The 67989-nt window shown below is 37.8% G+C and overlaps 2 protein-coding genes across 2 annotated transcripts; both read right to left on the bottom strand.

Annotated features, from left to right (window-relative positions):
• Positions 1-23764: 23764 nt before the first annotated feature.
• LOC120528576 (proline-rich receptor-like protein kinase PERK10) lies at positions 23765-25429 on the bottom strand. The gene is made up of 2 exons (XM_039752754.1): positions 25260-25429; positions 23765-24772 (listed from the first exon to the last, which is right to left on the bottom strand). The coding sequence occupies exons 1-2, from the start codon at positions 25311-25313 to the stop codon at positions 23960-23962; spliced, it is 867 nt and encodes a 288-aa protein (XP_039608688.1). The 5' UTR covers positions 25314-25429; the 3' UTR covers positions 23765-23959.
• Positions 25430-39840: 14411 nt separating this feature from the next.
• Positions 39841-62962, bottom strand: LOC120528575 (basic proline-rich protein-like). The gene is made up of 3 exons (XM_039752753.1): positions 62893-62962; positions 43895-47646; positions 39841-39956 (listed from the first exon to the last, which is right to left on the bottom strand). The coding sequence occupies exons 1-3, from the start codon at positions 62941-62943 to the stop codon at positions 39938-39940; spliced, it is 3822 nt and encodes a 1273-aa protein (XP_039608687.1). The 5' UTR covers positions 62944-62962; the 3' UTR covers positions 39841-39937.
• Between the last annotated feature and the right edge of the window lie 5027 nt (positions 62963-67989).

Raw genomic sequence — 67989 nt, 5'->3', positions numbered from 1 at the left:
AAGCCTGCCCTTTTTCCCTTTTCCCTCAGTCTCGTTCTGGACTCAGTTGTATGCACATCAGTGCTGTGTATTTGATAAAAAACGACTTTGCAGCCAGGATCCCATATTATAAGGGTGGCTGCCCCAAACCTTTATCTGTTTATGTCTCGTTCTTGTGACAATATATATATATATATATATATACTGTATATATATATAGATATATATTCTTTTTAACTTTTTAGTCTTGGGTTTGTTTTAGTTTTAATTTTGTAATCAATATTTTAACACTTCCTTTAATATTTCTATCCGTTAATAGCACCATATATTGGTGAAATCTTTAACTATTCTTCATATGAAAATTTCATTCCTTAATTAACATGGATTAATTGATCAATCAATCATGTATTGTCATCGGAAGTGAGTAAGTGTGCAAAATTTCAAGTCATTTGGACAATAGGAAGTGGGTTAAATATCGATTACAAGATTTGTACCAGACAACAAACAGGTGAAGTTAAAATAAGCATGGTAAAAATAATCCAACATCCCAATCTTAATGGTGCTTTCCTTTGTATTGGTCCTGAAAGTGCAATTTGCCGATTAGCCTCCCAAATGGAATGATGATTTGAGAATGCAAAGGTGACACTTCAGTAACAGAGCTTCTGTGACATCAATCATTTCTCAGTAGCAACAATTCCATTTTAATCAATATGTGACAACCAGAATGCATAAAATAACCGAAGAAACAAAATTAATATATATTTTTAATGTTGTGCAAACAATAAAAAAGAAATTAATATTGGTAGTCAATGAACATCTCCTGGCTGTGTCTTAACAGAGATTAATAATGTGAGTATTCAGTCTTTAGTGCTATAGATTTTAGACCTATTTCTAACCTACCTTTCTTAAGCAAAATTCTAGAGAAGGCAGTCATTATGCAGCTAATTGACCACCTCGATATTATGCTATTCATGATAAGTTTCAGTCGATTTTTAGAACAAATCACAGTACAGAAACTGCACTGAGAACCCTAAATACAAAAAGGACCATTTCATTTATGTTCATTTATGTTAGGTAGAATGCCCAGAGGGGACTGGGCGGTCCCGTGGCCTGGAACCCCTGCAGATTTTATTTTTTTCTCCAGCCGTCTGGAGTTTTTTTTTTTCTGTCCTCCCTGGCCATCAGACCTTACTCTTTTTCTATGTTAACTAATGTTGTCTTATTTTGATTTCTTATTTTGTCTTTTATTTGTCTTCATTATGTAAAGCACTTTGAGCTACTTTTTTGTATGAAAATGTGCTTAATAAATAAATGTTGTTGTTGTTGTAGGTTGGTGTACTTGCAGGTAAATACAGACAGAGGCTGTTTGTCTGTTCTCATCCTCCTAGATCCAAGTGCCGCATTTGATACCATTGACCACAATATTGTTAGAAATTGCCTTAGTCAATGGGTGGGCCTCCCTGGCAGTGTTTGATATTTACCTGGCAGGTAGAAAGTTCTTTGTTAGTTGTGGTAATTATACTTCAAAGACACATTAAATTCTATATGGTGTTCCACCAGGCTCTATCCTGGATCCGCTGCTCTTTTCAATTTACATGCTTCCATTAGGGTCAGATTATCTTGGGGTATAAAATGAGCTAACACAGCAATACACACAACTGTATTTATCAATAGCGCCTGATGACCTCTAATCTCTTGATTCACTGACAAAATGTCTTACTTGTGCTTCTGAGTGGATTAGTAGTAATTTTCTCAAACTAAATAAGGAGAAAACAGAAATTTTAGTGATTGGCAAAAATGGATATAATGATGATATTAGAAATAAACTTGATCCATTAGGATTAAAAGTGAAGTCGGAGGTAAAGAATTTAGGGGTAACCATTTACCTGCATTTTAAATCATGTATTAATCAGATTACTATGACAGTATTTTTTAATTTAAGAAATATAGCAAAAGTTAGACCTCTTATAACATTGCAAGATGCTGAGAAATTACTTCATGCTTTTGTTTTCAATCGGCTAGATTATTGTAACTCACTCCTCTCAGGACTACCCGGAACGAGTGTAGAATGCAGCTGCTAGAATCCTAACTAGGAAAAGAAAATCCTAACATATCTCTCTAGTTTTAAAATCACTACATAGGTTACCTGTGTCATTTAGAATTGACTTGAAAATACTGTTTGTAGTTTACAAAGCCTTAAATAATCTCACTCCATCCTATATTTCAGAATGTCTTTCACCTTACACTCCAAATCGTAACCTTTGATCTTCAAATGAGTGTCTGCTTAGAATTCCAAGAGCTAAACTAAAAAGAAGTGGTGAGGCAGCCTTCTGCTGTTATACACCTAAAATCTGGAATAGCTTACCAATAGAAATTTGCCAGGCTAATACAGTGGAGCACTTTAAAAAAACTGCTAAAAACACATTGTTTTAACATGGCTTTCTCATAGCTTCATTTTAGCTGAATCCTGATACTCTGTATATGCATTTAATTATCATTGTCATTCATGGTGGATCCGAAATTCGTACCAACCCATACTTTCTCTGCTGTTCTTTTTCTGATTTTCTGTGGTGGCAATCTACGCCACCACCACCCGATCAAAGCACCATGATGTCCCTAAATTGATGGATTAAAGGCCAGAAGTCCACATGACCATCATCATCAAGTTCTTTCATGTGAAGCCTGAAAACCATAAGGACTGATTGAGGTCATTTATGTTAGATAGAATGCCTAGAGGTGGCTGGGGGTTCTTGTGGACTCAGAACCCCTGCAGATTTTATTTTTTTTTCTGTCCTCCCTGGCCATCAGACCTTACTTTTATTCTATGTTAATTAATATTGCCTAATTTTATTTTTTAATATATTTTATCTTTTTTCTCTTTCTTCGTCTTATAAAGCACTTTGAGCTACATCATTTGTATGAAAATGTGCTATATAAATACATGTTGTTGTTGTAAATTTATAGTGAGGTATGTTAGTTATTAAGATCTATGCTTTGACTGTATCTGTTCTATAGCTCCTCTTAAATATTTCTAGATGAACTACACAAGCTGAGATTTCATATTTTGCTTGGCTACTTTAATTTTATGTTTGATATTGTGTTCTGGGCTCAGCTGTCATCTCTAAAATGTTTGACTGTTAACTCCTAATTGGCCTACAGTGAATGAGTAAATGTATTCACTGTGATACTGATATCTCACCATGTCTTATCTTCTGTGTGTGTTTTCTCCAGGAACTCATATTTCCGGCTTCTCCTAAACAGGTGTATGTAAACTGTTGGGTTGTTTCTTGTTGTGAGTTGTAATCCCTAGTTATGGACTGATATCCCTGGTTCAAATCTTATTTCTGATTCTGGCAATATTTGGTCTGGCTTCCTGAGATAATTTATTTAAACTAGAAAATAGATAGATGTAAAAAGAAAAAATGAATGGATGAATAATTCATTGAATAGAAATGTAGCTTTGATGTGTCCATCAGTTTGCCAATATGAGCAAGTTGTACTGTACATACTGTATATGTTTGAAAAAGAAACGAATAAACCATTTCAAAATAAAAGTTTTTTCATAAGCCACACGGTACCTCAATGTTAAAATCAAACAAATATTTCAATAACACTTGGCCAATTAATTTGAACTAACAGACCTATCCTTTTTTCTTCATTCAGACGTTATGGTTAGCCATTTTGTTAAGTAAGTGTGCCTGCATAATTACTATTGGTTTCACAATTATAATTAAATAGCAATAAACATATTTTCAGAAGAAACTACCTGTAGGCACTCAGTGATTCACTCAACCATAGATAAAACCAAGCATAATAACAGTTCTACTGCAGTGTATGTTTTGGGTTTATTTTCATTCGTTTTTGAGTGTTGTTCAAGTTAAAGTTATTTTTTAACAATCATGGTACATATTAATTTGACACATACGACTGTGTTTGAATCTGAAGTATTTTTTATAAGTTCTGAAGCAACTAAAGTATATCCACTTATTTGTAATACAAAACAAAAAGGCTTTACAATAATTGAATCTTGAAGTAATGAATATATGAACAAAATATTTCATTTGAGTTGTAAGATAAAAAGGAATGTAATCACGAAATCTTGCAAAGATAGCATGTCATTTTCCAACCCGATTAATCCAAGCCAGAGTCATTCGGTGGCCTGTAGCCTATTCCAGCTATCATAGGGTGCAAGTCAGGAATGAATCCTGGACAGGGTACCAGTCCATCACAAGGAAAAGCTCCAACCCACCTAACCTGCTTTGGACAGTAAGAGAAAAGAGGAACATGCAGAGGAACCCAGGTAGACACAAAGAAAACATGCAAAGTCTGCCAGGGAGGACCAGTGACATGAACTTTGATCTCTTTACTGCAAAGCAGCACTACCCCTGTGCCACCGTGCCACCTGTTGCAAAGATGATAATAAGAAACGTGAAGTACAGAATTAATAGGAGATTCAAAAGAAAAAAAACTATTAATAATCATATCTAAACTTTTAACCTGAATACAAAGTGGTATTAGCGAACCATTATATTAATACTACCAGAATTTAATAAAGTGGGTTTTGATAAGACTGAAACGATAAGTAAGCAGCGTCCATAGTTCCCAAAGAAAGAGAGGTTCAAGTAGAAGAAGGTGGTAAACTGCGTCAAAAGCTACACTCATAGCAAGGAGAATAAGAATGCTAAGAAGTCCAGCATCAGCAACACACACAAACAAAAAACAGGCAGACACATAATAAATTACATTCATTCTCTGTACCACATTTTGACAGAATTTTATTTTACTTACAAGAGAACAACCAATTCGTAGCTTTTGTTGGACCCACTGCAGTTTGCCTATCAGCGTAGGACTAGAATGAAGGATGCAATTATCTATCTGCTCAACAAGGCATATTCTCACCTGGACAAAGCTGGCACTACTGTGAGGATTATGTTTTTTGATTTCTCCAGTGCTCTCAATACTTTCCAGCTATACTTGTTAAGAAGTAAACTCAGAACTTTGCAGATGGATGAGCCTATTGTGTCCTGGATAATGGATTATTTGAATTGCAGACCATGGTTTGTGAGGCCAATGGACTGTTTCTGATAAGTTCAAATTCAAGCACTTTATTTTCATTGTACTGTATAACACCAAACCCCAATTTCCATTAAAAATCCAAAAGGCAAACAGTTCAGATAGATAACAATACCATAAATAAATACAAATAACTAAAACAGAGTAATCATACAGATTATGTTCAAAATATTAGCAAGATGCCATATATAATGTTAATGTTCAAGTAACAGATTATTATTGCATAAATGTACATCAAAATAGATTATTATTGCATGTCAGTAAACCGCCCAAACCCGATACAGATAGACGTGGGACACAAATTCAGAGCACACTCTTTTATTTTTTTTCTTTTCTCCTCCTGGCAAGCATTGTCTTCTCCCACCGACTCTTACTCCCAGAGTAGTTGCTGATGGCTCCTTTTATAAGGCACCAGAAATGCTCCAGTCGCTTGTTGACCTAGTTCTGGTAGCACTTCCAGGTGTGGTGGAAGTGCTGCAATTAAGGGTTTAGCAGTAGCTTCAGCACCCTCGGAACCCAACAGGACTGCACCAAACTCCAGCTCCTATGGAGCCCTGCAGGAGTCTGAGGCTGCCACCTAGCGCTCCGGGGGAGGTAATGCTCTAGATGTACTCCCTCCTTCGCCTTGAGGTGTGAAGTGGCCCATCCCACGAGGACTGTCTCTCTCCAGGATGGGGATTTGACGTAGTCTGGCCTATGGCTCCACCCTGAAATGACAAGATAAGAATGGAACAGGAAGGCACTGCCCTGACACTGTCTCCTGGCATTTATGGACCTCCTCAATGAACTGCATCTCCAACTGTGGCCTAGAGGGTGGCACACATAGCATCGTCACTCCCCTCCTGCTGTTACCCTGTGAGATTGGAAACAAGACAGGAAGTCCTGCTTCATTTTGTACCCAACTAAGGTTAGCGTGTCTCTCCGCCCTGGTGGAGTGAAGCCCTCCACTGCTCGTTAGCAGATGGACTCACCTTCTGCACTGTTTGGAGACCTGGTCTTCCTTTTCTGGGTCTTCCTCTTACTCTGGAGCACAGCAACCATCTGGGTCTTCCTATGGCAAGAAGAGAGACTCTGCACAGCCTATACTCTCTTGGACTTGTGTAGGGCTGCTGCCAGTATTTGGGGAGGGGTGCTGTCTCACCACATGCCGGCGCCTCGCCCGCACCTTGACCATTTCTGCCCCCACCGCACAATCAGTAATCACACCTGTGTCCGCTGTAGGGGTTGCAGCTTCTTGGCATCCGGTACTATTTACTACTGGAGCCCTTTTGCTCTGCACCCCTCTTTACTGTACAGTACAGGTGTCACTTACCTGTACCTCTGTATCAAGTCAGCTTGAGAGTCCCGTGCTGTCATCTCAGACAGTCATGTGCTGCCTTCAGGAGAGCCTAACTGTCCTCTCCAGCCACTCAGCTGTCTGGCTCAGCAGACCCAGCACCAGTAAAACAGACCAGAGAGGCTAGAGCATCCTCTCTAGCTTATGTACAGCTGACACCAGATTCAGCAATTCAGCTGATGGTGGACTTGGGCTGGCTGTGAGCCATTGAGGCTGTGCACCTCCTGCACAGGCCACGTTGGGTGTCCTACGAGATGGGGGTGGAGGTTCGCCATCCCTGCCTGTACCCCTTTAGTATATCCTGGCACATGCCCTCTACCCTTTTACCTGTTACATGGAGGGCATATTGGCCTCTATCGGATCAGTGCCGTTGAGGTGAGACTCCAAGCGCTCCTTCTCCAGCCATTGTCTCGCAGCGAGCCCAAATCAAAATCACTCTCCTCACTATAGCTCGCCCCACGGTTTTCCCATGGATTGATGTACTTTTGCCACCAATGCAGATCTGTAATTTCACCATCTAGGAGGTAGACACATGGAACAGATGTAAAACATTCCCAGGGCAAATTATCCCTGGGGCTGGTGCTTACCTCCAGAGCTTCTTTCTTCCGGGTGTCCTTTCACCTTTGCACACCAATCTGGGCTTGATTAGCGATGCTGTGCATGTGGCCTCCCGCTGCTTTTGGGCCTTGCCTGGTCTTTCTTTTCCCCATTGCGGCTTCAGTGTGTGTTACCAATAGCTGCGTGTGCGCGCCTACTGTGTTAAGTCGCCACAAAAAATAAAATTTCAGTTCCCTGCCTTGCAGACGACTATGATTCCTGCCAACTACGCCACTTGTGCGGTTTGGAGTTGTTGTCAAAGTCCTTAACAATCCAGTGTTTGTACTTAAATTTTGCAGACCTGAAACCTCTCTTGAGATTATTTCTAGCAGCTCTATAGGCTGAGATGTTTCCTGATTTTAAACCTGTGTCCCTCACCTTGAGCAACTGTTTGACTTCATTATTCAGCCACAATTTCTCATTTGGGTAAACTCTGATCCTTTTGTTAACAGTGATGTTTTCCACATAGTAATTAAAGGATGATGTATATGTATCTAAGTTTGTCTGATGGAAAAATATATTCCAACCCATGTGTTCAAAGAAGTTCTAGAGTTGGGAGATAGCACCCTCAGACCATACTTTAACAGTCCTTCTGGTTGGTTTAGCACTGTTAACAAGTGCTTTGTGTACAGGGACAAGAAACAAAGAAAGTTGGTCAGACTGTCCAAGGTGGAAGCATGGTATGACCTTGTAGGCATCTTTTATGTATAACACCACTTGCAGAAATTCTTAGATGGTTCTGCACTTATGGGGTATATTGCTAAAGAGGATGAGACAGAGTATAGAACTCAGGTGGAGAACTTTGTTTTTCAGTGCAAACAGAATTGTCAGCACCTTAAAATCAGCAAAACCAAGGAACTGGATATTGACTTTCGTTGCATTATAGAGCCCCTATGTCTTGTCGCTCTTCAAGTAGTGGGTGTAGAGGTGGTCCACTCCTACAAGTACTTCCGGGTTCACATTAATGACAGGTTGGACTGGTCTTAGAGAACAGAAGAAATATATAATAAAGGGCAAAGACAACTCTTTTTCCTTAGGAGAATGCGTTCCTTTAATGTGGAAACTGACATACTTCTACAACTCTGTGATGACCAGTGCAATTTTCTACACTGTGATGTGATGGGCTGGTAACATCACTTCAAGAGAGGCCTACCAAATCAACAAGCTAATTAAAAGGGAAGCTCAGTCATATAAAGCACTCTGGACTCCCTGGAGATAATAGCGAAGGAGAGAGTGCTATTATGAACAATGTTACACATCCTCTCTCCGACACAATAACACTTACTTTCAGCCACTTGTGTACTTGTGACTGTGAAAGCCTAGTCATTTATGTATCTATCTATCAACTAAAAAAAAAAAATTGAACTCTACGGAATAGTCTTTTGACTCCTATTAGTCTATTCATTGTTGTAGTAAGGCACACCAGATAATATTGGGAAATACTACAAAAGAGTCAAAAATACACATGCTGAGTAAAGAGCTGTGAAATCAAAATACTGGTGACACAAAAGAAATTGAGCATGAAAAATCATAGACAAAAAAAAAAAACAAAACAAGAGCAAAGTCCAAAACTATGGCTACAAAGAGATTTCCTAAAGAAATCATTCTTCCTAATCAAGTCTTATTTTTCTATCCAAAATTTTGAATACCAGGTACACAAAATTTGTGATGCTGTCAAATGTAACAATGAAATCTGGCCATGTAATTGGAAATGAAGATTGCAAACAATAAACAATATAGTCCAAACCTGAAGATGTTAAATTGCAAATTTAATATGCTATGTTATGTTATCATAACATGATCTGCTTTGGGTAGTCTTTAATCTATCTCTGACCTTTTCAGCATTATGTTCATGGTTTTGGACAGTGGAAAAGTCAAATAGTTGCTTTTAACTAACAGATGTTTTCATTTATTTAGGTTGTTTTTCATGTGTTGCTGATGTCCTGGTTAAATTGTCTACAGTAGCCTGGTAATTCTGGCCCCTTAATCATCCCCTATACCTTATTGGCTAAGTATATTTCTCAGCTCTTCACCATCTAGTAGCTAATGTGTGGTGAGCATACTGGTACAAGAATGGCTGTCTAAGTATTATCAAAGTGGTTCCCTTCTGTCTATGTAAAGGGTTTTGAGTAGATTAGAAAAGTGCTAAATAACCACAATGCTATTGTTGTTTTCTTATTTACAACACCATTATTGTGTACAGTTGCTATGGCATTGCTTTCCAGGACTATTGGGGTGTGTGGTAAGTAATGTCATGAAAACGACCACATAAGTATAGGTGTAATGCACTTCCACATCATCCAAGATTGTGGATTGAACTTTAGAATCTTTAGCATGTGTGTGTATTTCTAGTGTTTGACAGTTTTTTTTCCAAATTTTCAGATGAGTTTTGTATCCTGATTTTTATTTAACAACAGTTTGGTCTGACATTTCTGTGAAGAACTTAACTACAGTATATTTCTCAGGTATGTCTCATTTTCTGATACCTTAGTTTGTCATACTGCCTTTTTCATCTAAAGTACAAAACAAGATAAAATAAATCCAAAAGTTAACAAATAAGCTAATGTCTGGGTCATACATGCCTTTAATAATGTATTTGTTGGCACTGACAATGCAGTTTACCATCTCCTTCAAGATGTTCTTGCATATGAGAAATCAAAGCATTATACTTTAGCTAGCTTCCCTTTGGGAAAACTAAGGAGAGAAAGACATTGAGAAAAAAATGGCCAAACAGAGACAATTGATAGGAAACTGTCATAGGCAGGGTGTCATGCAGGTTGAGTGCTAAATTAGTTATTGCAGGTCACTCCCATTGCAAAGCTTACTTTCACCTTGAATTATTAACTATACCCTTCAAAAAGACCATTAAGAGAACCACTGAGGAATTAGAGTGCCTTGAGATGATGGTGGATCAGAATGAATTACCTGTGGGTGATGCATGCTACTTGGGAACAAGCTGGGGTTTGATCAAAGGATGTCTGAAGTTGCCCAAACTGCATCAGTGTCCTGTTTAGTTACTTTCTATTGTATAGCTTATGTCTCAGTTCTTACAATGTCACACATTAATGATAACAGCCAGCATAGATCACAACTTGTTAAGCCAAATGGCATCACAGGCACAATTGATAGACAAAGTAGGAAATGTAGATGGACATAACAGATGTTTCCGTGAAAACATCTGCTTCACCAACTGTGTTCATTATAATATCCATTATGAGGACGAAGCTGTACCAATCACATGGTAAGGCGTAATGCCTGTTGAGTGGCATTAATTGAATGGATCCAAAGAGACATATCCTTGACATTCTAAAATGTTCAGATTAAAATCACTTTTTAATACAGTTTGTTAAAGTTGCAAACAGATGTAATAAACAGATTTATATAAGACAGAGTTTATAGTGGCCATGCATTGAAGGTTATTAATGAATTATTAAAACTGGGAACAACAAAATAATTCTGAAAACATCTCATCAATAAAGGCTGTTTGTTATGATAACAAATATCTATCCATCCATTATCCAACCCACTATATCCTAACTACAGGGTCACGGGGGTCTGCTGGAGCCAATCCCAGCCAACACACCATGGGCAGGGCTTACACACGTAACAATTTAGGACAGCCAATGCACCTAACCTGCATGTCTTTAGACTGTGGGAGGAAACCGGAGTACCCAGAGGAAACCCACACAGACACAGGAAGAGCATGCAAACTCCATGCTGGGTGGACCCAGGTCTCCTAACTGCGAGGCCGCAGCGCTACCCATTGCACCACCGTGCCGCCCTAATAACAGACATTCCACTGGAAAATGCAAAATGTAATTTCAAGAAATAAATATACTGTCCGATTATGAGTTTAAGAAAATTTAGCCTTAGGGATGAAATATTCAGCCACAATGAAAACAATTTAATTTAACCAGGAAAATTAAACAAGCTTGGGCATAAAGTTCTGTACTAACAAAAATGTGTCCATAATTTGTTTATTAAATGTATAACCTGTGAAAACAAGTATTTGTCTTATACTTTGCTTTTCTTGCACAGTAAGATGTAGGTGAAAAAGACACGACAGCATCATGGCTAAAGGAACAAAATATAGAATGGCTGCTACTCCAAACAGGGCATGAATGAGAAAGGATTCTGTTCTTGACATGAACACCTGACCACACCACTACTAATACTGAGCAGCAGTGCAGAGCTCTCTTCACTGCCATTCATGAGGCATGCAGCAAAACTATCAGCCATACCTCATACCAACAACATGACTAGTTAATCTTCAACCTCCGAGATCACAAAAGATGCACGTTTTGCAAGTGACAGCATGACATCGAATTGCAACAAAAGTGTGAAGAACGTCAGTCACTTAAACCTGAGATCAGGAAGATCCACAACATCAAGAAAAAATACAGAGTGGAAAAAAGTAAAGGTGACACAAAGTTTTGCTGATTACAGAGTTTCTTCCAGGTAGTGAAGATCCTTCTGCCTGGGTGTATTGCCTCATTTTTTTATCACAATACCTGTTCATTAATCTGCATCTGATTTCCAACCATCCTCTTTTTGGTGTAAAGATCAAATACCAATTTCACTGGCAAATATAGGTCAAAACAAACAAGACTAATATATTAATACATTTTGTCCAATATGTAGATGGCTGTGCCATTTTTGGCTACTGTACTGAATAACTATAGATTATTTTGAGCTTAAAGAAAATTTCGATGATGTGCCTGGCTAGATAATTAAGTATCTGTAAATCACCATCTCTGTAGAAATTCTAGAAGCTGTTGACTACTTTCTTCAGCTCTGTAGCTAACTTACCCAAAAATAGACCTGCATAAGAAGTGCAGAAGCTGTTCCATTACCTCCTTTAGGAAACTGAACTATCAGGTCTTTTTGAAGTGTTACCAAAAAAAATTGGAAGTGGTCTCCGCTAGACTTTCACGTATACTCAAATATGGGGATAGATATTTGAGGAGTAAACGGTAAAACAATGATTATATTTTTATATAATGTAAATTAAAGAGCCATCAACAACAAATCAAATTAATAATATACAGCAGTGGTTCTTAACCTGTGGGGTGGGCCCCCCTAGGAGGGAGGGAAGTAACAAAAAGGGGAGTGTGAAGATGTGAAAAAAAGAAAACAAGAATCAAAAATATGAAAAAAACATCTGTTGAAACCAAAACAAATTAACTTAAACTACATTCTGATACTAGAACAATAAATAGAGAGTTAGACAAATGTTGATAAAAGTTAAGTAGGTATAATAAAATATGCATCTACATTTCAGAAAAATGTTAGGGGGGTCGCGATTAAAACTGTTATGAAAACTCGGGTCGCAAAAACTTAAAGGTTGAGAAACGCTTATATATAGAACAATTATTATAAAAATAAAGTTGAATAAATTGGACTCTGCAGCTGCATGAATAATAGGTAAAGTACCACTTCTGGTTAACGGAAATAGCCATTTGTACCTAATACTTCTATGCAAAATTTGGTCGACGTAGGTGGAAGTGTACTCAAGTAATCATGTTTACATACACACACGCACACACACAGACACACAGACATAGTTCCAAAAATGGTATTTTTGGAGTCATGGAGGTCTAATATGTTGAGATTTATCAAAATCTCGACATCAAATTTTTGGATGATTACAATAATTTCTCTATACTTTGCATACAAGTAAGTAAAAATGAAACCAAGATAATATATTAGTGAGACTGGGGTTACTTACTTTTTTCTACCTGGAAACTTTCAAAACTGTAGTGGTCAGTTGAAAATAAAAGTCAATAACAGTGATCTAGCAAAGACTGGTAGATGAAAATTTCTTAAAGGTAGATGTAAAGATGAGCAGTGGTCTGAACCCAGGAAATAAAGTTACTGATTTCCAAAATTAAAACATAGTTCAAAAAGTAATGACACAAAGTTTGTAGAAGTAATAGTAGCAATAGTATCGTCAAATGCAATAATAGGTCAGCATTCCTCAGTGCCATTATAAACAAGAAGGTTATAAAATACAGAACGTCTTCTGAATGAATAAATGTACCTATTGAACTGCTTACTCTTGATTCTATGATACAATTACAAAAATGTTGGGGAAAAACTCTGAGAAAAACTCCAGTGTATTTACAAATTGTTATAGTGCATTGTCTCTGTTATCTTTCCCATCTTTCTTATCTTTCTGCTAGCAAACTCAATTTCTGCAGCTATATACGAGGGTAAATCAAAAAGTAAAGGCACTTTGAAAATGATGCGGTAACTGCAATGGATAGAATTTCACACAATACAATATGTTTGTGATGCCTTATGAGTAGTTTAAACACACACAGCACATTAACAACAGAGTTAGTCTCGTTGAAGCCAAGTTCAATGAACAAGCTGATACTGGGCCGAACTCCTGACCAAAGAATGGGGGAGCAGGGTTAGGCGGATATTCAGTTGAACACTTGTTTGTCAGGAGTCCAGCCTAGTTGAGGAGAACTGTCCCACCTTTTTAATTTTACTTATCTTATGTACTGTCCACAATGTGCAACAATCTATATTATACCCTGTCACACACGGGCGAGTAGGAGGCAGCCAAAGGGCTTGAGTAATTGTAATTATACACCAGACCGGGAGGGGCAGAGTGCACTGACTGTCTCTGTCAGTTCCTTGCAGACCATTCTTGGGAAATCCCGCTCGGTTCCAGCACCTCTGATGATGTCACTTCCGGTCCAAATGCATGTGATGATGTCACTTCAGGTTCCGGCATAAATGACGTCGCTTCCTCCACCAGCCTTTAAAGCCGCCATCTTACCTCCAACTATTCAGTTCTGTTTTCGACTCAGTATTGTGAACAACTCTTAAAACTTCAACCTTTTGCATGATGTTCTGTTGGTCGTTTTTCTGACAACCCATTACCCATTGCCACATTTCTGATTTGCGCAAGTTTGAGTTATTGCTATTCTATTGTAATTATGTGCAGCTACATATAACTCCAATTCAGTTGTTTTATTTTTGATACTTCTAGTATTAAGGTAAACAATTTTAAATGTTTTACTGAATTTTCTTTGGCTTTCAAAAAAAAAACTTTCAAAATGAAATCTGTCGCTTTAATGGGAAGTGCAGTAAGAATATGTTATTGGGATGTTGAGCTGATAGCCCATTAGTAAGAACAAAATGATTCAGATGCCACTTGGTGTAGCCTTGGTTGTTTTAGTGCTGAAAAAATGTATGCCAGTTCTATTGTTAATCTAAGTAAGGCCTCAAAACAAATATTCTTGGCTAAAGCTTTAGCCAAATATCAGAAAGCACTGAGTCAAATATAGAATACTATTTTTCCAATTTTGTTTTTTTGGATTTGCTTATACAACTTCAGGATAATGAAAAATCCTTTTATCATTGACATTATTCCTTTAAAAGGGACACATTTTAAAAACCAAGCATAAAATACATAAATAAATGAATAAAACAGTAATAAAATGTGAGCTGTGTTAGCTTGATCATATACTTTGTCCATTCCCTGGTTAGCAAGTCATACTGATCAACACTGTTTATAAAACTCGGCTTGTTTAATTTCTCCTTTCCTGTGTCCATTTGCTATCATAAAAGGTTTGCTGTTTCCCATAGCATGTTGCGAGCATGCTCTTAATTTTTACACAATGAATCATCTGGATTGGGACCCGAGCGCAGCTGTTCAATGGGTGACACCTTAGCACTACACTGAAACAGTGTGTTTTTTACGGTGGCTGGAGTGGTAGTCCTGTAAGTTTTCCCTGTAAATTGGAGGATCTGCTTGCAGGGCTGCATGCAGATTAACATTATACCCAGGATGAAGCAGTTGCAGGTTATGGGCCTTGCTCAAGAGCCAAACAGTGAAGAGTCACTTCTGGCGTTTACGGAATTCAAACCGGCAACCTTCCAATTGCCAGCACAGATCTCTAACATCAGAGCCTATTACTACCATTTATTTCTCACTGTTAACAAATCAATACAATCCTATAAAGATTTTGTCCATGCTACAAAATGTAATGTAGCGTGATGTAGGATATCAAGGAAATATATGAGGTCAAAATTTTGGTATTTTTACTCATTCAGATGACTACTGAATGCAAAATTTTTTGCTATATTGAGCTTAATATTTTTGGTGACAAAACATAGTTTTCATCTTTGCCACACATGTGTGATGGAGTACTCCTCGAAGGTTAAGTCGAGGTATATAATAACCTGCTGAGACAAGAGGGGTTGCTACCGCAAACTCTGTCATCTCCTTCCTTCCCCACATTGCCATGAAGCCACCCAGTGAAGGCCTTTAACCCCAACCCTTCTGATTTATTCGCATTCATTCACTGGCTAGGGCAACCACAACTCCAATTCCATTTGTTCAATTCAATTACTTTCTTTTGTTTTTGTTTGATTTTGTTGTCTACAAACAATGAAAGGGACGACCTGGTTGGCACCCCAAAATTGTCTTGTGTTTTCCAGACCTGCCATACCAGCACTCAGCTACAACTACTGAAAATTTTCTGAAAATTGTTTTAGTGATTTAGTGAAGTTCAATTAAAGAGACAGTGAAATTATTTTGTAGCTTTTTAAATTGAAGCCATAAAATGAGTGCACAATCTCAGTGATTGTACCTTTCATTTAAAATTTTCTTGTAATTATTTGCACTACTGTGTCATAGGTCCATCTCGTTCTGAGCTTTTCTGCCTTCCATCAATAATACACATGTAATACACAATAATACACACACTTGTTCAAAACCTTAACTGCTGCCTTACAACACTACAATTATGTTCCATGAAAGGAATCCTTATAACACATTTTCATATGTTAGGCAAAAAATATATTATTCATACAATTCTATAGGAGACTGTTGTTTTATATTCTGCATTGCTCAAGTGTCTGACTTGTTAATCCAATTTTCGCAATATATCACAACTCACCTAGCTTAGTTGCTTCTGCTGCTACCTAGCTCCCCTCTATCATTTCATGGACAGGATTGTGATGAGCAATTCGAAAGCATACAGTTTCAAACCATATCACTAATGACCAGGGGCCTCATGTATAACGCCGTGCGTAGAACTCGCACTATAACATGGCGTAAGCACAAAAGCCGAAATGTGCTTACGCACAGAAAAATCCAGATGCAGGAATCTGTGCGTACTCCAACTTCCACGTTCTTTCGTTACATAAATCCCGATCACCGTGAAAACTAACGCTCGTGCACGCGCATTTTGTAACGCCCTAAATCCTCCCAGAATTACGCCTATTTGAATATGCAAATCAATATAAATCGCCCTTAAGCGCAGCCTTCTGTGAAAAGACAATGGGAAAAGCACGGGGAAAATATAAGAATTTCAGCGAATACCAAGTGGAGGCAAAGGAAAAACATACTATTTGTTCAAATAAACCGTGGTATAATCAACAAAATGAAGTTGATCGAGTGACATAGCGTGTTGGAGAAACTTGAAAGCTCACATTCACAAAATCGCACAGTGCGGAAATAAAAAGAAGTCACATATCAAAGTTGCCGTGGAAAGCCGAGTTGTAAGCCCACTGTCTGAGTGTCATATGAAAGCTTATTAGGGTACAGAGAAAAAAGGCACACGGTGGGGAAAAAGCACGAAATGTCAACTTTAATCTCGAATTTTCCACTTTAATCACGTAGTTTATTTTGTCATTAAAGTAGAACATCATAAACTTCATCTTAAAATCGTTAAATTAACCAGTTTCTCAAATCACATCGTAATTAAAGTAGCACGTTAAATGCTTTGTTTAGTATTTGATTTTCTATGTGCTCTATGTGTGTGAATCACTACTTGCTTCTTAAACTGGCTCTCTTCCTCCAACTGGACACAGAGTCCATTACATTCGTGATATTACAGCTCTCTGAATAACTAAAATACTGAGATGTATACGTGATGTCATTTTCATGATGATAGGAGCTAAAGCACATTATTAAACATGTGTTTCATGAGCCTCGTGCTCATGACAAGCATTTATCTTTTGTCGAAATTTGTCGCTGCGTTTTTAGCTGTGTTGTTATTTTCTCTTTCTGTTTTATATTCAATATATATTGGCGTGGCCGCCCCAAGAGTCCTTGCTTTTCTTTCCCCAAGTAACACAATCAGCTCTGTAATAGACGTTAAGCCATCTGTAAGCTTAGCGCCGATTCTTCAAAACGTTTAAAGAACATTGAAATATCTTCGTAGTACATGTTTAATTATTCTATCCTTCACGACACTCCCAGTGAAGAATATAGATTATTTAAATGAAGTTAAGGTTTTATGTGTATAATTTAACAAACATATTTTGCTGCATTTCACCTTAAAAATGATATCGTCATCATATGTAAATAAGCGCTTTATAAAGTGGCCCAGGTTGTGAGATATTATAACTGTAGTGCAAGTTTACAGTGGGGTGATTGTACTTATAAGTACAAACAGTTCTACAAGGAGCAATTGATTGAGTGCATTTAAAGTTCTTGGGATTAAACTGTTTCTGAACCGCGAGGTCCGTACAGGAAAGGCTTTAAAACATTTTGCAGTGGCTGAGGTAGCGTGTCCTTAAAGCTATATACCGATAATTCTCTTTCCGATCAGCTGCTGCTGTGATTCACACTCAGATACAGTGATATAAATACTCCGAGTCGTGCAGTGAGAGTAATATGGAAAAAGATGATCCGCTGTGGCAACTCCTAATGGAGCTGAAAGAAGAAGAAGAAGAAGAAGAAGAAGAAGAAGAAGAAGAAGTGAGAGTAACAACGCTAAAGCAGTTATGGTATTTGGAATACTATGGCTGTTCCCTGGACCATTATATTGTTACAAGTTAATTACAATCAGATGCATTACACTAATAAACAATATGCGGTTAGTTTCTGTGTATTTATAAAGCCGCGTCATGAAAATAATGAGTAACCACACAGGAACAGTAGCACTGCTGTGACGCTGGGTGCCGCCAGTTTGCAAAACCGAGCGGAGAACTTGCGTACGACAAGGTATGAGGTACCGTGGAAAAGTGCGTGGCTTTACGCCAAGTGTAGGTTTTATACATCGTGATTTGAACGTGGAAAAGTTCTTACGCAACATTTCTGTGCGTACGCACCGTTTATACATGAGGCCCCAGGGGAGTATTAAGTAACTTGGTGGCCCTTAGGCTGAGGTTAGCCTTGAGGCCCCTATGACTTTCCTGCTAATACAAATGCCCCACCTCTACCTTCAGGTAGTGATGCCTGAAGCATGAAATGCAAATCACTGTGTTATCCCAGAAGCATATAAGCTTGTTTTTAACATACCAGTGTAACATTATATTATGAACCATAGACATGTGCACTACAAAAGAACAATTTTGCTTTTACACCAACAATATATCAGCAAGAATGACTGAAGTATGAGTAACAAGGTCACTTCCACCAGTCTACACAGTGGTCTACTGCTGTCTGCCCAATCAACCCACAACATCCACAAAATCCTAGGTGAATGCACAACACAACATATCATAACAGCAAAATACATTATATGTCCCTACCTTATAACATTTTCATTCTAGTGTTTTTTGTAACAAACTCCTTTATGATTCCTCTGAATTCCAGTTGTTGAAGGGACTGAGTTTCAAGAGACATTAGAGTTAGACAGTTGAGTCTTTCCTGTTGCACTACAGGCTTCAGTCTATTTTTTGCCATTTATAAAAAAATAGCGAATGAGGGTCTAATGTGAACAAAGTAAGGTTTTAGTCTGACCTAAACATCTGTTCATGGCTCACCAGCTAATGTTAACTCCATTTCACGGGTTTGAAAGTTGGCTTCCCCATAAATTAAAGGGTAAAACAGTTTAAATACTACAAAAGAGAAATGTTCTGTCTATGGTGTTGTCTTATTAACACCAGAGGCCTCATGTATAAACGGTTGCATATGAACGTTTCTATTTCTGTATAAAATCTATACTTGGCGTAAACCCACGCACATTTTCACAGTACCTCAAACTCTGTTGTACGCAAGTTCTCTGCTCGGTTTTGCAAACTGGTGGCACCTAGCGTCAAAGCGGTGCTACTGTTCCTGTGTGGTTTCCCTTTCTTTTTTAGATCATATCATTTTAGCTTTATCATATACACTGAAAATAACTGTATATTGTTTATTAGTTTAAGGCATCTTATTGTAATTAACCTGTAACAATATAATGGCCCACGGAATAGGCAAAGTATTCCAAATAACATAGCTGCTTTAGCGTTGTTACTCTCACTGCACCTTCTTCTTCTTCTTTCAGCTGCTTCCTTTAGGGGTTGCCACAGCAGATCATCTTTTTCCATATTACTCTCACTGCACCAATCGGAGTATTAATCACTGTATCAGATCTACAGCAGCTGATCAGAAAGAGAATTATCGGTATGCAGCATCTAGCACACACTGCCTCAGCCATGCTGCCTATTTGCTCTCAAACAGAAAACGCTTCAGAGCTTTTCCTGTACTGACCTCGCAGTTCAGAAACAGTTACATCCCAAGAACTATAAATGCACTCAATTAGTCCATCAAGTGCTCCTTGTAGAACTGTTTGTACTCATAAGTGCAATTATCTCACTGTAAACTTGCGATACAGTTATAATATTACACAACCTGAGCCACTTTATATAGCGTGTATTTACATATGATGACGATATTATTTTTAAGATGAAATGCAACAAGATATGTTTATTATATTATACAGACTTTAACTTCATTGAAATAATCTATATTTTTAATAATTAAACATGTGAGGACACGGTTCCGAAGTGCGCGAAGAGCTGGCTCTTCATTCATTGATTGTTACTGCCTTGCGCTGTATGCTTGCTGGCGTGACACTGGGAGGATAGAATAGAATAATTAAACATGTACTACGAAGCTATTTCAATATTCCTTAAAAGTTTTGAAGAATCTGCGTTCTAAGCTTACAGATGGTTTAACGTCTATTACAGAGCTGATTGTGTGGCGATTGGGTATTTGGAGAAATAAAAGTAAGGACAGGAATTGGGGGTTAGTATGTTTGAAAGAGACAGTACTACTGCAATAAAGTAATTCATTAAAGGTCGCACATGGCGCAGCAAGCATACAGCGCGAGGCAGGAACAATCACTGCACCACCATGTTCCCATGTGTAATTACATGCTTCAACTCCTATCATCGTGAAAATGATAACACGTATACATCTCAGTATTTTAATTATTCAGAGAGCTGTAATATCACGAATGTAATGGATTTCATGTCCTGTTGGAGGAAGAGAAAGCCCGTTTAAGAAACACATAGTGCACATTGAGCACATAGAAGATCAAATACAAAACAAAGCATTTAACGTGCTACTTTAGTTACAATGGAATTTGAGAAACTAGTAAGTTAAACAAATAAAATTTTTATGATGTTCTACTTTAAGGACAAAATAAACTACGTGATTAAAATGGAAATTTTGAGATTAAAGTTGACATTTTGTGCTTTTTTCCCCACTGTGTGCCTATTTTTTTTTTCTGTACCCTAATAAGCTTTCATATGACACTCAGACGGTGGGCTACGACTCACCTTTTCACGGCGTCTTTGATATCTGAAAACTTCTTTTTTATTTCGGGCACTGTGCGACTTTGTGAACTTGAGCTTTCGATTTTCTCCGACACTCTATGTCTCTCGATCAACTTCCTTTTGTTGTTTATACCACTGTTTAAACCAACAAATAATATGTTTTTCCTTGCCTCCACTTGGTATTCGCTGAAATTCTTCTATTTCCCCTATGCTTTTGCCAATGCCTTTTCACAGAACACTGAGCTTAAGGGCTATTTATTTTGATTTGCATATTCAAAGAGGCATAATTCTGGGAGGAGATGGGGCAGGACAGCAGTTGCGTTCACGTGCATTACTTTTCACGCTGACCGGGATTTAAGGAGCGGAAGAACATGGAAGTTGGTGAACGCACAGATTTATGCATCTAGATTTTTTTGTACGTACGAACATTTCCACTTTTGTCCTTACACCATATTTTAGTGTGATTTCTACGCACGCCGTTATGCATGAGGCCCCAGATGTTTTTAATCTTTCTAGTTACCCTTTTAACTGTGGTAACTGATTATAAATTATTTATTTTAAACTAAGAATTTTCTGCATTGTATTTTTATCAACTGTTCTCAGGAGATGTTCAAGAATGAATGTCATTGTACTGACTGCTACACACTGACATATTGCTGTTCCTTGTGCTTAAATCACTGATTTGTTTATTTAATTGCAAAAAAATAACATTTTCTATTTGCTCACCGCTAATGCTTTTTTCTTATTTGCATCATGTGGGCTGGATGAAAGTTAGTATAATCATGTGATTGGACTGGGTCTTACAGTCTGTGGCTTGACTTTACAGTACACGAGAGAGAGAGTGTGGGCAGGATTTGTCCATTTAGTCCATCCACTTAATGTTAGGTACATTTGTAAAATAACAAGAGTTACATTTTCCTAAGTAGATACAGAACTACTGTTAAAGAACTTAATCAAATGATTCCATTACCCCAAATCAGAGAATCATTCAGAGATTCACAGTATATGAGAGAATTAGAAAAGTGCTTTATAGGTTTATGCCACTTGGTCCTCTTCTGGTAATTTTTTACATTTTTGATTGTAAAAATATAGCTTTTTATCATTCTGTATTTTTTACTCAGATACTTATAATATCTGAGGGAAAAGTACAGCCATAAATTGATTATAGTAAAATACAATTCAACCACTAATTCATTTTGAGTCTTACTCCTACGGTACTAAAGACATTATTTGTAATAAAATATATAAATTATATATGTATAAATAGATGTATAAATAGGGCAGCACGGTGACACAGTGGTTGCGCTGCTGCCTCGCAGTAAGGAGACTTGTGTTCGCTTCCTGGGTCCTCCCTGTGTGGAGTTTGCATGTTCTCCCCGTGTCTGTGTGGGTTTCCTGCGGGTGCTTTGGTTTTCCCCCACTGTCCAAAGACATGCAGGTTAGGTGCATTGGCGATCCTAAATTGACCCTAGTGTGTGCTTGGTGTGTGTGTGTGTGCGCCCTGTGCTGGGCTGGCTCACTGCCCAGGGTTTGTTTTCTGGCTTGAGCCCTGTGTTGGCTGGGATTGGCTCCAGCAGACCCCGTGACCCTGTGTTAGGTTATAGCGGGTTGGATAATGGATGGATGTATAAATATGATGTATAGAATATAGACATTACTGCTTATGTATAACAAATATTGCTGATTGTATAAACTGAAAAAAACAGTAAAATCTATGGAATGACTCTTGGACCAAATTTAAGAAATAAACAAAACAGAGATATTCCTGATATATTCAATGTTTATTAATCTAAAGAATACAGATGCCAACAAAGCATGTTCATAAATCTAAACATATGATGTTAGATGAATATAATGAGTTAAAGGAATCCACATAGCTTACTAGCATTATTTGGAAAATTTAACCAATGACAAAAAATTATACATTGGTTTAAGATATCAGCACTAACTTTTTAAAGATTTGCCAAATGTACTCTTTCCAGAAATGTTTTTGAAATATGTACAATAAAAAAAAGAAACATTTAATCTTAACTTGGTAATCTTTTCTACTCTTGGCACTGGACAGCCCATACACAGGGATTTTAAAGAGTAACAGTGAATTAGATTTTTTTTTGTTTCTTTTTTATTAGGAACCATTGGACATTGTTGACAAGTTTGTCAAGTTATACTGAAGACTTTAAATTCATTTTGATTCATTTATTTGAAAACTGAATGCAAGTTATAAAAGTCATAAAATAAGGAATTAAGCTCATCATCTATATATATAATTCACTAAGGCAAGACAACCATGGAAAGCACGCCGGAAGGGGCGTGGACTCACTGAGCCGCAGACAAATGAGACACCTATGGCGCACGCAGAAGGAGCCACGTCCTCCAACTCCTGGCACCTCCGAGCCACGTTGACTGTTCATAGAGGCATGTTTCTCGCGGAGGTGAATCGCCATATGCAGAGTGTAAAATGGTTTTGCGAGGGGTATCCCATGGGATCCTCAAAACAATCCTTTACAACTGAGGTTAAAAAACAATGAAGTAAGCAGTCTTTAAAAACCGAGTTTTCGGTTACGATGCACGACCGCGTGCACCATTGCAAACTGTTTTACTGTGTTGGTTCGTTCCGTGCATTGTTATAATTTTGCTTTTCTTGCTGATTTGTTACATTACCGATTTTTCAAATGTTAATTTTCTCCCTGTGCTTAAAAATCATTAAAAAAACGGCCTGATTATGCGGCATATGGTACGCCGCGGGTTGGCAAGTGTAGTATAATACATTATCATTGCCTCCCATTTCTATTTGGATATTTAGAGTCTTGTTATACTGCGTAACCTTCCTTAAGGATTTAGTGAGCAGAAAATATTCAAGTGAAATGATCATATGTTCTATGAATAGATGGGAGTAAGTGAAGGTTCTGAGTAGTCATTTTACATTTTGGAGACTCTTAACCATTTTTTCACTCTTTTCGTTTCTTTGATTGTTGCCTACACACTCTGCAGATGGAAGAGCTCCCACTTTGTTTCACATGAATGCAATTTCTGCTGCAATCTCTGTACCATATTAATACAGTGTGTTTAATGACTGGCATTGCCCATGACTTCCAGGCAACAGTTAGTGATCCAAATTTGTGATGATGCCCCATGTTAAGAATTCTTTAATATATAGCTTTGATTTGTAGAAATAATTACAAAACTTCCATCAGTTTAAAATGTTTTAATTTTTATGTGCAACAACCATTCAAAAATGTGAAGATTGCAGACTATTGCTCAGGGATTTGTAATGATAGAAACTTGGGATGCCTTTCTTAGGAGCCTTTGTTGTTTTTTAGGTGCTGATAGTTTTTCATGCCTTTTTTGTTTTGGGAGGTTTAGCTGTTTTCAGAACCTTTGTTGCTGCTGGTACCTTTGTTTTCTTTGAACGTTTGGTCATCGCTGGGGATCTTCCTTGGAGCCTTTGTTGTTTTGGGAGGTTTAGTTTCCTTTGGGAGGCTTTGGTTTTTTGGGAATCTTAGCTGTCACTGGTGCCTTGGTTGTTTTGGGTGATTTAGTTATTTTGGGACGTTTAGTTGTTTTGGGACGTTTAGTTGTCATTGGAGTGTTGCTTGTCTGTGGAGTCACTGTTGTTTCAGGAGGGCTAATTGTTGGTTCTGGTTCTCCTTGATATAGTGTAGGAATTATTATGATTATTGGACTATCTGAAGGAGGGGATGAAGCAGATAATGGTGGTGTGGCCATAGATTCAGTTTTGATATTTGAGTCTATGATGGTTGATTCCACAGGCCGGGAAGATTTATAAAATACTTCAGGAGGAACATTAGACGGAGGTAACATTTTTCCTGAAGGACTTGCAAAAGCTGAGGGTGGAAAACTTTGCGAAGGAACCATAAAATGTGGAGGAGGATTCTTACTGTTGACTGCTGGTTTGAATGGTGACAATACGTTTATTGGAGAAATCCTGAAAGCAGCAGGTTTAGAGAAAGAGCCAGAAGTAGATAATTTAAACATCGTAGTTGCCAATCCAGTGGCAGAAGGTTGAGAAGGGAGCACAAAAACAAAAGGCAGTTGTCTGTGAGTCTTTAAAGCTGCAGGCTGCGCTGGTGAATTAGGTAGAATGGATTTTTGTTCATTTTTCCATCTCCTTGAATTCCAGCTGGTTGAAAAAGGTGTAACAAGGAATCTTCTTGCAGGCCATTGTGCATTGGATGACTGAAAAGGGGATTGCTGAGATCCAGGAGTTAAAGATAAACTTTGCAAGGATACAGAGTGTGGGGTGAAGACCTTAATCTAGAAGAGGACATAAATCAGATTTTAAAAAGAAAAAATGTAATTAATATTATGTGCTGTACTTGTTATCTTTCTAGTCACTACATAATATCTGTCATAAGAATTTGACTTAATTGTCATTTATTATTAGCATTTTTTGTGTTATGTTATCCTTGAATAATTGAAAAAATGAATTTTATTCAAGTACTCAAATGACATAGAGAAATGAAGATTATTTGAATTATTCTAAAATAATAAAAAGAATTTCTAAAAAAAAGTGTGTGTTAACTATATCATTTATTCATAATACTTAACAGTTTTTTGACATAGCTATCACTATAAATAGAATAATTATACATACTGTAAGTAGTATCAGTGCAGTCATATAATGTGAAAATTGTATTAATATGAATTAGACATATGTTGCAAATAAAAATAAAATAAAATAGCTCTTTACAATCATTGTGTTATACTATATATAGAGAATGGAAATGAAAGTAATACTTACAGGAGCGGCACAGGTTGAGCCCAGAAGGCATACAAATAAAAGGACTGTCTTCATATTAAAAATGAGTAAGTGTTCACAGCTAAAGCTTATTTAATGCTTTAAATCTGAAATAGAATTTACTGTAGGATTAATAATTGCTCGTGTTTAACAGTTAGTTCCCATTTATAATATGTAGCTGTTACTCTTCTTTTAACACCAGAAATCAGATTAAAGAAATGTTCTTCACCACCTTTGTTATCTTGAGTAGGCGTAAACTGTTAGGAATTTACACTTCCCTATCTATCAATTATGTATTAACATTTCATCATCATGATTTGCCTACAGGCACTGTTTACATTATGTAATGCACATTTTTTACTCTTTCGAAAGTTGCACATGTAGGGAAAAGGAATAATGTTTCTATTGTATCATTTTCTCAGATGATAATAAAATACATTTCCTGCTGAGAGTATACTGAAGTTTCTTTTACTGTAACTGGCAACATCAGTTAAAGCAGTAATAAGCAGACCAACAAACTGCCATTGTTCCAAAATGGTGTTCTATCTCATTCAGATACATATTTCAAACTGGAAACCAAGTTTTCATGTGACGATTCAGCTTGTTGAATATTGTACAATCTTGTAAAATTAGATTTCAAAGTCAAATTAGTGTTTGTTTTTACATGTTTTCTGTGCTACAAATCATATTTCTTTTAATTTTTCTGATTGCATTGTAATCTCATATTGCTTCCTGAGTTAAAGCAAACATTATTTCATGACAATGTTTATTGTCTAATTGATTGATTGATTACTTTTCTAGTGCACATCACTAATATTTTGGAAGTTTGCCCGTTGTTTCTTTGTTTTGCCAGTAACATTTATGAATCTCATTTAAAAAACAGCTAAAACATGTGTTGTTCTTATTTCCGTCATGTAATTAATGAAGACTCATGGTAAGTATTATGCCATTTGCTCCAAAATTATCCTTCCTTATTTTTTCTATACTAACTGGAGTGAAACAATCAGAAAACTACAGACAAATATATGGTGTCCTTCATGAACTGTTAAAGAATTATACTTGAAACTACAACTACACACCAATGAGATCTATACAATGCAGTGGCCATTCATGCTGGGGAGAGCAGCACGGATACTGCTCATGCATTTTGATTGCTTGTTCGTCTCAGAAAAGTCAGACAATAAAGTAGTAAGACTCCCTCCAATTCATGCTAAAGGACCCTTCATTTAGCCTTATGTACCCATGTACTTTTTTGTTCTTGTTTTCTTCATTTACCCTTTTCAAGTTATTTAGTGATATTTAGATGCTCTTTTACACATATATGCATTTTTTCCAATGCATACCGTGTAACATTTATGTTTTTCTATATAATATTTTCTGAATTATTTTAGGTATGGGTAATTCCTAGGGGGCACGCTCACCAAGAGAATGGACTCCACAGCCATTGCCATTTCAATTAAAAATATAACTGTATTATTTAGTTTCACCAGGCACTAAGAGCCTACATAAACTTCTGAAATAACATGTGGTGCTCTGATAGAGCATAGTGTTCAGAGTGCACACCACTTGAGATACCCAAATGGCACTCTTTGTTGTTTATAGTGCTGGCAAGGAGGTGTGGAGATCTGTTTTAGAAAGGCACAAAGCACATGCTGCTTAAGTTTCATAAACGCTGTTCCTCAGTGTCCATGGCACACGTTCAATTATTAGGCTTTGAGGACATTTTCCTATCAGTGTCTGCAGGACATATTCCTTCGGTTACAAAAAAGGTGCCATCCTAAGCAACTGCCTATGTTGCCTAATGAAATGACTGGCACTGAGTAGAGCCCTTCAGCATCTCTTTCTCCCTTTCTTTTAGACAACCTGTCTGTCTTTTCTTGATTTTGGTGGGCTTGCTCCTAACTAATGAATTCTAGGTCCAAAGAGTAGATGTGAACTGCCTTCAGTCCTCCAGGAAGCAGCTTTTAAATGATTCCCTTGGGTTTAAATTACTAAAGGCCTTATCTTTTGCTTACCTCATGGGATGACTCTCTATGTCCAAAGTTTTCTCGACTTTTCAGGGTATTACCTGATTGCATTGACTTTGGAACTCCCTTGAGGAAAAGAGAAAACATGCTTTGAGGAACTCAGAGTTCCTTGTTCAAGCTTCTGTTCCACTAACCCAGACATCATGTGAACTGTGACAACACTATTTTAAAAGCATACAGGGCTGTGGGCTCATAAATTAAATAGTGTTATATAAGAATACATTGAGATTAATCTGTAATTGAGACAAATATGAGTAATTAAGGGTATTTATTATATTTTTTTACATAGGTCCTGACATGGGTTTGGGAGAACTTTCAGCACTAAGTGCCATAAATGAAGAAACACATTTCTATTTCTTTGGGCAAAATTCACTAAACTTCTTTAATACTGAAACAGATATTAAAAGTAAGAATTTTAGGCTTAGTATATTTTTCATAGGGGGTGGCATGGTGGCACAGTGATAGCGCTGCTGCCTCGCAGTTAGGAAACCTGGGTTCGCTTCCCGGGTCCTCCCTGCGTGGAGTTTGAATGTTCTCCCCGTGTCTGCGTGGGTTTCCTCCGGGCGCTCCGGTTTCCTCCCACAGCCCAAAGACATGCTGGTTAGGTGGATTGGCGATTCTAAATTGGCCCTAGTGTGTGTGTCCTGTGGTGGGTTGGCACCCTGCCCAGGATTGGTTCCTGCCTTGTGCCCTGTGTTAGCTGGGATTGGCTCCAGCATACCCCTGTGACCCTGTGTTCGGATTCAGCGGGTTGGAAAATGGATGGATATTTTTCATATGATTTCCAAAAACACAAACATCTGGGTTGAGATTTATAAAACTTGTGCACGCACATTTGGAGTCTCTTTTTGTATGTATAAAAGCTTCCAAGCAAAAGCTGGAATTTATAAAAGAAAACTTGATAATAGAACTTGCATATATGTACAGGAACTCTGACTCATTCATTTATAACATTTTAGAGAAACTGGGAAATGATGACTCCCTCGATAAAGTAGGGAAATGCAGCCAAACCAGCTAAATGAGGATTCACATGTATAATTCATATCTCTGAACCATTATTATAATGTATGTAGGCAGGGCAAATGTTTTAAAGCTCAAAAGTGTTGAACAAGATGTATAGACTCTGCTTTTCAGCTGTTGCGTACTTGCAATTTAAGAACTTTTTGTTTTTTTAATCAGTTTATGTTGGCTACCTGTTGTCACTTCTTGGGATTAGAAACTAAAGTGTAGTTAAAACACAGGTGTGATTAACTTCCTGGGTGCAGAAATCTCTAAATATCATGCCCTATAGCCAGTGTTGGTCAAAGTACTCTAAAAAAGTACTTAAATACGGAATGTAAAGTCCTTAATGTATTCAAATTTGTCTTCTGATCGAATACTCAAAATATATAACTTATTATGAATAATTTATTAATTCTTTTCGAATACTTTCAGGAACTGATACATCGCCTTGTCCAAAAAAATTGTATAACAAGTTTAACATATTTAAATTAAATTATGACCTAAAAATGCACTTCAGCCGTAAATAAAGCACAATCTGTGTTTTTGCTGTTTTTCAAAAGCAACTTTTTCAGGTACACTTGAATATTTGAAAAATATCTCTGAAGCTTAGAGTGTGTCTTTACCATTTTCAAATTCTTGAGTTATTCTTCTTTTAAGGAACAAACTTAACAAACAAAAAAGTCAAGTTATGCATTTTTCATGTGGCATACCTAACACTTAACTAACCTGATGACTAAATAATTCACTAAAATATTAGTATTTGCATATACCTTGCACACATCCTTACATATTCTTTAAATCAAATCAAGCAACATCCCACTTTTTAAAAGATCTAAGATTTTTATCTTCTCGTTGATTACTTTGACTGCTTAATTGTTAATTTGAGCAGTTTTTTTCACAGAAACTAAAAGTGCACATGTAACCCCTCTCTGGTGTCTTCCATAATAAGAGGCAAGATTGTGTGCGTGTAAATTCCAGATAAAGTGTTCTACATTATGTAACTATATTCTATCTGGCTAAGTCAAGTCAACCACAGATCAAAATTCAAATCCTCTTTTAACTTTATTGCCCATTTCAGTAGTACTAGGATATTGTTCCATGTTAGCCATTATGAATGAAGTTGAGAAGTCAAGCAAAATGACAGCTTGCCTGTTTCAGGAAACAATTAGGCTCCAGAGGCTGAAAAGTCAACACAATACCCAGAATGAGCAGCATGTCACAAACCATTTTACATTTCTTCTACATGCTTCTCATATTTAAAACATCAATAATTACTTAACTGCTACTCCTTAATTTGCAAACAAATATAAATTAACAACACTTGATGAATAGAATAAGATTCATGAAAGAGTTTACTTTCATCAAAAAAGCAAACTGAAAAAGAAAACATTTTAAACTCAATTTGCGAAAACCTTAAAATTAACTTAACCAATTACACACACAACACATGTACTAAATGAACGAGACTTGAGGCGACTGATGCTCAAACAGCAAGTACTGGAGGGAGACTGAGGATCCCTGAAATTCCTGGAGGCTACAGCAGGGTCTGGCTATACAGTACATGACTTCATACATTTGCATTCAGCATGGTATTCAGTGCATGGCAAATTAAAGTTTAGATTTTTCCAAGTTTTCTTGTTTTTTATTTTAATATTTTTTATCCACCATTGATTGAATCCGGGATATGGAGGGAGGCTGTACATGATTTTTGGGAGATGTGGTTTAAAAACATTTAGTATTAAATTTCATAAAGTAACGGTATACATATTTTCATAGTTTGACACTATACGGCTTGTTTGATGCTTTGTCAAGAAAATGCAAATGGTCATATACAAAGGAAATGAGCTTGTTTGGACCAGCAGGTTTTTTCTGCCAACAAATGTTTGGCGTAAGAGCTGAATTAGTAATTGAGGAAACTGACAGCACACATATCGCACTCATATTCAGTACAAGCTGTGTAAGCCCATGCTGTAAAATGCCCGGGCTCCTAGAAACTATTGAAATCGGCAGAAAAAAAAATTGAAATGCAGAGTCGGCAGTTTTGTTTTGCGGACGTGCTCGCCACCCTTGTCTATCAGTGGCTAAGTGAGTTTCTCTCTTGTTTGCCTTTCCTCGCCTCTTTCTTTCAGCTTCATGCTGTAGCCTCGTTCTTCTTTCTTCTTCCAAGTCATTAACTTGGGGCCTCCTTGCCAGCTCTTTGAGCTTCATGCTATAGCCTCGTGCTTCCAGGCCACCTCGCACTTCTGGGCTGAACAGACATATACACACACTTCCATGTGGAAACATTTATCTATACTAATAAAAGGCAAAGCCCTCACTCACTCACTCACTCACTCACTCACTCACTCACTCACTCACTCACTCACTCATCACTAATTCTCCAACTTCCCGTGTGGGTGGAAGGCTGAAATTTGGCAGGTTCATTCCTTACAGCTTCCTTACAAAAGTTGGGCAGGTTTTATATCGAAATTCTACGCGTAATGGTCATAACTGGAAGCAGTTTTTCTCCATTTACTGTAATGGAGATGAGCTTCAACGCCGTGGGGGCGGAGTTTCGTGTGACATCATCACGCCTCCCACGTAATCACGCAGTACATAGAAAACCAGGAAGACCTCCAAAAAGCGCTGAAGAAAACATGCATTATATAATTGAGAAGGCAGCGAAACAATAAGAAGCGAGCGAGTGACATATACAACCGTGTTCATGAGTTCTGCTACTTCGGAAACAAAGCACGATGTAAACCTACACTTTAAATTAAGTTCATAGACAGGCTGCCGCTGGCGTTTGTAATTTAGTGCCTGCCCATATAAGGCCGTCCGTCAGCGGCAATCCAATAGCAAACTGCCACGGGTAAATATTCACGGGTGAAGGACTGTGCTTATGGAGAGGAAGATGAGATGGTCAGGGTGGTGTTTGACACAAACTCAGCGAAACTGCGAGAGAAAGTTTTAAGTGCCAGGACTAAGGTAACATTAAATACAGCCATGGACATAGCAGGAGATGGCACCAGCACAGCTGGGAACCTTCGGTGCATGTACACCGACGCAGTGCACAGATAAAAGGCAACAGTTCCAAAGAGCGCTGAACAAAAACCGAATTACACAATTGAAAAGGCAGCAAAAAATATGAAGCGTCTGATACATAAAAGCATATTCATAAATCCAACTACTGCGGAAACAAAGCACACGGTGGAAAAAGTCAATGTCCCGCTAAAGGAAGACAGTGTAAAAAAAACCCGTGCATGCAGTGTGTCAGGTCTCAGATAAAGAAGAAGACGAGCTGTTTATTGATGCAGTAAGAAACGAATCGATGAATGAAACCTGTCATCTTTACAATGATTGACAAACACGGAATGTAACTTGAACACAACACATCCTACAAATACGAACCTGATTGAAAGAAATAATGATAATCAAATCCTTGATGACAGCAACACTCAGTAACACTCACAAAACAAATACTGTATATTGACAGTCATGTTACGTTATTTTTAAAATGTTCCCTTTTCTTTTCTAGCTTTTTAACACACTACTTCTCGCTGCGACGCTGGTATATATATGTATATATATATATAACCCGATCTACATACTCGAATAATGGATACTTTATTCGCCATCAATGATTGTTTTGGTAAAGCCATACTCAGTGTATTCATTAGATGAACGGTAAAAAAGTAAGAGCGAGGGGAGGATGACTTATTGAGGCATGCAGGCTGTAGTGCGCGTCAACTCTATCTGAATTGCGCGATCACATTTGAAAAAATATATCTTTTCAAGTTCTTTTCAAGACCTGAATGCAATGCAGAAGATACAGAAAGCAGAAGAATTAAATAAGAATCTGACACTTCAGCGGACGTTTTTACCCGTGCACAATCACAAAGTGATTTCAATTGAGGCTGCTTTTACGGGAGACACAACCACTTGCCCCACTTTCCCTGTTACCAAGTAATGTTAAACCAAGTCGTCACTACGGTGTTCCCAAATACGTACTTTGCTGATAAACTGAGCGCAATGAGTTTGCACGGCGCTTTGGTGACTTTGAAGAACAAAAAAAGTCCGTCTACATGCGGCTCAAACCTTGTGCATGTTTGGTAGCACATATCTGTGTGAGAAGCTCTTCTCAGTGATAAAGACTAACAAAACAGCACACAGGAGTCGCCTCACTGATGAGGACCTGCAGTCCATCCTGAGAATCTCCACAACACAGAACCTCACACCAAATAGAAACGAATCTGTGGCCAAAAAAAGATGCCAGGCGTCCAGCTCTAAAATGACATATGAGCAAAGACAACTGAATGATTTGATTTGTTATTGCTGAAAGGAACACATTTTATTTATATTTCCAGGTTTTGTTATGCAGCATGTTCATATTTGAATTTGTATAATTTTGACAGGATATATTTTATGGAGAGCAAAATCTTTTGGGATATTTAAAATCGATACGTTTATTTTTTATATAAAATTACATAAGAGTAAAGAAATTTGAATGTTTGTTCTTTTAATGTTTACTTTATTTCTAACTTGTATAATTTAGACAGGATATATTTTTATGGAGAGCAAAATATTATAAGTTGTTTAAGGTTTGAGTTGATTTATTCAGGAATAATATTCCTGTCTGTTTTTACCATTCCTACCAAAGATATTTCTGTCGACTAAATAAAAATTCCTTCTATTTAAAATTTAAATAGAACTTGAACAAATACGTTCATAATATCCACGCAGACTTGCACGTAAGAGCGGGTGTCATCCGTTTTAACAAACAGCGTATTGCACTGATACGAAATAGCTGTGTGTGTATATATGTAGATATGTATGTATATGTATATATATGTTTATATATGTGTGTGTGTGTATGTATATATATATATGTATTTGTGTGTATATATGTGTGTGTATGTATGTATGTGTGTATGTATATGTATGTATATATATATGTAAATATATATATATATTTATATATATATATATATGACAGCAACACTCATCACTCACAACAGTGACAAAACAATTACATTGACAATCATGTTACGTTATTTTCAAAATGTTTCCTTTTCTTTTTCATTACTTCTTTAACACACTACTTCTCCGCTGCGAAGCGCGGGTATTTTGCTAGTACTGTATATAAGAAGGGCACCTTGAAAGAATGGTAATGCTTTTGTTAATAATAAGTAGTTACATTCCATTGACACACAAGTCATTTCTGATACCAGGCTGAGACTGACAAACATTGTAGCTTGGTGACCTGGGTCAACCCAAGATTCATTTATTTTGAGGCAAAGTAGCTTTGGCTGACAAATTGCTGTTGGTGCTCTATGTGATGGCTGGATAACTGGCTGAAACCTCAGTCTTCGATATGCCCTATACTATTCATTATAACAGCAATAATGTCATTGCACATTTCAGATTAGTGGCTACCTCCTTAGACGCTGATAACTTATGCCTTTTCCCAATTTCAGAGAGCAGAGGAGAGGAGCTACAATGCCATATGGAGTGCACCACAGGACACCTCAAATGCAAGAGGCGGTGTGTGGATGTATCAGGTGAGAGACTGGTCTGTCAGCCAATGAAGTTCTGCCGGATTGTGATAGCATAGTTATAAGGGTGATTAGCACAGTCCATATATGGCTGTTTCATGGAGACATTCAGGTGGGGTTTGAGGCATGTTCATATATGTACATTTATAAGATGATTGTTATTTATAAATTGTGTACAAATGTGTGTTTACCATGTTTTAGTAATCATTTTTGCGTATGCATTTTCTTGTATTTTGGTATTCACATACTTACAAATTCAATCCACATAAAGTTTTATAAATGAGATCACTGGACGATGAACATAAGGACTATGAAACAGACATTTCCTGAAAAATAGACTCTTTGCTGAAAGTAATACTCTGAATGTACCCTTATGTCAAAAATCTTGCAGCTAGGATTCGTAAGCTTGGCAAATTTTGCTGTAATGCCAAATGCCAAGCTGTACAGTTTTTTAAAATTGTTTATACATGATGATTCTACAGATGACAGGCTTACACAAAATCAATCCCATTTGCAAATGTCCTATGCTGCTTGAGTAAGGTTGAACACCTCATGACATTGCACTAGATTCAGTAGGTTTGAAAATGTATAGATAGATGGATGGAGCTAAATCAAAAGAGGTCAGTGAAGTGCCTTTTATACTTCTACTTGCAAAATATCCATGTTTTGCAGTGGAGAAGTTGTGTGTTAAAGAAGTTATGAAAAAGAAAAGGAAACATTTTAAAAATAACGTAACATGATTGTCAATGTAATTGTAGGCTTATTTTAGTATTGAGAGTGAATTTGATGATTGTAATGAAAAGGCAGGAGTCACCAGCAGGAAGACGTGAAGGAAGGCGAACAATAACAGGCTTGAAGCAGTGGAGTAAAGAAGAAGGGAGCAGTAAGCATGACAAACAGCTGAGGAAAGTAAGGAAGTGAGTGAGGAGGTACATGAGCGCGGGATGTCATTAATGTATTTATGGAGGGAGCCAACCACATGGTAGGTGCGTAGACAGCAGCCGTGCAGAAAAAGGAAGGGGGACCAGGGGCGGCCCTTGTGCATCTCTGCCATGAAATAAATCGTCTGTTAATGGAAATAAGGAATGAAACTGCCAAAAGTAGAGGTCAGTTCCGAAAGTTCCTTACGGCATAATGATGAGAACCGCCAAAAAAAAGACGTTATTTTCGAAAGTTCGTCACAGGGCACGGCGTTAAATGAAACATACTTAACGTTTGTAAAGGTTAAGCAGGGGAAATTTGGGATTCCTACGTATATTGGAAGTCGCAGAAATAGTGAGGAGGGGTTCCTCTATCTATATATACAGTTTTCCCCCCTTGGGTATTGCAATAGGACATGAAACATACCTAACGTTTGTAAGTACACTGTAAGGAATGAACACGTGAAATTACAGCTTCCCACCTACATGGAAAGTAGGAGAATTAGTGATGAGTCAGCGAGGGCTTTGCCTTTTATATGTACTGTATAGATTAGAATGAGTCCTTTTTTAAAATTTTTACTCTTTGCAAACTTATTAAGAGTGATATGAGAAGAGGAGGTGTAAAAATGGGCAAGGCAAACAATATAGATCTGGTTCAAGGAAATGAGCTAAAAAAAAGTGTAACCAAGAGTTTGCAGTAGCAGCACTCAAAGTGTTAGCTTCTCGTTTGTGAATCAGGAGAGTTTTTGAAAAGGTATAATTTGTAAAAAGCACATTTCTTTGCAGTAACTATCTCTTCAGATTTGTAAACGACCTTGAGGGCATCAACACTAGTAAGCAATGTTAGGGTGATTGATATTTAAGGGGAACTCAAAAATATAGCTTAGAACAATAAGTAATGACTACAGAAATCATAAAGGACCTAATAAGTCCAAAGAAAAGTGACTAGGCTGATCCCACCACTGTAAGGAATGAGCTACTGTATAAGGAAGGACTACTAGATTTGAACCATTTCAGCTTAATAAATGTAGATTAAGAGGTGAAATGACTGAAGTATTCAAAGTTATGCATAGATTTAGTGGATATAAGCTTTTATTTTAAAGTGTTTCTACACCAATTTCATTTGGAGCAGCTATTTTGAACAGTGCAATGATTTCATAGCAAATACTACCCTGTTGTGGACCAAAGCAACAGGAATGAGATCCTTTAGAAATGTTTATCCATTAGAAACGTCAATGAGGTACCAGGCAAACTCTGGAGTGGTTTGTATGAGGTATGAATATCATCTAAAACAGGGTAAATATAACTAAAGGAAATACTGTGCATTATGGGCAAAATGTGCATGTGCTGTAGTAGTCACTGTACGCCATTGCTCTCTGCACTTACGCAATCTCAAAATAAAAATGAATATGTACAAATTCACTTAAAATAACTTACACAAGAAACAGTCTATCAAAACAAGGCTAACACCTGTTTAAGGCTCAGCAGCTTTTGTTTCTTAAATAAATAATACAAATATTTCTACATTTGTGATCAAATATTAGAGCTTAAATTACTTTTAAGCTTAGAAGTGAGAGTTGGTGAAATCATTTTCAGTGATTTTTAAAAAAAATTATTTTCTTGTTGAAGTATTGTAATTGGCCTTGTCAAGAATAAAGATGTTTTTCTGAGTATTTAGATACATATTCTAAATATTTAGATATTGAGACAAAAAGCAAAATAATGGATGTAATACTCTGTGTGGTGAAGGTATGCCAATGGTGTGTTATCTCTGCTGTGCTTCTTACTGCCTCCCTGACCACCCAAACAATCTGTTTGATACCTGAGGCCTGTTGTCATCTTCTCCTCCCTCTACTCCTTCCTCTTTTCTCTCCTTCCTTATAACTATTACCACTTTCAGCCAGACCTCTAGCGCTGTCTCAAAATTTTGATCAGAATCAGAGAAATCAAGCTACAGAGTTCCGTTTTTTACCCTTGAAAACGAACTGCAGTTTTGGCTACCATATGCTTTACTGGCAGGTCATAATATATTTCACAAGTGTCACAAATGCATCAATTAAATTACAACTATAGATTGATAAATTATGTAGTACAAGCTCAGCTGGGAAGAACCCCGGGTTTAGTTTTATTAATAAAAGGTCAAATAAGGAACTGTAACCTGCCTTATGCTGTGTTTAATTGCTCAAATCAGTTGTGTGTCAGGTAAGCTGAGAGGAAGCTTAGTAGTGTTCATTGTTTTTTTTTTTTTTTATCACATTCCTAAAAATTAAACACAATTATTCAATTCACAGTCTCATCTATATAAATACAGTAGAATTGTAATACAGTTTGTACGTCTTTAGAATGTTTTTCAGTTTTGTTTGATGTGATGTATCCATTTTCCACACTAAAGATGTCTGTTTGTTTGTTTACCACTTATGCAAGACTGGAAATTTTGTATGTAGTTTTCTGCTGGTCCAGTTTTAAATATATCAGATGTTTCAAACATTTCATCTAGGTTGCAATGGGGTGCAACTGAAAAAATGCATATTATTCCACAATGACTGTGTGGATCTGAATGAAATTTTGCATGTATAATAATGTTGGATGAACTTAGAGTTTAGGGTACATGGTGTTTCTGAAATTTAATTGGTAATGGTGGTTGTAATGGGTGTAGGGCATAAAAGACATCACTCCAAAAGAGTCAAAGTTCATGAAGTTTTGCATGCATATTACTGTTGATATAACTTAAAATCTAGACTTTATGGATTTTCAAAACTTTCACTGAGAAATGGGGTTCTAATGGTGGCTGCATAACCAAAACCCCATTATCACACCAAAGTGCTTCACATGTTGATAATGAGTGATATGACATCCAGCTGTTTCTCTTTATGGAAGCTGTATATGCTGTGTTCTTGGGACAGCAGCTGTAAGAATCTGTTCATAATGTGCACCCAACCAAAAAAATAAAAAATGTTGTCGTAAATGGAAGCCTTAATGTGATTACAAATATTCCAACATTAGGAGGAAAGTACTATCATACTATCGTCATAATTCTCTTTTTATATATAAAGAACCCTGCAAAGAAGAAGCATGATACAAGCATATAGGAGGAAATTGTTATACCAGAACAAAATATTTTCTGAAGAAGAGTAACAAGAAATATCTTAAAATGATGATGATGGTGGTATGTGAATAACTCTAAGAATGGTTCTTATCAACCTAGACTGAAAGAATGTGAGTAGCTTAATAAGGTAATGTCTTACATTTACCTGTGAACATACAGATACAGGGATTTATTCCTGCCTTGCGCCCTGTGTTGGCTGGGATTGGCTCCAGCAGACACCCGTGACCCTGTGTTAGGATATAGCGGGTTGGAGAATGACTGACATACAGAGGTGGACAAGTCTCATTCCATTGAGTGATAGATCTGGATGAAGATGACAAAGTGATTAAAGAAGAAACCACCTACAATATTGAGCGTGTTGCTGAAAAGTGTATGTCCAATTGATAATGCTTTGGGTTCAGAAAGTAACAGTGATGGGCTATTCCCTGCAAACACAGCACATTTAAACAATTCACGTCTGGGCACACAAACTTAAAAATACTTACAATACAATTGCATTTCAATGTGAAAGATGTGATTTTCAAGTTCTGTTTATTCTTGTGATAAAATTCAGAAAGACTTAAGCAACAATAAACCTAAATTTATTTCATATGTATCAGTTTTAGTTTCTGGTTGTCAATTGCACAGAATGTAGCATTATCTACAGTGTAGAATACCTTTTTGTAACATGCCAAAGACTAAAAATAAGTTTATTCACCTTGGAAACAATGCTTAAAGCTTTTGCTGATGCCAAACATGCAAGATAATCTGAAGCAGGTTATACTGATAGACATACATACATACAGATATCGACTTTTTTTCGACTTTTGTCAAAATTCATGAGTAGAGGATGGTAATCAGCTGTAAACTGCAACAAAACTGACCCTTAAATTTTTGTTGGACTCTCTTTGCTAGAAGGAAAGTTACATTGTTTTGTTGATTTAACCTCGATTCCCTATGCGTGCGTGAGTAACGAAGAGCAAACAACCTCTAAAATGGCACCAACATCTGGCGAGAGACCAAAGCGAACGTACAAAGCAAAATACTCCATGGACCTTTTACGTAATTTCATTGAATAGGACTCGGTTCCCAGCTGATCGTGGCGCTGAACAGTTTCATGTAGCTGATGCTCCTACACAAGCATTTGCCTGGTAGGACCACCACTTATGATAAGAGGTACAAACCAGATTGCATCACACTGCAACCCCCATCGCCACCCATCTGCTGTGCGAAGACAGCCAGGCAGCTGGCCCACCATGAATTCCTGCTGACCATTGAGGTGCCCCCACGCAGCCACTGCTGCCAGAGATGCCGAACATACGCCAACAGCTGCCACAGCACATAGCAACAGATGTTTTATGTTGTCTTATGTGTGAAACCACTGCTATGTGTGCTTTTCAAATGTGTGCTTTGGAAAAAATATTCAGACCTCAAAGAGTTAAACTATTGATAAATATTAAACTTATCTAATGATTTGGTAATGTATTTATTATTATTTATTAACATGTTATGCTGTATTATCAGACTACTTACAATATGTATATTTGTTAACTGTATTAGTATAAATTCAGGCATATTTACAATAATTACCTTCAGTTCAGGTCAGGTTAATTCTTTATTGTAATAACTTTCTTTTTAGTGGTTGAGTAAAATTGTAAGTCTTAATTGCTAGTGCCAACATTTATATTATTTTATTACTTGCTTTCTTATCTTTGAAACAATTCTTTAAAGTCTTACTTGTTACCTTCAGGCTTTAAAGATTGACCTTTTGGCAGCTATTACACAGGAGTTCATTATTAAAATTATCAACATTTAAAATTACAGACAAATGCAAATAGCAAACATTGAAAAACCAATACTTTAATTTTGAGACTTTGAAGTAACACTAGGGTGTTATTCCATGTTAGCCATTATGAATGTAATGAGAAGTCAAGCAAAATGACACCTTTTATTAGCTAACTAAAAAGATTACAATATGCAAGCTTTCGAGGCAACTCAGGCCCCTTCTTCATGCAAGATGTAGACTTTGAAGTTACATTTTCAGTTATGTTTGTGTTTGATCTTCTGTGTTTGTGTTTTTTCAGCTTCATTTCATATCCTTATACCACAGCATTTATTGTCTCCTGATGTTTCTGTAAAATAAGAAAAAGAATTTCTAAATTAAGGTGTTCACCATTTAGTTTTATGTAATAAATTAATTAACAATGTAAACAGGGTTGCTCTGTAATTCCTGTTAAAACATCTAAAGCCTAACTATACCATGCCATTTTCTAAACCTGCTTAATCCTGAGCTAGGTTGTGGGTGGCTGGAGCCCATCCAGCAAGCTCAAGGCACAAGTCAGGAGTATTCCCCTGGGCATTACATAATAAACACACACACACATGCCAGTTTAGCATCGCCAATCCACCTAAACTGCATATCTTTGGACTGTGGGGGGAAAACCAGAGCATATGGAGAAAACCTAGGAAGACTCGGGGAGAAAATGCAGACTCCATGCAGGGATGATCTGGGACATGATCTCACTGGTCTCTTTACTCTCTTAGCCACTGTGCCACCAAGCATAACTATATTAAAAATAAAGTCTATTTGTTTAATTGACAATACTAACAAAATACCCAGACTGACATGGGAAGAATGCACAAAATTATCTAAGGCCCAGGGTCTGAGCCCAAGACTATATAGTGGTGAGGCTACAACAATGACTGCTGCATTGCCATGTCACATCTATTTCTTTGATAGTATATATTGTATAAGAGCATATTTGTTGCAAATATAAAGTGTAATACCATAATAATTTCCAACCCCACTTAGGTTTTTGGTATGCTGGATCCTATCCCAGCAAGCATAGGGTGCAAGGCAGGAACAAGCAATGGACAGTCAACTGCAGGGTGAAAATACACACCCCCACACACTAGGGCTAATGTACTGTGAGGTCGCAGTGCTACCACTCCGCTATCCAAATATCTATTCTAAAATATATCAAAATTTGAAGCGTATGTGATCAATACTTTTTTATTTCTTTACAAATATTTACAGTAACTAAATGCATTCTGAAATTGTTAAAGAAGCTGAATAGAAAAATAAACTGTGTGTGGGTTGTCACACACAAGCGCATCGGATGAAGATAAAGGGCTTGAAAGATGGTAATCCCATGGACCAGGGCTTGGGGGCATAGCATGCACTAACAGTTTCTCTTTTTCACCTGCCGACTACCCGAGGGACATTTCGCCTGGGCCTGTCAACATCACTTCTGGTTCTGGACCAATTATCATGACTTCTGGTTCTGGACCTGATGATGCCACTTTCTCCACCCAACTTTAAAAGTGCCATTTTGTTAGCCATGAATCAGTTCTGTTTTGGACTCAAGTCTGTAAAGACCTATTGATGAATTTTTGCTCTTTTTCCAGCCAGATCTTGGAAGTATATAGGGTGATTACCCCAAACCCTTTTCTGCGGTCTTGTACTCACAGGTTGCATAAGTGAATATAATTTACAATGGACTGGCACCCCTGTTCAGGGTTGGCTCCTGCCCTGTGAATGATACTATCTTGAAAGGTGAAGCTTTCTGCAACCAAGATCTAGATTATGCAGCTTTAATAATTGGTGTTAATGGTCAAAACTTAATTCCATATTACTCACTGTATGTTGGTATACTATTGTCCCTCTTCTAAATCCTGTGGCCTTAATATATCATTTTAGAGAAATGCCCCATTCTCGATGTATCATAGCAGTAAGGTTTTTTCGTTCTACAAGATCTCTTAGGATAAGAATGAGCCTCTGAGTCTGTGATCAGTTGTACTTTAGTTTAGGTACTGCACAAATGCATGTATTATTTATATACTGTTATGTAACAAGACCTCAACAAAGGCTTCTTTTGGTTTTTCTAACACTCATAATGTATCAGGAAAGTGTTTCTTGTCTTTGTTAAAGTGAGACATATTAAAAGCTTCTTATACACTGATAAAATTACTTGTGAGTATGAAGGCTTTACAGGTCTTATACTGATGTACACAATATCAAGAGAAATATGTCTCACCTAAGTAACTTCAGACCATTACAAAGTGATGTTACTTTAGCAGGCCACATTGCAGAGACATATAACCACTTTAGCAGTGTTTTGTAAGAGCTATTAAGAGTGAAAGAAGCCTTTTTAAAGGTCTTTTTGTATAACACTATATGACTAATAGATGCATTGTTGCAGTACCTAAACTAAAGTGTTACCAATCAAAGGACATGTGACTCAGCCATAGCACTGTGCAGCTGCAATAGAAGGCAATGCTGATGCTGGGGCCTTAAATTTACCAATTAGTCTATGTCACGATTCTCAACCTTGGACACGAGTGTGGAGTATCAGATAAAATATTGGAAAGATAAGTACAACCAGACAAAAGTAAGCTGCATCAAGCAGTTGTAAGCTTTAAGCCTCATCCAAACTACTATGTTTTCATTAAAAAAACTTAAGACATTGGTCTTCATTTCCACCTTTTGTCCATACTATTCCAGCATTTTCAACCCCTGAAAAGAAACACCTTCCAAAACTCTCACCAGAGCCATATATTTCAGCATGAACTCTGTGCTTTTTTTCCTTTCTAGAAATGCAGACTTTAACCACATTCTGATTTGCTTGTGCTCATTACATAGTCCTTCCCTGATTGGATCCTGCTTATCTCATGACAATATCTCATTCAGTGATTGGTCACCTTTCACAGCAGAAAAAACATATTCCAACACGGCAGGCATAGAAGAGTTGTGTTGCTTATTTGCACACATCTAAATTATTTTTAGTTGAATGCTGCATACATGTACAAAAGTCAAATCATTTACTAGTTGCTACTGTTTTCTGATAAATTCCATGGCCGATGGCAACACCACCCCTACAAAGATTTTTTCACTGATGCACATAAACCCAGCATAGGTGAACATCTATGTCCTATGCATTTGTTGTTAATACATTTCATGGTTGGAGGCGTTACCATGTCTACAAGGATTTTTCAGCTGGTGCATTGTCACAAGCGGCTGGGAGCCAGACCCAACCGGAAAGCCTGGAAGGACTGGGAGGCGGTGTGAACGTCCTCATGGCCATGAGGGGGCAATCGCCCTGGATCTGAAGAGGACCACGGGAGAGGAGCAAGGAGGCTCAAGCCTATTGGAGCACATGGCCACCGCCAGTGGGCGCCCCGAACCTCAGAAAGCCTGGGAAACATTTACTTCTGCCACACCCGGGAAGATGGAGGATGATCCTTCCAGGGACACCCGGAGTGCTTCTGGGTGCAAGGGCAGCACTTCTGCCACACCAGGAAGAACATCATCAGACACCTGGAGCACATCCGGGTGGGAATAAAAGGGGCTGCCTCTCTACAATCAGGGAGCTAGAGTCGGGAGTGGGAACAGGACGAAGCTCCTGTGGAGAGAGGAAAGGCGCCCCACGGACAGTGAGAGAGGAGCCGGAGTAGGGGAGGTTGGTGCTGGGAGCACAGTGTGTTGTGCGGGACTGTGGTATTTGTGCTTAAATAAACATGTGACTTTTGATAAAGATGTGGCCTCAGTCTGGTGGTGTCCGGGCGTATCTCACAGCATGTATGCCCAGTGTAGATGCACATCTATGTCATATGCATTTTCGGTCATTTTAGTGTGGAGATACCCGCGTAAACAATTTGAAAATGCTGTATGATCAGAGATCATTTTGGTTTTAAATACCCATTCTTAAATTAAATCATAGTAATGTGGATATAACCTAAATCTCCATGTCAGAGTAAACACTTGAACAATACTAGTAGACGTGGAGTAAATCTGCTTATTTAAATTAAAAAACCTGTGGATGTAGTTTGAGAAATGCTAAAAAATTAACTCTGTGTGCATCTTTCCAATCTAGAAGAACTACAGTAGAACAATAGTTCAATCAAAAAGTATACACTATGTCAAGAAAGCTGTCTTCTTAAATGAGAATCTGACTTCATATTAAAATTAAAAGGGATAAATTCAAAATCAATTGACAACTAATGATGTTGAATATTTCCCACAGATATTTCAGGAAAGGACCACAATAAAAATGTATTAAAGTTTACATACCTGCTTTTAGTTAAGAGATGATGAGAAGATTTGTATGCTCTCTGGGATTGTGGCGCCTTTAAATATTCAACAGAAATTACTGGATACTGTTCATTGTTTGGCCCTGTGTAAACATCATTACCATTACCATTATTATCACCATTTGGAAATATAAAAATTGGTGACCGTGCACCTGGATGTCCAGCTGATTTTGGGGGATCAAGTGTAGGAAACTGCACAGGTCTCTGTGAAGATGCATGAGACTCTGATGTAGGAAAGATGAATATTGGTGGTGAGGGAACAGGGGAAGGAGGAAATGGTTGAGGTGTGGCAGGAGGAGAATGTGCAGAATGGGAAGAATCAGAATCTGTTGGAAATATAAATATTGGTGGAGCTGGGAAAGGTGGAGGTGAAGCTGGTGGCACAGCTGGAGGAAATGATACTGGTTTATGTGGTTCAGCTTCTGGGGGAAAAATAAATATTGATGGAGATGGGGGTGAAGGTGGAGGAGGTGGTTTGGCATCTGTAGGCATCATGGTTGAAGGTGTTTGTGCTGGAGACATACCACCATCAGAAGGAAAAATAAATATTGGTGGCCCTGGAGCTGGTGGTATTACAGGAGGTGGAAATTGTGCCCCAGGATGTGGCCCAGTCTCTGGTGGAAAAATAAATATTGATGGAGGTGGAGGTGGGGGTGGAGGAGGAGGAGGAGGTGGTTTGTCATCTCTAGGCATCATGGTTGAAGGTGTTTGTGCTGGAGACATACCACCATCAGAAGGAAAAATAAATATTGGTGGTCCTGGAGCTGGTGATATTGCAGGAGCTGGAAACTGTGCCCCAGGATGTGGCCCAGTCTCTGGTGGAAAAATAAATATTGATGGTGCCGGAGAAGGTGGACTTGGTAGCTGTGGTGAAACAGAATTATCACCTGGTTTGGCGGCACCCGGGGCTGGTGGAAATATAAGTATTGGTGGACCTGGAACAGGTGAAGGTTTTTCTGGTGGCGCTGGAGAATCAGGTGGATGTCTAGAATTTGGAGGAAATATGAATACTGGAGGTACTGGAGCTGCAGAAGGTGAAGGAGGGGCAGGAGCAGGCCTAGGTGGAAATACAGGAGGTGGGAATATTAGTATTGGAGAAGATGAGCCAGGCGTACCTGCAGGTTTTTCTGCTGGGGCAGGTGAAGATACAGGCTTTTCTGCTGACGCAGGTGAAGGAGGTGGAAATATGAATATAGATTGTGGTGAGGCTGGAGGAGCTCCAGAAGGAGTAGCAGGAGAAAGAGGTGGTTGTCCTGGTAGGATACCTGGAGGATATTGTGGTGTTTCTTTTGGTGAAGAAGGAAATATAAATATTGGAGAAGATGGAATGGGGGGTGGTGAAGGTGGGAAAGATGGAGTAGCAGGTAAAGAAGGATGTTCTTTTTCAGGAGGAGCAGGTGGAAATATAAATATTGGCTGTGGTGGTGGTGCTGGAGCTGGCTGTGGAGCAGGTGCTGGCTGGGGTGTGGCAGGTCGTGAAGAATCAGATTCTTTTTCTGGTGGGGGTGGTGGAAATATAAATATTGGTGGAGCTGGAGCTGGTGGTGCAGGAGGTGGTGGTTGTGGAAATGATGGCTGTTGAGGCGGCTGGGCAGAACCAGGACTTGTTTCTGGTGGTGATGGAGGAAATATGAATATTGACGGTGCTGAACCTGGCTGTGGAGGAGAACTTGGAGGCTGCATGTCTTCTTTTCTTTGTGATGAAGAATCCCCTGGAAAACGACCATTTGGGGATATTGGTGGCGGAAATATAAAGACTGGTGGAGGGGATGGAGCAGCTGGTGGTGGATATGGTGGGAATGGCCCTTTTTCAGCAGGTGGTGGAAATATAAAAATCGGGGCAGGAGGAGAGGCAGGCTGAGATTCAGCCTTTTCTGGTGCTGGAGATGGTTTAGAAGTTGTGGATGCTTCTTTTTCTGATGGAAATATGAAAATTGATGGGGCTGGTGCTGGTATTGGTGGTACAGGTGATGGAGGAGGAGCAGGAGAAGGCGTGGCAGGGGGTGATGGTGGAGACTGTGGTGGTGCAGGAGGAAAAATAAAAATGGGGGCAGGAGGTGGAGGAGGAGGTGCAGCTGGAGCAACTTGGTCAGGCTGTTTGGAAGCAGGTTCTTTTTCAGGAGGAGATGACGCTGGGGGAAATATTATAATTGATGGTGCAGGGGCTGGAGCTGGTAGTGGAAAACCATTATACTCTTGTCCTGGCCCTCGTTGTCCAGATGCTGGAGAAGGAGGTTGTGGTGTGGCTGGTGGAGGCTGAGGAGCTGGAGGAGGAAAAATAAGAATAGGAGGTGCAGCAGCAACTGGAGGAGATGGGGGCATCATTGGTGTCCCTTGAGCTGGCTTCTCTGAAGGTGGTGCTGGGGCAGGTGGAGGAAAAATAAATATTGGTGGTCCTGAAGCAGAAGCCGGTGTGGAAGGAGGAGATGGAGATGCAGCAGGGATTGGTGATGGAGGAAAGACTGGAGGAGGTGGTGGAGGAGGAAATACAAAAATAGGCTGAGGAGGTGCGGGAGATGGTGGGAAAGGGAAAAAGGGTGGTGCTAGAGAAGGTGGAGGTGGGGGTGGAGGTGAAGGGGGTGGTGAGGGTGGTAAAATAAAGATAGGCTGTGAATGAGCAGGAGTTTGTGGTGCTGATGGAGGTAAGGCTGCAGGAGGTTGCTGGGATGCAGGTGAAGGGGATTCTTTCTGGGGAGCAGGAGGAGGAAATATGAAGATTGGAGCAGTGGGAGCAGGTGCTGGTGCAGGGGAAGCTGGGGCAGTAAGTGGAGGTTCAGGCTGGGCAGGAGAACGTGATTTTTTAAATATAAAAATTGGAGGAGCTGGACTAGGAGCCCTCTCTCCTGGTAAAAATGGCGGAATTAAAGGCACAGTTGAGGGCCTTGGGGGCGATGCAGGGGGTGGGAAAATGAAGATTGATGGAGCAGGAGGAGCAGCTGGAATAGAAGGTTGAGCAGGAACTATAGGAGATGCTGCACCTGCAGATGGTCTTAATTTTACACCTTGGGATGATGAAGGTTTAGCAGGTGGCTGTGCAATTGGAGAAGGGGGAGGAAATATGAATACAGGTGGTACTCTAGGAACTGATCGAGAAGAACCACGAGAAACACTGGACTGAGATGGTGAGGAAATTCGGGTACGAGCAGAACGTCCTGCTACAGGAGGTGGAAATATGAAAAATGATGCTGGGGGTGCTGGTGCTGGCAGGGATACTGTGGCAGATGGTGCCAGGGGTATCGATGATGATGCTGGTATGGAGGGTGCAGTTGCTGCAGCAGGTGGTGGAAAAATATAAACAGGCTGGGGTACTGGTGCACTACTAGAAGATTTTTGACTGTTCATAGCATTCTGCTTTACAGAAGGCAGGTAGGCAGGAAATGGCTGAGCAACAGCAGATGAAATGGCTGTTCTTGTTTTTTTTTTAGGTGGAAGAAGAAGAATTGTAGGAGAGGATGGAGAAGCAGACTGAGGTGGAAAAGAAGGATATGCTGGTGATTGTGAGGGGGCGATTGGATTTGGCCTGCTAACTCCTCGAGAAGCATAGGATATAGGAAAGGTAAACACTGGTGGAAGAGCTGAACGTGATGGAGCTTTAGCTTGGAGGCTCTGACTGTTACGCTGCATCAGAGGTTTTCGCAAATAATTCATTGCATGTATTGCGGCAGGAGACCACTGGCGGTTACTCAGTTGATACGGCCGTTGAACAATTTGGCTTTCCACATGCTTCATAACCTGCAAACACAAAGGTTTATAGCTTACATTAGTGGGAAAGAATAAAGAGAAAAAATATAAAACACAATTTTCATTTAACGTCACTGATCCATAATTAAAACTAAACTGGCACAGATTGTGGATTAATTATTGCCTGCCATTTAACAATCAATGTTTGTCAACATTTTCATTTACATCTTCCCAATTATAATATGTTGGTACAGTATTTACTCCATACTTACCTATTTCAATATTATGTTACAATGTAATGTCAAGTAGGAAATAATAATTCAAAATCCATGTTTAAGAAGACAATAAATCAAACAGTACACTGTAATGAGAAAGATCAAAACTAAAGTTTGGCCAAAAACCATACATATGCTCTTTTATATTCATTCTGAGGTTGTTTTTTTTTTTTGTGAGAAGTTTCCTCTTTCTCAATGTCTTTTCATGGGCTTCCTTTCAAGGTACTGAGTTCCTTAAATAATTTAAATACATTCTGTTACTCAAATTAAGTTTCTTAATATCGTTAATGTGTGAGAATGGAATAAGTGCAACTGTGGCTTTCAAGGAAGGTTAGTCACCAACAAACTTCTTTTATTAACCGAAAAAAGAAAAACCAATTGGAGAGTATCAAAGTAACCAGATGATTTATTACAAAAAAGTTGTGGTTCTAAATCAGATTTTAAAAAATAAAAACACAAAGTTAAAGGAATGTTTTAATAAAATAAATTCTTAAACCCACTTAATCCAATTTAGGGACTCAGGGGTCTAAGAGTAAATCTTGGAAGCATAGGCCGCAAGATGGGAACTGCAGTGCCCATTCATACTCACTCCCACTGGTCAAGCTAAGAGCCAACAATTAACCTAACCTGCACATCTCTGGAGATGAAAAACCATAGTATACTGGAGTAAAACACATGCAGACATAAGTGAACCGGAGCACGGCACAAGTGAACATGCAGGCTCCACACAGACAATGACCTGGAGTGGGTTTGTGAACCAGAAACACTGGATCTGTGATGCAGCAGTGCTTACTAATGTAAATCTCTGATAGTAAGTTTATAATTAGTTAAACATTTTGTGACTGATACATTGTCACTTGTTATACTCTAAATATTGTATTTTGTTGTAAAATTATTAAATTGAGAAAGCAGTATAATTTATAAACGTATTTTACTCAGTGTTTATCAGAAACTTATTGTAGAATGTGGAAGTAATTGAAATATGTCTTGCATGTTATCAGCCAGCAAGTGTCCATGTCTGTAGGTAGGTAACTTTTTCAAGAAGGATGTAACAGTGTTAAGTGTTGACCAATCACAGAATAAGTACTCAGTCGATGTCTAAATCACTTTATTTTACTGGATAGGGGGCAAAGGACAAACATTCACTGGCACCTTGTTTTTGCATTAGTACTTTGAGAGCAAAAGTGATTCTTTTATTAATATTTTCAGTTTTTTTTTTTTACTTGTGCTACTGTTTTTTTTTGCCAGGGGCAGCACCGTTTTGCAGTGGTAGTGCTACTGTCTCACAGTAAGGAGGCCCTGTATGGAGTTTGCATTTTCTCCCAATGTTTCCCACTGCCCTAAGACATACAGGTTAGGTGAACTGGCAAAGCTAAATTAGCCATTTGGCACTTTGTCCATGGTTTGCTCCTGCTTTGCACCTTATGTTGGCTGGCAAAAGCTCAAACACTCCCGCGACCCTTGCCTGAATTAAGCATGTTAGATAATGATATGACATTTTTTTTACCATTTGAACAAAACTCACCAAACCAGCTCTGCATGACATGTTGCTAATGTACTGTAGTCTAGTATGATTAGGGTGCAGTAAGAAAAATATAAATATAACAACTCAAACAATGAAGCTGAAACTCAGTTTTTAGGTCAGCTGTCCACCAGATCCCTTTTTCCACTTCAAAATACCTAATCATTGGTAATGGATGCTTTTTATGAAATTAGCATTGTGATTAATTGTTTTGCACTGTTTCAACAGAAACCCATTGTCCTGGATATAAATCCTCCACCCAGTAACTTTTTGTGTAGGGTCTTCATGTTCACCAGATCCTCAAGTTTTCCAAAATTCCCAAACCATGCATGTTAGAATAATTGGTGACTCTAAAATGGCTCTGTGTGCATTTGTGTATGTGTGCGAAGTCTGTAAACTAATCCCAGTCCAGAATTGGTTCTTGGTTTGTATCCAGTTCTGTTAAACTATTCCCTAAACACCCCCTATCACCTCCTTTTATTGCATTAAATTTGCTTAAAAATATTAAGCACATTTTAAGATTTGGTAAAGAGAGGTGCTGAGCTATCAGCTAATCTCTAGCTTGTGAAGGTCTGGCGCATACAACCAGTACTTGAGTTGGGAAGGAACCAAACAGATAGCGAGTCTGTCCAAGGAACGAATAGCTAAAGTTTCAAACTTACTCTAACGTTCACTTCATACTTCACCTTGTACTTCAATAACTTGCACTGTTAGTGTTTCAATGCAAACACTATGAAAAGTTTAATGATGACCAAGACAGACTCCATTATACTTTTTAATGCCTTTGCATAATGTAATCATTTCTTCAAATTATAAATATTTACAAAACTTTTTATAGACAGGCATACAAAAAATACCCCTCTGATGTTTGATAATTTCTTTAATTTTAAGTTATGCTAATTCCTTAAATTTACCTTGAGTTTACATAGATCCCCTAAATTATAATACAATCATTAAAATAAATGCTTAGCTATATTAATCTCCAACTCCAGCATTTCTGTAATACTTTTAGCATTTAAACAATGTACTGAGAAGTGAAGCAAAATGACACCATTTATTGGCTAACTAAAAAGATTACAGTATACAAGCTTTCAGGGCAACTCAGGCCCCTTCTTCAGGCAAGATGTAAACTTCTGATGTGACTTCTCACTACATCCATAATGGCTAACATGGTACAACACTCTAGTACTATAGCATTTAAACAAGATACAGTTATGTTACTGTGGCTTTTTCTGTTCTTTTTGCAAACATTTCCCCAATTATTCTTGTTTTATATTGTCTGGTGAGGGTTGAATTTTTTCATAGTTATTAACTAGTTCTGTTACCCAGCTTCACCTGGGAAATTTCCCAAGTCATTGGACATCGGTTATAGTGCTGCTAACTGGATGTATTAAAAGTACTATGTAACTAACTGAGTACTTTTCTGTAAGGGATATTTGTCATTTTTTACCAGGGGCCAATATTATTAGTTCACTGGAGCTCCTTATTCTTCAACATGCTACAATTACCTGGAGTAAAACACTTGCGTCATAGATCAGTTCTTGCTTTTACTAGTGACTGAGCTTGGCTTTTGTTGATGGTCATTGAAAAAATGCAATTTTACATAAAATGTTACTCTTTTCTATTGTTGTACCTAGGGCATGATGTGAGCTGGTACGCTGTAGTGGACATTCACTATTTCTGCTTTGCGATCAGGCAACTGGCATCAGGGGACAACCCACTTCTCTGCAGTATTTAATGCATTTCATCACGAAAGGCCCATCGTCTCTCCGTATTTTTAAGTGTATGTCCATGGGGGGCAACCCCCTTTTTGATTTTTGTATATGTTTTATACCATATTACAATGAGTAAGAAGAAGCTGCTTGAACAGGAAGTACTCTGTGCACCCAATGAGGCAGATTGTTAAGCATGTCTACTTTAAGCTTCACAGAACTTTTGTCCTTCCCTTTCGCTAATGATAGTGGTCTTTATCTGCATAAAGAGGCAGCTCCACTTCTCTGCACAGTCCCTAAAAATTTTTAAAAGCATTACTACTGACAACGTCGCTAAATTGCAATCCCATCTGTCAATAAACTTTCCAGATTTTGTTTTTTTTTTTTGTGTGTGGAAGGGGATTACCCATAAATATTGGTGTATCAAAATGCCCGCTCTTAGTGAATGGCTACGTTCCTAAATGTACCATTTTACCAATTCCAGCTTTTTAACTTAATGTGAAATAGGTCAGTCAATCATTTTGGTTAAATTTGCATTTAATATATATTTAAAATTTCATCTGCTATACTTTTTAAACAGCTTAGCTTGACCTGTCTTAAAATAAGTACATTTTAATTACATCAGTCCCTATAAACATCTTATGCTACTGTCTATAAAATACAAGTCCCATGTCTTCCAAAACAAGTCCCTAAATCTTGGTGTGTGCATAAACCAACAAGTGAGTTCTTTGTTCATCTAATATCTCCTATTCCTATTATTACACATAAAGCCCTAGAACAAGTCAGGAGTTAATATCAGAAACACATACTAAGGATTACATTTATGATCTTTGTGAAAAAATGGCTGTGAAAGTAAATGTTGGAGAAGAAGATTTGGTTAGTTATAGGTTATTCAGTAGAGCTCTATTTAGAAGGAAAAGTTGATGAAAGAGGTGTTTCTCCTATTGTGGAATTCAACGATTGTTGATATGGGAAAAGATACACTTGAGGGGGAGAAGAATAAGTAGAGACAGAAGAAAATCAATGCTTTTTAACTGTTTGTTACATTTTCAGTTTTAGAGAAAGGTAGAAGTATCATATTTTGCAATTCATCTAGATAACAACTTTCTCTTCTCTCTTTACATACTTTTTTACTTTTTTAAAATATACAATAGTGCTAGTGCTAAACAAAACAAAATAAAAAAACTCAAGTCTGTCGCATATCTTAATTTTGGACTGTAGAGTTTATATTTTTACTAGCAAAATACCCGCGCTTCGCAGCGGAGAAGTAGTGTGTTAAAGAAGCAATGAAAAAGAAAAGGAAACATTTTGAAAATAACGTAACATGATTGTCAATGTAATTGTTTTGTCACTGTTGTGAGTGATGAGTGTTGTTGTCATATATATATATATTTACACACACACACATAAACATATATATATACATATCTATATATATACACATATATACATACATATATATATCTACATATATACACATACATATACACACACACATAAATACATACACACATACATACATACATACACACACATATATACACACAAATACATATATATATATACATACACACACACATATATAAACATATATATACATATACATACATATCTACATATATACACACACAGCTATTTCAGATCAGTGCAATACGCTGCTTGTTAAAACGGATAACTCCCGCTCTTACGTGCAAGTCTGCGTGGATATTATGAACTATCGTATTTGTTCAAGTTCTATTTAAATTTTAAATAGAAGGAATTTTTATTTAGTCGACAGAAATATCTTTGGTAGGAATGGTAAAAACAGACAGGAATATTATTCCTGAATAAATCAACTCAAACCTTAAACAACTTATAATATTTTGCTCTCCATAAAATATATCCTGTCTAAATTATACAAGTTAGAAATAAAGTAAACATTAAAAGAACAAACATTCAAATTTCTTTACTCTTATGTAATTTTATATAAAAAATAAACTTAGATTTTAAATATCCCAAAAGATTTTGCTCTCCATAAAAATATATCCTGTCAAAATTATACAAATTCAAATATGAACATGCTGCATAACAAAACCTGGAAATATAAATAAAATGTGTTCCTTTCAGCAATAACAAATCAAATCATTCAGTTGTCTTTGCTCATATGTCATTTTAGAGCTGGACGCCTGGCATCTTTTTTTGGCAACAAATTCGTTTCTGTTTGGTGTGAGGTTCTGTGTTGTGGAGATTCTCAGGATGGATTGCAGGTGCTCATCAGTGAGGTGACTCCTGTGTGCTGTTTTGTTAGTCTTTATCACTGAGAAGAGCTTCTCACACAGATATGTGCTACCAAACATGCACAAGGTTCGAGCCGCATGTAGACGGACTTTTTTTGTTCTTCAAAGTCACCAAAGCGCCGTGCAAACTCAGTGCGCTCAGTTTATCAGCAAAGTGCGTATTTGGGAACACCGTAGTGACGACTTGGTTTAACATTACTTGGCAACAGGGAAAGTGGGGCAAGTGGTTGTGTCTCCCATAAAAGCAGCTTCACTTGAAATCACTTTGTGATTGTGCACGGGTAAAACGTCCGCTGAAGTGTCAGATTCTTATTTAATTCTTCTGCTTTCTGTATCTTCTGCATTGCATTCAGGTCTTTCAGGTTACCCTGATGTTTTGTGTCATAGTGCCGTCTTAGATTAAATTCTGTAATTACAGCCACATTAGCTCCACAAATGAGACACACGGGTTCAGTAAACATATACTCAGCCTCCCATCGGTTTTAAAGGCTCTATTTTCAGAATCAACTTTTCTCTTCAGCATCGTGTGAGCTAGCCGCAATAACTTGCAGCATCATAAGCTAGACTTGATTAACGCGGTAAGTGTTCGGCAAGGCAGCTGAAGCGCTGCATTATGGGATCTGTAGTTTATTGTGTTACCAGCGCTTCATATACCTGGGCCATTAATAACAATAATACAGTATATAAAATGATCTCGGGCGGATATAATTACGCGGGCGGATGTGGCCCGTGGCCCTTGAGTTTGACAAATATGGACTAAATCGAACTTGAAAAGATATATTTTTGAAATGTGATCGCGCAATTCAGATAGAGTTGACGCACACTACAGCCTGCATCCTCCCCTCGCTCTTACTTTTTTACCGTTCATCTAATGAATACACTGAGTATGGCTTTACCAAAACAATCATTGATGGCGAATAAAGTATCCATTATTCGAGTATGTAGATCGGGATATATATACATATATATATATACCCGCGTCGCAGCGAGAAGTAGTGTGTTAAAAAGCTAGAAAAGAAAAGGGAACATTTTAAAAATAACGTAACATGACTGTCAATATACAGTATTTGTTTTGTGAGTGTTACTGAGTGTTGCTGTCATCAAGGATTTGATTATCATTATTTCTTTCAATCAGGTTCGTATTTGTAGGATGTGTTGTGTTCAAGTTACATTCCGTGTTTGTCAATCGTTGTAAAGATGACAGGTTTCATTCATCGATTCGTTTCTTACTGCATCAATAAACAGCTCGTCTTCTTCTTTATCTGAGACCTGACACACTGCATGCATGGGTTTTTTACACTGTCTTCCTTTAGCGGGACATTGTCTTTTTCCACCGTGTGCTTTGTTTCCGCAGTAGCTGGTTTTATGAATATGCTTATCAGATGCTTCATATTTTTGCTGCCTTTTCAATTGTGTAATTCGGTTTTGTTCAGCTCTTTGGAACTGTTGCTTTTATCTGTGCACTGCGTCAGTTCCGTGAGCCTCGGTGTACATGCATCGAAGGTTCCCAGCTGTGCTGGTGCCATCTCGTGCTATGTCCATGGCTGTATTTAATGTTACCTTAGTCCTGGCACTTAAAACTTTCTCTCGCAGTTTCGCTGAGTTTGTGTCAAACACCACCCTGACCATCTCATCTTCCTCTGCATAAGCACAGTCCTTCACCCGTGAATATTTAGTGGGAGTTTGCTATTGGATTGCCGCTGACGGACGGCCTTATATGGGCAGGCACTAAATTACAAGCGCCAGCGCAGCCTGTCTATGAACTTAATTTAAAGTGTAGGTTTACATCGTGCTTTGTTTCGAGTAGCAGAACTCATGAATATGGTTGTATATGTCACTCGCTTCGCTTCTTATTGTTTAGCTGCCTTCTCAATTATATAATGCATGTTTTCTTCAGCGCTTTTTGGAGGTCTTCCTGGTTTTCTAAGTACTGCGTGATTACGTGGGAGGCGTGATGATGTCACACGAAACTCCGCCCCGGCGTTGAAGCTCATCTCCATTACAGTAAATGGAGAAAAACAGCTTCCAGTTATGACCATTACGCGTAGAATTTCGATATAAAACCTGCCCAACTTTTGTAAGGAAGCTGTAAGGAATGAACCTGCCAAATTTCAGCCTTCCACCCACATGGGAAGTTGGAGAATTAGTGATGAGTCAGTGAGTGAGTGAGTCAGTGAGTGAGTGAGTGAGTGAGTGAGTGAGTGAGTGAGTGAGGGCTTTGCCTTTTATTAGTATAGATTCATGATGAATTTTTTGATTTGTTACTCTACATTTGGCCTTGGCACGGTGTTGGTAATGGTTATGGAGGGATGCCATTTTGTGCTCTAGTTGCTTGACTGTAGCCACGTATATGCCAATGATGCCTGTAGGCTTCCAGATGGCTGCTGCTATTGTATACACATTTCTTCATCATGCAATCTCTAAATAAGGTGGTGCTGATGTAACTTAAATATCCAAGTATTTGATTTAATTAAAAATAAAACCTTCAAAAAGATGTCTTAAATATAAGTAGAGACAATTAAAAAAATATTATTGGGAACCTCTGGCATAAATATGTTTAATTTAGTTTAGTTTTGTATTTCTAGTTTCGTCTTTAGTATTGTGTTTGGTTCCCCTGGTATCTAATTCTTGTATGCCTTTGATAATACTCCTACCTGCTTCATTTATAATCATTGCCTGGCTGACTTATTTCAGGTTGCCTGAAGGCATTTCTTTTAGGATCATAACTCAGTCGACAGAAAAGAAGACCTTTTCGGTCCACAGTTACAGTAAGTAATTATTTAATTTATCATTTTTTATATATCATCATAGGTTGTTATACCTGTAAAATATATAGATCAGTCACAACATTAAAACCACCTGCCTAATATTGTGCAAGCCCCCCTTCTGTTGCCGAAACAGATCTAACCTGTTGAGGCATGGACTCCACAAGATCTCTGAAGGTGTCCTGTGGTATATGGCACCAAGACATTAGCAGCATGTTTCCAGCACATCCTATAGATGTTCGAATGGACTGAAATCTGGGGAGTTTGGAGGCAAGTCAACACCTTGAAATCTTTGTCATGTTCCTGATTCGATTTAAGAACATTTTTTCAGTGCATTATTCTGCTGAAACAGGCCACTGCCATCAGAGAATACCATTGCCATGAAGGGGTGTATGTAGTCAACAACAGTGGTTTCCAAACTCAGTCCTGGGGACCTGCTGGGGCTGAATGTTTTTGTTCCAACCATCTTCTATTTTTAATTAGACTCCTGGCCTAATTAAGTGAGCTGTTATTTCCCAGCTCCTGTATTTTGGGGTCAATGAAGAAATGACAAAAGCAAGTATGTTAATACAGTTAAGTAAAAATGAAGCAGTTTTATTTATATATATATATATATATATATATATTGTCATGCACGCGCGAGTGGGAGACCGCGGAAGGATCTTGACACACCTGGGAAGACATTCGCCGGCAGGGAATGGCGGGTACTAACTTTCTCCCTATGCTTTCTTACAGGAAAAAAGACGCTCCGCCACCATAAGCTGGATTTGCCTGCACTGCGTTACTTCCGCCCTTCCTCCTCCATCTTTTCCTGACGTCATCGATCCCATCTTCCCTCACGGTTCCTTTCCAGCATTCCTCCACTTCCGGCTCCTCCTCCATAAAATGGCCGCCGAGCCATGATTTGGCGTCGCGCTTATGAACAGTTTTGTTTATAGTTTTGACCAGTTTTTTTTGCATTTATTGTGGATTATCGACAATATACGGGGCCGGAAAACCCCAAACCTTTTTGCTGTCTCCTCCTCACTCTTTTACAATATATATATATACTAGCAAAATACCCGCGCTTCGCAGCGGAGAAGTAGTGTGTTAAAGAAGCAATGAAAAAGAAAAGGAAACATTTTGAAAATAACGTAACATGATTGTCAATGTAATTGTTTTGTCACTGTTGTGAGTGATGAGTGTTGTTGTCATATATATATATATATTTACACACACACACAAACATATATATATACATATCTATACATATACACATATATACATACATATATATCTACATATATACACATACATATACACACACACATAAATACATACACACACATATATACACACAAATACATATATATATATACATACACACACACATATATAAACATATATATACATATACATACATATCTACATATATACACACACAGCTATTTCAGATCAGTGCAATACGCTGCTTGTTAAAACGGATAACTCCCGCTCTTACGTGCAAGTCTGCGTGGATATTATGAACTATCGTATTTGTTCAAGTTCTATTTAAATTTTAAATAGAAGGAATTTTTATTTAGTCGACAGAAATATCTTTGGTAGGAATGGTAAAAACAGACAGGAATATTATTCCTGAATAAATCAACTCAAACCTTAAACAACTTATAATATTTTGCTCTCCATAAAAATATATCCTGTCTAAATTATACAAGTTAGAAAAAAAGTAAACATTAAAAGAACAAACATTCAAATTTCTTTACTCTTATGTAATTTTATATATAAAAATAAACTTAGATTTTAAATATCCCAAAAGATTTTGCTCTCCATAAAAATATATCCTGTCAAAATTATACAAATTCAAATATGAACATGCTGCATAACAAAACCTAGAAATATAAATAAAATGTGTTCCTTTCAGCAATAACAAATCAAATCATTCAGTTGTCTTTGCTCATATGTCATTTTAGAGCTGGACGCCTGGCATCTTTTTTTGGCAACAGGTTCGTTTCTGTTTGGTGTGAGGTTCTGTGTTGTGGAGATTCTCAGGATGGATTGCAGGTGCTCATCAGTGAGGCACTCCTGTGTGCTGTTTTGTTAGTCTTTATCACTGAGAAGAGCTTCTCACACAGATATGTGCTACCAAACATGCACAAGGTTCGAGCCGCATGTAGACGGACTTTTTGTTCTTCAAAGTCACCAAAGCGCCGTGCAAACTCAGTGCGCTCAGTTTATCAGCAAAGTGCGTGTTTGGGAACACCGTAGTGACGACTTGGTTTAACATTACTTGGCAACAGGGAAAGTGGGGCAAGTGGTTGTGTCTCCCATAAAAGCAGCTTCACTTGAAATCACTTTGTGATTGTGCACGGTAAAACGTCCGCTGAAGTGTCAGATTCTTATTTAATTCTTCTGCTTTCTGTATCTTCTGCATTGCATTCAGGTCTTTCAGGTTACCCTGATGTTTTGTTTTATAGTGCCGTCTTAGATTAAATTCTGTAATTACAGCCACATTAGCTCCACAAATGAGACACACGGGTTCAGTAAACATATACTCAGCCTCCCATCGGTTTTTAAAGGCTCTATTTTCAGAATCAACTTTTCTCTTCAGCATCGTGTGAGCTAGCTTCGCAATAACTTGCAGCATCTTAAGGTAGACTTGATTAACGCGGTAACTGTTCGGCAAGGCAGCTGAAGCGCTGCATTATGGGATCTGTAGTTTATTGTGTTACCAGCGCTTCATATACCGGGCTTTAATAACAATAATACAGTATATAAAATGATCTCGCGGGCGGATATAATTACGCCGGGCGGATGTGGCCCGAGCCCTTGAGTTTGACACATATGGACTAAATAGAACTTGAAAAGATATATTTTTCAAATGTGATCGCGCAATTCAGATAGAGTTGACGCACTACAGCCTGCATGCCTCAATAAGTCATCCTCCCCTTGCCCTTACTTTTTTACCGTTCATCTAATGAATACACTGAGTATGGCTTTACCAAAACAATCATTGATGGCGAATAAAGTATCCATTATTCGAGTATGTAGATCGGGTTATATATATATACATATATATATATATATACCCGCGTATCGCAGCGGGAAGTAGTGTGTTAAAAAGCTAGAAAAGAAAAGGGAACATTTTAAAAATAACGTAACATGACTGTCAATATACAGTATTTGTTTTGTGAGTGTTACTGAGTGTTGCTGTCATCAAGGATTTGATTATCATTATTTCTTTCAATCAGGTTCGTATTTGTAGGATGTGTTGTGTTCAAGTTACATTCCGTGTTTGTCAATCGTTGTAAAGATGACAGGTTTCATTCATCGATTCGTTTCTTACTGCATCAATAAACAGCTCGTCTTCTTCTTTATCTGAGACCTGACACACTGCATGCACGGGTTTTTTACACTGTCTTCCTTTAGCGGGACATTGACTTTTTCCAACGTGTGCTTTGTTTCCGCAGTAGTTGGATTTATGAATATGCTTGTATGTATGAGGCGCTTCATATTTTTGCTGCCTTTTCAATTGTGTAATTCGGTTTTGTTCAGCTCTTTGGAACTGTTGCTTTTATCTGTGCACTGCGTCAGTTCACGTGAGCCGCTCGGTGTACATGCATCGAAGGTTCCCAGCTGTGCTGGTGCCATCTCGTGCTATGTCCATGGCTGTATTTAATGTTACCTTAGTCCTGGCACTTAAAACTTTCTCTCGCAGTTTAGCTGAGTTTGTGTCAAACACCACCCTGACCATCTCATCTTCCTCTCCATAAGCACAGTCCTTCACCCGTGAATATTTAGTGGCAGTTTGCTATTGGATTGCCGCTGACGGACGGCCTTATATGGGCAGGCACTAAATTACAAACGCCAGCGGCAGCCTGTCTATGAACTTAATTTAAAGTGTAGGGTTTACATCGTGCTTTGTTTCAGTAGCAGAACTCATGAATATGGTTGTATATGTCACTTTCGCTTTCTTATTGTTTAGCTGCCTTCTCAATTATATAATGCATGTTTTCTTCAGCGCTTTTGAGGTCTTCCTGGTTTTCTATGTACTGCGTGATTACGTGGGAGGCGTGATGATGTCACACGAAACTCCGCCCCGGCGTTGAAGCTCATCTCCATTACAGTAAATGGAAAAACTGCTTCCAGTTATGACCATTACGCGTAGAATTTCGATATAAAACCTGCCCAACTTTTGTAAGGAAGCTGTAAGGAATGAACCTGCCAAATTTCAGCCTTCCACCCACACGGGAAGTTGGAGAATTAGTGATGAGTCAGTGAATGAGTGAGTGAGTCAGTGAGTGAGTGAGGGCTTTGCCTTTTATTAGTATATATATATATATATACTGTATATATATATATATATATTACTTTTTATTTATGTTCATCCTGATTTCCATTCTGCCTTTCCATTATTAAATAATTTGTGGGTTTGACGCTAAAACTGTTGCAGCCTTTCGTCATTCTGTGTTGTTCGCCTGGGTGTCTGTTTGCTTGTTTCAAATTGTCAGTATTAAGATATAATGAAAAAAGCAGATTACACAGAATTAGAGAAAAAAGTTAAACATGTAAGATATAGCAAAAAATAGAAATAATTTTAAATGTCATAATGTAAAAATATTACTATTGTGCTTTTCTGAATGCAGAATAAGAGAAGTGAAAAATAAGACCAGCTAACTAAATTAAGATCGATTATTGTCAATTATTATCACTTATTGTGAATCTGGTTGGAACACAAATGTGCAGCCACAGGGGGTCCCCATGACCAGGTTTGCGATCCACTGGTCTACAATAATCCTTAGGTAGGTGGTACATGTCAGAATAACACCCAAATGAATGCCAGGGTCCAAGGTTTCAAGGCAGAATATTGCCCTCAGCATCACACTGCCTCTACCGGCTTGACTTGTTCCCATAGTGAGTCTTCCTGTCATCTCTTCTCACATACACACTTGGCCATCCATATGAAGAAGAAAATGTGATTCAGCTGACCAGGCCACATTCTTCCATTGCTCTATGATCCAGTTCTGATGCTAATGTGGCTATTGTAGGCATTTTTGCTGGTAGGCAGTGGTCAGCTTGTGTACTCTGACCAGTCCACAGCTATGCAGCCTGATACACATCAAGCTGCAATGCACTGTGTGTTCTGACACCTTTCTCTCATGGCCTGTATCAAGTTTTTCTCTTTTTTTTTGTGCTTCAATAGCTCTTCTATGGAATTGAAAAAAATGGGCTACTGTTTACTCCCCAAGTGCATCAATGACTCTTGGATGTCCATGAGCCTGTTGCCAGTCCACCAGTTGACCTTCCTTGGATCACTTTTGGTGATTCTAACTACTGCATCCTGGGAACGCCCCACAAAACCTGTCATTTTGGAGATGCTCTGACCCAGTCGTCAAGCCACCACAATGTGGTCCTTATCAAAGTCACTTAGATCCTTACGCTTACCCATTTTTCCTGCTTTCAACACACCTTCAAGACATCACTGTTCTCTTGCTGCCTAATAAATCCTATCCCTTGAGTGATGCCATTGTAATGAGATAAAATGTTATTCACTTCACCTGTCCATGTTTTTAATGTAGTGACTAATCAGTGTATATTGTAAATATTTTCATTATAATGCAGCCTATATTCTTGTGTATGTAACAAATCATCACATATTCACAAATAATACTTTACAGATCTGTCTCATCACCTGCATGTTGTCCTTTGCTCTGTCCACTCTTTCATCTGCACACCAAACTGAGGACATTTAAAGCAAGGCTCACATAGTAATTTTTTTGTCAGTGATCAATAGTGCAATAGTTACTTTAAAAATAATGGCAGAGGATGTTTCAGTTAAAATACTAATTAATATTATGGTCTTTAATCTTTAAATATGCAAAACGCAAAACATACTAATATCAAAACAAGAAAACACTCATTGTTAAATGGATGCCTATTTTGAAGCACTAAAAACTATTTTATCTATTTTTTTCTGGCTGTCAATGCAGAATTCATCTTCTCTTACCTTTAGCCAGGCTCAGAAAAGAAAACACCGACTTTTCTGCTTACATGCCAAATGGCCCTCATGCAATCATCTGCAGACATGTACTTTTGTGTGTGTGGTTATGTTATGTCAGTTGTCTGCTAGTATATCACTCACCAATGACATTTCCATTACATAAATGTAGAAACTCAAAAAAGTCCAACAAATAAATGAATATAACATTTATATCAGTAAAATTATAAGCAACACAGAAAGGCATGTAATTCTATTCAAATCCTGAAACCCACAAATTGTTAGTTCTTACCCCGCTTAAATTGTAACATCCACACTTTGTTGAATGGACATTTTTTGCCTAACTATAGGACAGATATTTTCCCCAGTCCTCAGACTTTGGGGTTAATGAAGCTTCTCTGGTCCATGCAGTCTAAACTCGATAGTCTGGAGGACATCCAACACCCAGTGAATAACATCAAATTAATCTCTTGAGCTGGAATAAGATCATGCTGGCTTTTGTGGGCAGAAAACCTTCTATTATCAGAGCCACAAACAGCACCTAGGAGATCATCATTTCAGAAGTAGGTATGTTAATCTGTAATATTTCTGAAGAAAATTGACTTTATTTTAAAGGCATTATAAAGGAAGTGGCTGCTTTTGCTTGGCTATTGACTTAACATCTGCATGACAGTAGTTATTTCATTGCTCAGAATTATACAGAGTTTCTGTAACACAAATAAATATTGTACAGCATGTTATAATAAAAGAAATGTCATATAATGTGTACTTACAGATGAAGCGAGTGCCAACACAAAAATGTATCCTGTCAAAAGAGACGTCATTTTCTACTCCTTTCTAAACAACCTTTTGAGAAAGATAACATACCACTGTTAAAAGTGCTGCATGTGATGAACAAATCTAATAATAATCACCACCTAATCTGTGATTGTATATCACATATAAAATACTAATGAAATTGCATTTAACTGTTCCCTAATGAAAGAAAGTTACACTCCAGTTCACTCATTTTATCTATGGTAAGGCAAACTACCTGGCAAAATAGGAAATGGTTGCAAATGTAATACTTTAATCACACTTCATAAGTCAAGTGTGTAAACATTAATATTTATATTTGTGTAACATATGTTTCTGCTATTTTAAAACCTCCTTAATCAACTTGTACATAACTCTACATGTAACTTGAAAATAAAGTAAAAAAAAAAAAAAACTAAAAGAAAACATAAAGCACATATATAATTTTGTAAAGCATAACTATCAAATTAAATTTCTCTTCAGTGTTAATTTGTCAGTTATGGTCTTCAGTGTTAGAATTCAGCATTAAAATATTTGCCCAAGTAAATTTTAATGCATATCCTTACAAAATGCATAAAATATAGTTTTAGTTTTTTGACTATTAGTCCTAATTTAACACCTCAAAATACAACTTTAAATATAAAAATATAAAATTATGAATATTACTATTTAAGTTAATATTATTATCATTACATTGCGGTACCTGTGATCAATTAGTGAGAAGAAAATTAATTTACTTTCAATGTCTTTAATTGAATTTGTTTTTATTCTTACTATAATACCACAAAATGCAAATTTACATAAATGCATAAATTGATTTTCTTAAATAAATATTGTGAGTCATATTATTTATGTTTAGGAGATTATCTTTATTTTATGAATTTTTACAATGATCAGCTACTGAGAAGAAAATGTATTTACCTTCAACATCTTGTTAAAAATATATATATTGTTGTCTTTAATATCAGAGAGCAAAATATAAAAGAAAAAAAAAAAGAGTTCTTCTACTTTCTTTCTGTTTTCTTCTGCATCTGTGACCTGCATATAGTGAAGCAATTTATGGTTAAACATGCCTGAATAACAGCCAATCAACAAACAATGTGTGTATGAGTAATAGAATACCACATATATTCTCTAGAATAAGTACTTACAAACATCCCAATTACACAACGCACTTTTGCTTTACAAGTGACTTTTTATGGAGTGCTGGCATCAATTTCTCTTTTTCTTTGCTAATTCTATGACTGCTGTCTTTAACACACTTGCACTCTGAGGGAATTCAGGGTGATGCACTAAGGAGAATTTGTGAATTGCTTTGACCACCAATAAAAGTAAATTTTTATAAAGAGAAAGAAGTAATTTACCATTGACTTCTTCTATATTAACATGCATTTACAACAAGACCCATTAAAATGAAGATTCTTTTTTAAATACTTCAAAAATCATTTATTATATTGCTGTAATTTTTTTAAAACTTTGATGAATCCTGGAAAATGTAAAGAAGGTAGTTTGTATTTTAGATGTGTGTGTTTTTTTGTTCTCATTTTCTTTTATCACTTTATTATTAAATTGAGAAATAGAAATGACAAACCAAATTAATAATGTCTTCTGCATTGTCCTCAATTTAGGTGAGATTGAATTGTTTGAAAATATACACTGACCTGAACTCTTGCTACTGGGATATGCTTAACTCAGCTTAACTGAGTTTCAGTAGCTTTTATTCATAGAATGTCTTTATAAAAAATTCATCACTTTTAAGCACACAGCATTGAGCTAAATCACAAATCATAATACTGCACATAATGGTTATGTGAAAACATGAGTTAATATACTATAGGAGAATACAAAAGTAAACTTTGATTCTTCATTGGCAATTTGATGGAAAAACGTTTTCAATGAATTCAGCCTTATACTTTAAGACCCATTCCTTGACTCCTCAGTCATTTGTGGTTTTGTTTTGGCTGTATTTTCCTTTTATTATTCAACATTAAGTAAACCCACACCTTTATCTTTCATGAAACATGGTAGAATTTAAAGTGTTGAAATAAATTTATGTTATTTTCACACTGAAAATCCAAATAGATTGACTTTTTGAGCTCCTAAGATTACAGGATTTAGGATGATCTAAGAAGATACTGAGGTAAAAAGCACATAAAATTAAAGGACACAAAAAAGTAGGGGAGTTAAGATAATGAAAAGAGAAAAAGAGAAATTTAAAAATTAGTTGGTTATTCATTGGTGGATATAAGGAGCAGACAAAATTAAACTGAGCTTAGCTTCTTTAGTTTTTGACATGATCACTTGCTTACCTACCAGTGACTGGAACAGGCTGGTTTTATGCCTAAGAAATCTACCATCGACAGCATCCAGGCACTGAGGATACTCAGTGAGCACAAATATAAATATCAGTAGTTTGTTTGCAGCCTTTGTCCATTTTCATAAAGCATTCAACTCAGTTGATCGAGCTGCCCTTTGGGACATCCTGAGACTTTGCAGGATCCCCCTAAAATTGCTGGATGTCATGGACAACATGTACACTGGTACTGTGAATTCTGAGCAGAATGGAGGCAGAACTTCGGCATTCTTCTCATTTGATTCTGGGGTTCATCAGGGGTGTGTTTTTGCTCCTAATCTGTTCAGTTTTTGGATAGGGTTGTGGGGTCCAACTACTGTGGGGCATCTGTTGGTGAAGAAAGATTCACTGATCTTGGCTTTGCTGATGATGCTATGATCTTTGTGGAGTTAATGACGGCTCTAATCAGAACTCTTGAGAAACTGAGATAGGAGTCTGAATATTTGGCCTTGCCCTAACCCTAACCCTATCCTGGATAAAAACCAAGATCCAGACATTTTATGACCTCCTGGGCACAGACATCAGCACTGAATATGTCTGCGGAGAGAATGTCGACCTTTTTACTTGCCTTGGCAGCAACATTAATGACTATGGTGACTCTTTGTAGGCTGGAACTGTGCAGGAGTTCCTGTAGAAGGTCTGAAGAGGATTAAGAGAGAAAGTTAGTGCAGCTCGCCACCTCTGGTCTGACATGGAACTACTATTATTCAGGCCATTTAGCTGCCTCCTGCTTGCACGTGTGTGACAATATCTAATATATAAAGCAGAGTCGATGTATGTTTGTTTGTCCGCCATACAAGCGCACGGCACCTTTTCACTGACAGTTCCGCACACATCCCCGTACTGCCAACAGGAGAAGGACTGCTGATGCAAGACTGGATGAATCATCTCAAGAAAGGGAATCCAACAGGAGAAGGGCTGCTGATACAAGACTGGATAAAACATTTGAAGAAAGGCAAGGGTGGCTGTAGTTGATGTATGTTTGTTTGTCCGCCATACAAATCTGCACCGGGCGTCCAAACGCCACCAAACTGGGTATGGGGCTCCTTTCTGACCAGGAGGAAGTCATGGGGTATGTTTGGTTGGGAAAAATGTCTGATGCAAGAGCAGATGAAACATCTCAAGAAAGGGAAACCAGGCTGTCTGCCAACAGGTGAAGGGCGGCTGATGCAACATGTGGACAAATGCAGCACAATTTAAAAAATATGGCTTTCGCATATAACCAACAGGTTGCATATCATGAACATCCTGTTGCAGCTATTGGCCGAATGGATCATATCTGTGTTCATTATAGAGCTCTAAGGAGAGTCACCGGGATTGTGTTACTCAAATGGGAAGGTGAAACTGCCATCTCTGCTTCGTCCACCTTAACCTCTACACTCTTTGATGTCAGGATCAACACCAATTTCAAAGCATTTCTTGAAGAACTTCAGGAAGTACAATTCCTGTTTTCAAATGACTTCTTTTGGTGCAACTAAACAAATACGAGAGGATGGGTTCATGCCCACATTCAAAGTGCAAGGTCAAATTTACCATACAATAGGATCAATACTTCCATTAACTGATGGGATAATTGAGTTCCTTCAGATTTACTTCATGGGAGATATTTCCACAACAGCGCATCATAGACACAGCAGAATACTGAACATGACACTGGACATTGTGATGCATTTAAAATGATTCCTTCATGAGAACAATGCATATGTCACCCTTTACAAGACTGCACTTCAACGTATGTCAACAGATGATTATAAAGTTGTCATATGAGCTGATAACCCTTTGATTTTAAATGGCTACAATTTCCTGTTCGTTTGGCTTTTGCTATGTCAATTAATAAGGCTCAAGGGCAATCACTGCAAGTTGCAGACATCAATTTGGAAAATACAAGCTTTTCACATGGACAGCTCTACTGTACGTAGTATGTTCTTGAGTGGGCAATCCTCAGAATTTGTTCATTTTCGCACCACAAGGGAAAAAAAAATATAGTATCCAAAGGCTCTGGAATAAACACTTATATCACCTATTACAATAAAATGTGAATCAAAAAAAGTTTGTTCTATTTCTATGTTGTGTTTCTTTCATTTGGGAAATTCATTTTACATTCTTGGGCAATGCCGGGTACTCCTGCTAGTATATATACAGTATATACAGTAATCCCTCCTTGATCGCGGGGGTTGCGTTCCAGAACCACCCTCGATAGATGAAAATTCACGAAGTAGAAACCATATGTTTGTGAGGTTATTTTTATATATTTTAAGCCCTTATAAACTCTCCCACACTGTTAACATTATTAGAGCCCCTTAGACATGAAATAACACCCATTAGTCAAAAGTTCAAACTGTGCTCCATGACCAGAGATGACATTTATTTCTCACAATTAAAAGAATGCATACATATCTTCCTCTTCAAAGAAGTAAACGTCAGGGGCAGAGAATGTCAGAGAGCGAGAGAGAGCAAGTGAGAGTAAAGCAAACAATCAAAAAATCAATACGTGCTTTTGTGCTTTTAAGTATGCCGAAGCACCGCGATAAAGCGGCATTTTGTAGAGGAATGTCCGTATCTTCTAAGCAAACAGCCCCTCTGCTCACATACCACCTGACCACCCCCCAGTCAGGCAGAGAGAGACACAATCAAGCACCACGCGGGAAGCATATCGTATATCATTGAGGAGTTATATTTAATATATAATACATGCTTTGATTAGGTAGCTTCAAAGCCATCC

The sequence above is a fragment of the Polypterus senegalus genome, chromosome 4, assembly GCF_016835505.1.
Source record: "Polypterus senegalus isolate Bchr_013 chromosome 4, ASM1683550v1, whole genome shotgun sequence".
NCBI classification, from domain to species: domain Eukaryota; kingdom Metazoa; phylum Chordata; class Cladistia; order Polypteriformes; family Polypteridae; genus Polypterus; species Polypterus senegalus.
Note: the sequence above shows the minus strand (reverse complement) of the source record. Positions and strands in the feature narration are given on the sequence as shown.

Coding starts and splice junctions, on each gene's coding strand:
- LOC120528576 (XM_039752754.1), bottom strand. CDS start 25,313: ATGAAGACAGTCCTTTTATTTGTATGCCTTCTGGGCTCAACCTGTGCC. Junction 24,773..25,259: donor GCTCAACCTGTGCCGCTCCT/GTAAGTATTACT, acceptor GTCCTCTTCTAG/ATTAAGGTCTTCACCCCACA.
- LOC120528575 (XM_039752753.1), bottom strand. CDS start 62,943: ATGACGTCTCTTTTGACAGGATACATTTTTGTGTTGGCACTCGCTTCA. Junction 47,647..62,892: donor TGTTGGCACTCGCTTCATCT/GTAAGTACACAT, acceptor TTGTGTTTGCAG/GTTATGAAGCATGTGGAAAG.